We start from the raw sequence: 72089 nt of genomic DNA on the forward strand, positions 1-72089 counted from the left end.
TTAGGATTAGAAGACATGACACTACAAAAGAAAAATTAGTGGAGTTGAAAATATACCAGTAAATGTATCTTAAATGAGGCACAGAGAGTGAAAAGACAAAGAAAACATCAGATGGTCCAACATAAGTGTAATTGGAGTCACAGAAAGGCAGAAAGGAGGAAAAAATATTTGAAGCAATATGGTTAAAATTTTCCCAAATTTGGTGAAAATGGTAAATCCACAGATCAAGAAAATCAACAAATCCCAAATAGACTAACATAAAGAAAATAAGACTAAAGAACATAATGATCAATTTGCAAAAATCAATGATAAAAATGACATTTTTTAAAAGGATAGTTTAAACTGACACTATAAGAAGTGATGGAGGGGAAAGAACAAAGGTAAAAAGAATAGCAATCTTCTCATCAGAAACTATTCAAGCCAGGAGGCAAGGGAATGAATAACACCTTTCAAAAATTATCCTATATATCCAGTAAAAATACATCTTAAAAAATGAAAGTGCAATAAAAAATTTTCACAAATTTGAGTGAATTCAGTACCAGAACACAAGAAGTATTAAAGAAAAATTTCAGGCAAAAGTAAAATGTCACCAATCTAGAAATTTTATATTTAACAACAACAAAAAAAGAATGAATTTCAAAGCTATATTCCTATTCTGTAAAACCCCTAGTATATAGAGAACATTGAATATGTGTTTATTAAATAAATTTAATTAATGAATTATATATATGTGTATATTTATTTATTTATTTATTTATTTGTGGTGCTGGAGATAGAACTAAGGGCCTGGTGCATGTTAGTCCTGTGTTCTACCACTGAGCTTTACCCCTAGCCCAGTGAATTTCAATACAGAGGTTAGAAAGACTTTTCAAACTAACCTTCAAACTTTAAAATGCATAAAATAAAAATTAGACATGTTTGACTATACGAATTTTGAACACTTTTATATTGCAAAATATTCTATAAACAAATCAGTAGAAATGACACTGGAGAAAAGTACATTTGTGATGCACTTAGCAGATAAATAGGTAATATTTATGTTGTCCAAAGAATTTTCCCAAATTAAGAACCACATTTTTTTCATATGTGAAAATGGGTAAAGAGTTTTATTGATAAATCAAAGACAATAAAGTCCAAAACAAAATAACATAAAATTCTCAATTCCACTGGTGACATATAGGAATTTAAAATTAAAATAACAGATATTTCTGTTTGTATATAAAGTATATTGACACCCAATTCAAGTCTTCATACTTGTACTTCGTACAATGATGTCCATCACATTCCACCATCCTTGTTAATCCCCTGCCCCCTCCCTTTCTCTCCCACCCCTCTTCCCTATCTAGAATTCATCTATTCCTCCCATGCTCTCCCTCCCAATTCCACTATGAGTAACCTCCCTATATCAGAGAAAACATTCAGTATTTGTTTGGGGGGGATTTGCTGACTTCATACTTAGCATTACAAAAAGTGTGGTATTTATGTGTATTAAGAATTGTAATGAAAAAAAAAAAGAATTGTAATGCAAAAAAACAAAAGTTACCTCAGATTAAGTAGAGAGAAATGAAAGGAGGGGAAGGCAGGGGATGTGGGGATAAGAAAAATAGTAGAATGAAACAGACATTATTACTGCATGTATGTAGGTGACTGTATGACTAATGTGATTCTACAATATGTATACTCAGAAAAATGAGAAATTATATCCATCTATGTATGATACATCAAAGTATATAAGTGCATTCCACTGTCATGTATAACTAATTAAAACAAATAATAAAATATTTGTTTGATATTTCAGACTGATCACAACAACAGAAAGTAAATCCTCTATTGCTTCTGGAGATAAGATGAAAAGAATGCTCTTAACTGTTTGGTGGAAATTTCAAGTACTACAAAATTTTTGGAAAACCACCTATATAACATACTTCAAAATTAAAATTATTGATACTCTTTGGTGATCAATTCCACTGTGAGAATCAAGTATCAGTTTTTAGGAAATACATAAAATGATAGTACAACATGTTCTTTGTAAAAGAACACTAAAAACAAAGTGTTTGCTCATCCCCAGGTGAATAACTGAATGTGTAGTGATATGTCCACACTATCATTACCACACAGCTATTAATAGTATCACATTTGCAAAACCAAATGCCAAATGTTTTCTCTGATATAAGGATGCTGATTCATAATGGGCTTGGGGCGGGGAGCATGGGTGAATTAGACAACTCTAGATAGAGCAAAGGGGAGGGAGGGGAAGGGAGGGGGCATGGGGTTAGGAAAGTTGGTGGAATGAGATATACATCACTACCCTACTTACATGTATTAAGACACAAATGGTGTGACTCTACTGCTGCAGTCTGGCTGGGCACAAAATCACCAGCCACCACACAGCTTGTAGATTCAAACAGCAACTCTTTATTCCCGAACTCACACCAGCCGTCTACAAACACGTTCTGGGGAAATCCACGTTCTCTGCCCAAATCCACTCCCAGTGGGCTTCTGTCTCCCAAAAAATACTATCTGAATCCCGTGAGAACTCAAGGGGAACTCAGGCAGCAGGATACGCCCTATTCCCAGCAGGAATAATCTTAAACCTGGAACGCCCTAAACCCGATTATCCTAAACCGGGAACACCCTAATCCGCCCTGGTCCTTGAGCAAGGTCACCTATATGCAATGTCACTGCAAAATGTCCTATTTCCACGAGTCCTTCCACTAAGCAACATGGGGTACGCTGGCAAGGAAATTGTCATACCTACTTGGCTAATGGCTCCCAGCACTCTACTTTGTGTACAACCAGAGATATGAAAAATTGTGCTCTATACATGTAATATAAATTGTAATGCATTCTGCTGTCATACATAACTAATTAAAATAAAAGATTTCCCAAAAGTCTTGTGACAAAGAGATCTAAAATACATAACGTGTTAAATATTTAAAACTAAACAATAATAAAAAATCACTACATGAATGTAAATTTATGAATAATTATCTGAGTGCAAATAAAAATATGAAAGGAAAATCACAAGTAGCTTGTTATGGGATACCTGAGAGGGAAACATTGATGTGCCTAGAAGACAACAAAGGAGTGCCAAAAGAAATTATTTAAAAGAAAGAAAAATGAACTGTAAAATGAGGCATTTCCGTGAAAAGTTATGAAGCACTTTAAAATAATACATGTATGTAGGCATATGTGTAAATTAAATTAAAAGATTCAAAAATTTAAATTTTGATTAGCCTCATTAAAACAACATTTTAAAAAAATGCTTAAGTTCTCAAAACGTGGGATTTTTGTAAATGGTGAATACATAATAAATACAGAAAACGATTAACAGGACAACAAAACCAAATTATTTCAGTTTTGGACACTTCATTGTGGTGACTTCAGGTTTCACTATGAAGAATAATCCAACCTAAATGTCAATAACCAAATTGTTAAAGATGATAAAGAGCAGGGAAATTAAAATTAACCTAAGAAACAATCTCAAAATTGGGGTTAAAGATATTTTAAATGAACAACTGTCAAGAAGGCTAAAATATTTAGTTAAGACTATTTCTTAAGATGTTTGTATATATTTTAATATCTAAGGACAAAAAAATTATCAGATTATCCAGGATTTACAAAAATTCTTTAACCAAAAATAAAAAGCAAATATGTAAAAAAAAAAAAAAAAAAAAGTCTATTCTTCAAAATAGGAACTTACCGCTTTCAAGAACTCTGCCTGCCCTTCTCTCTGGCATGTTTCCTCTGCAGAACCCAAAACTGGAGCAAGACCCGGGCTAAAGGCCATTAAGTCGGTCTTGGGTGGGACCTCTCCAGAACACACCCTCTGTCGCCTCTGTTGCGAGTAAGACCAGCTTCCCACCGCGCTAGAGCACACCAGCGTGGGCTTCCCACGGCCGCACGCGCCCTCCGTGGGCACCGCGGAGCAGCGAAATGCCATGTACAGCACCAGCGTGAGCACCAACAGGCTGGACACCGCGCAGATGGCTATGATCAGGTACACGTTGACATCCACCAGCGCCGCCTCTGGGCCAGAGGCACTGGTGGACGACCGCGAAGAGACCTTTGACACCTGACCACTCTCCACCAGTGACACCAGCACTGTGGCAGTGGCGGTCAGTGCTGGTTCGCCATGGTCCTTCACTAGCACCAGCAGTCGCTGGCGTGGCGCGTCCACCTCATCCAGGGCGCGCGTGATACTGATCTCACCAGTATACAGCCCTACACGGAACGGGCTGCGCACACTGCCCGCCAGCGTCTGCAGCTCATAAGATAACCACGCATTGTACCCCGAATCCGCATCAACAGCGCGCACCTTCGCCACCACTTGGCCCACATCCACTGACAGTGGCACCAGCTCGCTCATAGAGCCACCTGCCCGAGGAGGCAGCAGCGTGGGCGCGTTGTCATTCTCGTCCAATACAAACACCTGTAGCGTCACGTTGCTGCTCAGGGACGGCACGCCAGCGTCGCGCGCGGTCACCTGGAATTGCAGCAGCTCCAACTCCTCATGGTCCAAGGGCTGCAGCGCATACACCTTGCCGCTCTCTGCGTGCACTGACACGTAGCTCGACAGCGCACGCTCGCCCACCCGACGCTCAACCAGAGAGTAGGACACTAGCGCGTTCTCCCGCGCGTCCACGTCCCGCGCGGACACTGTGAAGATGTGGAATCCGGGTGGGTTGTTCTCCTTCACGAACACGGTGTACTCGGTCTGCGTGAACGCTGGTGCATTGTCGTTCACGTCGGCCACCTCCACGGACACGCTGGCTGTGGCCGACAACGAAGGCGAGCCCCTGTCACGTGCTGTCACCACCAGCTTATAGTCAGATATAGTCTCACGATCCAGAACGCTGTCCAGCACCAGCGAATAATAATTCTTGAAGGTGGGCACCAGCTTAAAGGGGACATGGGGCGTCAGAAAGCAGGTGACCTGTCCGTTGGCACCAGAGTCACGGTCGGAAACGCTGATCAGGGCGATGACTGCACTAGGTTGTGTATCTTCTCTGATGGGAAGTGACAGAGTAGTGATGGTTACTTCAGGGGCATTATCGTTTATATCTAGTACTTCCACCAAAAGGGTACAATGACCCGTCATTGGAATATTCCCTTTGTCAACTGCCTCCACGGATATTTCATATAATTTCTTTTCTTCAAAATCCAGTTTACCTTTTGTCCTAACTTCTCCATCGTTGGAATTTATGTTAAATGCATACACCACTGAGGGAGACACAGGCCTTCTAAAAGAGTAAACTATATCTCCATTAGTACCATCATCAGGATCTGTGGCATTTAGTTTAATCAGGAGTGTTCCATTAAGTGCATTCTCTAACACTTTAACTTTATAAACGAATTGATCAAATTCTGGAGCATTGTCATTCACATCCAGAATTATGATCAACAGCTGAACTGTGCCTGTCAGCTCTGGTTTACCTCCATCACTGGCTGTCAGTAATAAACTATGTTCCTGAATTGCCTCCCTGTCTAATGTTTTCCTTAACACAAGTGATAACGAAGACGTTTGTTCACGATTGTTTTGGTAATCCAAAGTGAAATAATCGTTGGGATCCAGTCGGTAGGTCAAGACAGCGTTTGCGCCAATATCTGCATCCGAAGCGCCATCTAGTGGAAATCTGGTTTCTGGAGGTCTAGATTCTGCAATCATTATGCTTTTGTTATTTTCAGGGAATACCGGCGGGTTGTCATTAATATCTTTAACTTCCACCTCCACATGAAAAACCTGAAGTGGCCTGTCCACGATCACCTCCAGATGGATGCTACACTCTGCGCTCCGCCCGCACAGCTCCTCCCGGTCGATCCGAGAATTCACAAACAAAATGCCATTCTGCAGATTTACCTCCAGAAGGTCCCCGCGGTCCTTGGACGCCACCCGGAACAGGCGTAGCACCAATTCTGTTATCTCCAGCCCCAGGTCCTGCGCGATGCGGCCCACAAAGGTGCCGTGTTTTGCCTCCTCCGGGACAGAGTAGTGGAGCTGACCGCTCCCGGCCTCCCAGTCTGTGAGGAGCAGAAGCGAGAATAGAAGGTGCCGGGCTCCCGGGTCTCTTTGCAAGGAAAATAGCATGATACACGCATAAGGATTCATAGATATCTACAGTATATAGAATGCCTTACATAAAACTTCCTCTCAAGGATCCGTTTTATGAGCTTCTAGTGCGAGAGAATTCGCAACGGATTTCCCACTACCTGACGAATTTTCTGGAGGAAGATACGGTGCCTTTCTTCGCAGAAACATTCTCAGTAAAGAGCGACACCATGCGCATGAATGTGTAAGTGTAAGAATGACTAGGTCTTCATATTTTCCATTGATGTAGGGTATCGTTTTCCTCACATTTACCGACTTTTTCGCCGCAAATATGTAATTTGAGATTAACTATATACCTTTACAGAAACAGTAAATCGTTGTATGCTGCTCAGCATTGGATGTTATTTGACAGTTGGGTTGATGTGTTCAATTTTTCCACAAATTTGTTTCATGTGTAAAACCTCCATGGAGAACTTTTAAAGGGAGAATATTATACATTCATTTGAGAGCAATGGATCTCTAGTTCTCATATTCCTGAAGGCTTTGGTTGCAATTTCCTTTTCCTGCAATATTTTTCAAGACCTTCTCATACAATGGCCACTGATTCCAAATGGAAATATAACAATCACATAAGGGGGGAAAAAAGCAGATGAATGCGAAGGATATTGGTAAGTGATACACCAGATTTTGAATTATTTCACCATATTTATAAATTCATCCAAATATGACTGTGCCGTGTAGGTAAAATGTTTGTATATGAAAGAAAGTGTTTAGTCAAATGTGTGTGAGCTTGTGTGTGAGCGTAAATACACAGTAAACTCAAGACTACTTAAATACAACAACACTTTGAAGTTTTAAGTTCCCTTTGACAAAAACATGCTAAGAACTGTTGCGGCAGAGGCGGATAGTAATGCCTCGCCTGTCAATCAATACTGTTGGCAAAATGCCAGGGGCCATACAGACTCCGCCGTGGCTCTCAGCAAAGAACCAGCCTCCTGTGTATTTAATAGAATTTAAACTACAACCAATAGACTTACCTTCTTTTTCTTTTTTCCTCCCTTTCTCATTTCATCATCACTAAGAAAAAACTTACTACCATTTAAATTGATTCTGACTTTCCAAGTAAGTGACAATAGCAAGACAAAGGTGTTAACACATCGTAAGCAAGGAAAAGAAGTGAATCTTTTTTTATCCATTGGTATCATTACTAGGTCCAGGCCAAATAACACAATGAAAAATATATAATAGCTCTAATAAATATCTTTCTGATATTTATTTCTGTGCACAACTCTGTAGGAAATGACATCTGGGTTGATTTCTGTACCTCTTTCCCCTCTTAAACTTTGTCTTACTCCTCTCTAACATTCTTTAGCATCCAACACACAATTAACTGTTCATTTTCTCTATTCTTCCTATTGACCTCAGTAAAAAGTAGTTATTTAATGATGATGACTATATTCTCTAGAAGTTTACTTACACATTTTCTACAGCTGGACCTCAAGTTAACTAATAAACTCTTCCTATTGCCTTCAGAAATTATTTTATATTGTCCTTCTCTCTTCACAATTCTCCACTCTATTCCTACTGCTTGACTTTTGGATAATTTTCCTATTAAGAGAGTGAACTCACTGCTCTCTTCTCATATCAACAATTTTCTTTGTAGTCTCTACTTTTCTCCCTATTAGTTCACAGGAAAAAACTGTCCCCACTTTTTATGCTAACCCTATAATCTGAAAAATATTATTTTCCATTTTCATCTCCTTCATGTTTTTATCTTCACTTCATTCCCTTGCTTCCTGTTTTGTCTTTCGTATCACCTTCTTTACTTGCTTCTTTGCTCTCACACAAAAAAATTCTCAAATATCTCTAACTAAAATATGCATCAATTTATATATAAATAATTGTATTATATGTTTTTATTAAAACATATGTATATGAACATATATACTTAAACATGCTACTTCTGGGGGAAAAAACTTTTGTTTATCTCCTTTCCTTCACCTCTAATTTCTAACATTTAGTTGAAGTTTGATCTCAGCTGCCTATCTATTCTCCCTGAGATTTTAGGCCTACTATAGTTGGGTGAATGGTGGTTCCTCAAAAAGATATACCCACATCTTAAGACTCAGAACTTTTGAATATTACTTTATAGGCAAATTATGTAATTAAATTAAGAATCCTGCAAGGAGACATTTATCCTGGAGTATACAGGGGGGCCCTAAGTGCAATCACATGTACACAGAGAATACATGGAGAAGAGGAGGAAGCTATGTGACCATGGAGATAGAGATTGGAATGATGCAGCCACAAGCTAAGGAATGGCACCACCCATGAGAAACTTAAAGAAGCAAAGAACAGATATATTCCCTAGATGTATTCCCTTAGAGCTTCCAGAGGGAATACAGCCCTACTAACACCTTTATTTTGGACTTCAGATCTCCAAAACTGAAAGTGAATAGATTTTTGTTGTGTACCATACAGTCATTTCTTATAGCAGCTCCAGGAACTAACACAACTATCCACCTAAATTGTTTTCTTGGAATTATTATTTTTTAAATGTTTCAGTTTCTCTCTTGGTGATTTTATCCTTTCAAGGATTTATATTTTTCCCTCAGGCATTTATTCTATAATCTCCTCTGAATTCTAGATCCATACTTCCAGCCATAGTAGTGTTCTCTTGAAACCTCAAAAATACCATTTTCTTAAATGTTCCTCTCCATTCCTTACATGACCAAACATATATGAACTGTTTTACCAACTCTGTTTTGCATATTTTTTTAGAGCAATCACATCCTCCCTGTTGACCAAATTGAAAAGGGAGGGGGTGTTATCTTCAACTTTTATCTTTCTCATCATTTATACTGAGTCATCAATCATCTGGCTGCTTCTACCTTGCTACCATATGCATGGTTCTTTCCTTCCACTTCCACTCCTGGCAATTAAACTTGCACATGTTAGAGCCTGGCACATGCTAGGCAAATCCTCTACAGCTACATCTTATATTCCCAATTCCAGTACATGGTTCTTTTGATTCATTTCTACTGTCATAATTTAAGCCTTCAGAGAAATTAGAATGGGGATCAAGGAGGCTATTTTAATGGCCCTAGTACATAAGGAAAAATTAAGGAATCAAGTTTAATGAGTTTAGGAATTCTTTTAATTATTTTTGTAATTTGCCTGAAATCCTAAATTTATGACCAAATTAAAAAATAAATTTAAGAGTTATCAAACACCTGGTCAGTTTTTAATTTAACATACTATTATTTTCAATGCTAATAACTCATAGATAGCAAGAAAAAGGAGAGAATGTGCTGAGAGCCACTGCGGAGTCTGTATGGCCCCTGGCATTTTGCCAACAGTATTGATTGACAGGCGAGGCATTACTATCCGCCTATGCCGCAGCTTTTGAGTTCTTGCACTATTTTTGAGTTCTCTGGGGATTTCCGGGGATTCCCCGAGAGTTCCCATTGCTTGGGGAACTGCAGGAGGAGGGATTTCCGGGAGAGATATTTCTGGCTGGGGGTTCCTGGAGGAGCCACGTGGCTTTAGGGAGGATTCCCCCGGAGCTGTGTGAAGTGTTTTCCTGCAGTTCAAAAATAAAGTTTGTTCCTGCTTCAGTGGCTCCTGATTTGTGCCCAGCCAGACTGCGGCAAGAATGGAAATTTTCAGATGTGGTGATCTATGGTCTTCATTATATCTATGTAACTCATTCCCTAAAGTAATGTTGAATAACACATGAATATTCAAAATAAGAATGACTAAGAAAAAGATCTTGACTTTCAGCTTGAGATGGATACATATGTACAGTCAAAGGTTTTCTAACTTTAATGATATTTACATCTATCAAAATTGCTTATGGCAAATCAAATTTTCAAACAAAAAACTAAAGAGTTATATACAATTCTATACAAAGTTCATATCTATTAATTTGGAATGAAGAAAGTGACATATAATTGTGAAAATTTTTGTATGTTAATCAACATCAGAATTTGGGACATATGAGCTTCTCTCATTTAGAGTTCATTAAGGTCAGCAGAAGCAAAATAATCCATGTAAATTGTATAGAAAAGTTCATTATTTTTCTTTCTACATTTCTTCATATTCTCTTATCTTGAGATAATTGTTAATTAAATGTGTTGTTTCTGAAAATAAGTAAAGATGTACACAGTTGTTACTGAATGTAGAAATGAAAAAATAGAAGGAAAAGTGTTTCAGCTGAGAACCTCTTAATTAGCAGACAACTTGCTATACTTTTTTTGATAATTTATAAAAACTGCTTGATTGCTTTTAAACTTCAGTACTCTCTATGAACTTCAATAGGGCTTCCATTATCTTCCAATGATGCATGTAATGTTAGATGATACATGGAAATTATATATGATGATACATGAAAATTATGTGAAACTAAAGCAAACAAGTGATAAGTGGTTTAAGATTTAAGAAAAGAATGATCAGACCAGAGAACAGTAGACATTTCATGGTTTACGGGATAACATTGTGAAGAAAAGAATAACAAAAAGAGGATATGGTTATAACCTAAAATCAAGTTATTACAGGGAAACATACACATAATTGATATCAATAACTTACTTCCCTGGAAGAATTTAAACAATCTTCTTGAGATGGCTGAAGACTGGAACTGAAGGCTAAGAGGTCAGTCTTAGGTGATCCTCTCCAGAACACACCCTCTGCCTCCTGTGAGTACCACCCGACTTCCACCTCGAAAAAGCACATCTTCGTGCACTATCCAAGCCCGCATGCGCGCTGGGCAGGCTCTACCCAGCACCGCAGGGCGGCAAACACAGCAGCTTGAGCACAAAGAAGCTGGACACCACGTAGACTGTAATAATCAAGAACTCCTTGACATCTACCACCACCATCTTCTGGTCTGCAGCACCTGCCGGTCCTTTGGCTCCTGACTGTTCTCCAGGAGAGACACAAGCACGGAGGTAGTGGCCGTCAGTGGGGGCTCGCCATTGTCCTTCACTAGCACCAAAAGGCGCTTGTTTGGCGCGTCTGCTTAGTCCAGGGCGCGCCTTGTGCTAATCTCGCCAGTATACAGCCCCGCGCGGAACGGGCTTTGCGCGACACCAGTCGCCGGCAGCAGCTCATAAGATAGTCACGCATTGCATCCTGAATCAGGGTCACTGCACGTACTTCGCTACCACGTAGCCAGCATCCATTGATCGAGGCACACGCTGACTCACTGTGCCACCTGGGATGCCCGCCCCTGACTTCGCAGGGAGCGAGCACTGTCATTTTCATTCAATTCGAATACTTGCAACGTCACTTTGCTGCCCAGGGGCTGCAAGCCAGGGTCCTGCGCGTTCACCTGAAACTACAACAGCTCAAGCTCTTCATGGTCCAGAGGCTGCAGCGCACCCCACTGTCGCTCTCCGCGTGCACTGACACGTAGCTCCGCAGCATACGATCGCCCACCCACCAGCGAATACGACAGCCTTGCGTTCTCATGTGCGTCCGTAGCCGGTGGGTTGTTCTCCTTCACCAACACCGCGTACTCAAGTTGCGCAAAAGTCGGTGCATTGTCGTTCATGTCCGCCACCTTCACGAACACCCTGGTGGTAACCCACATTGAAGGCGAGCTCTCATCCCTTGCAGTAACCACGACTTTATAGGCAGATATGGTCCAAGGCACTGTCCAGAACCAGGGAATAGTAATTTTCGAATGTAGACACCAGCTTGAAGGGTATGTAGGATGACAAGGAGCAGGTGACCTGTCTGTTGGCCCCAGAGTCAAGGTCAGACCCGCTAATCCCGCACTTGGGCATCCTCTCTCACAGGGAGTGATAGTGAAGTAACCATTTTCTCAGGAATATTGTCATTCAGGTACAGAACCTCCACCAGGACCAAGCTGTGACCTACCATGGAAGGAATCCCTTTTCAATGGCGTTAACCTGAATTTCATAAGCATTATTCTCTTCAAAATCTAGTTCCCTGTGGATTCTAATTTCACCTGTACCTGGATTAATTGAAAACTTGCAGTTCTCACTCACTGGCAAAATCATTCTGATTTCACAGGAAATTTCCCCATTCAGGCCTTCGTCCAGATCCAAAGCATTTAGTTGAATTATTCTACTGTTGTTTCTGACATTTTCAAACAATACTGCTTTATAACCAGGCTTATCAAACTCTGGAGCGTTGGCATCACATTCAGGATGGTTTTGCAATCTGAACAATCCTGTTAGCTCCGGTTTACCACCATCAATGACCATCAGCAATAAATTAAGTTCGGGGGTTTCCTCTCTGTACAATAACTTCGGAAGAATTAACTCAGGCAATGTGCTTTTATCTTTGTTTTTGCTGTTGTTGTTTGAAGTGCAAAATGCTCCTTTAAACTTAATGTATAAGTTAGGAGAGAGTTTATGCCAAAATCTGCATCAGAAGAGCCTTCTAGAAGAAACTGTGTCCAGAGGTGCAGATTCAGACCTTATGCTGTTTTTCTCTGAGCACTGGAGGGTTGTCATTACTGTCCTTCACCTCCACCTCCACATGGAAAACCTGCAGCGGCCTGTCCACGATCACCTCCGGGTGGATGCTACACTCCGCACTCCCCCTGCACAGTTCCTCCCGGTGGATCCGAGAATTCACAAACAAAATGCCATTCTGCAGATTTACCTTTAGAAGGTCCCTGCTATCCTTGGACCCCACCCGGAACAGGCGTGGCACCAATTCTGTTATTTCCAGCCCCAGGTCCTGCGTGATGCCGCCCACAAAGGTGCGGTGCTTGGCCTCCTCCGCGACTGAGTAGTGAAGCTGACCGGTTCCCCCTTCCCTGGCTGCCAGGAGTAAAAGCGAGAGCAGCAATTGCAGGAATCAGTCCTCCACTCTATAAACACCATTGCAGACAGTGAAGGCCGTTTTAAAGGAGAGCATACATGAGATTTTTATGACCCTTTATGTACCTATTTAATAATTCCTGACCTGCGTTCCAGTCAATATGGAGTTGACCCTATATGTGAATGGTTGGTAACTATGTGCACAGACAGAATTTTCCTTCTTCACCTTTTGAGTGTATAGCGACATATGTGACTGATTATGTAAATACAAGAAAAAGAAGAGAGGTTCTTTGGGGTTAGCCATTTCTTGGTCTCTCTAAATTCTATTTTGGATCATTTCATGGATCATTTGTGAATGATCCTATTTAGTTAACCTATATGTTATTAGCAACGAAACAAAAATGCCTATGTTGTAGTTTGAAAACATTTTCTGCTTCAAAGTTTATCATTAAAATAACCTTTGATATATATATACTCAATGGAATATTACTCAGCATTAAAAGAGAATAAACTCATGGCATTTGCAGATAAATGGATAGAGTTGAAGAATATAATGCTAAGTGAAGTTAGCCAATCCCCCAAAAAACAAAGTGCCAAATGTTTTCTCTGATATAAGGATGCTAATTCATAATGGGGATGGGGGGCAGCGTGGGAAGAATAGAAGAACTTTAGATAAGGCAAAGGGGAGAGAGGGGAAGAGAGGAGGCATGGGGGTAGAAAAGATGGTGGAATGAGACAGACATCATTACCCTAAATACACATATGAAAACACTAATGGAGTGACTCTACTTTGTGTACAACCAGAGACATGAAAATTTGTGCTCTATTTGTGTGATATGAATTGAATTGCATTCTGCTGTCATCTATAACAAATTAGAATAAATAAAATTTTGAAAAACCTTTGAAAATAAGGCATAAAAGAAGTTACCCTTTAACTATTATGGGGAATAATCACTCCTAACCTTACAATGCTTACAATTCACACTGTTTTCATGATAAAGTGCTTCCCAAATACTTTATTGTAAGATGTTAGGAAGATGTTAAGAATGCCATTATCTAGTAGAGAAAATGAAACATAAATATTTATACGAGCTAAACATTTCACATATATAAATTGTACAACTCTATTGAATATTGTAATTCATCATAAATATGAACGATGCTATTGTTTGGGGTTCATTGATGTTTATATGTGATGGCTTTTCATACACCTGCTCTTATTCCCATAGCATGTTAAAGCAATGCAAAGCACAAGTTCTAGAAAGCTTTATTTTGGAAGAAATAAAGCATTGCCATGAAAATGTATGAGTCAAGCTGTCAAATTTCACAATATTCTAAGCTAACAATGGCAGACCAATATGCAAATGATCTCATGAAGTGTTTTAAGGCACTTAATCTCACCAACCAAAGGCAAAAGAATGTGAACATGAAACAAACATGTTGGTTTCTCGATAAATCTTTCCCTACAGATCAGTTAGTAATTACTCAAAATATAAGTCTCTTCAGAAAATCAAAATGATGACTATGGTTCAAGGTGAACCAAAAGAGCTTTCATAATTTTTAATAAGTCAAGATAATCATGAAAACAAAATAGATAAGAAAAATAAACATAGATTTTAAAGCTTCATTAATTGTTAGAGTCTGTAAACAAGTCAAAATAACACCTGGCATTTTGCCAGGGTAATGTTAGAGTTCGTAAACAAGTCTGGATGGTACCTGGCAAAATGCCAGAGGGAGTGGTTTGAGAAGTAACAAAAGCCAGCCATTAAGTGTGGAGATTCCTTATTGGTTGACTGATGTATCTAGTTTATGCTAATTAGATAAGCTGTGTGGAAAGTATAAATACTGCTCCTGTCCTGGAATAAACGGCTCCCACTCCTGCTGTATCAATCTACACAAGTTCTTCGTCACCCCCCGGTTGTTTTGCTGCAGCCGGACTGCGGCAATTAATATTCAAACTCAAATCTTCAAGCCCATAATTTGTTGCCACTCCTCTTACATACAACAATAAAGGTAAGTGAGGTGTGAGGCCTTTATATAACCAGAAAAAAATAACCTCTGAGTATAAAATAACTATAAAACTGGCTCTTACTTAAGAAAACCACTTTAATTTTGATATAATCAAACTAATTATTTAAATTGCTGAACATCACCACCAAGTTTCATTTCCTATTTTCCGTTTTCAAAAATGTTAATGTACCTGGATTGCTAAGGTACTGTCAGGAAAAAAAAATACTGTCATGTAGTTCTCATACATTGTTGTACATAATTAAATTATTAAGCAGGTAATAAAATCTGTTATCCTAGTATTACCTGAACTAAAAAATAAGGTGAAATTATAATTTTACCCAAGAATGTAGCTCTGACAGTAAGAATAAATATGAATGACTCTGAATCTATAAAAATTATTTCTGGTAATTTGAAATTATCTAAATGTGCACCAGCTATTTATGTGATGCAAAAGTAATGGTTTACAAAAATTTAAACTGTAATCTAAAATTCTCCAATGTCTTTTTAAAAGTAAATTTAGATGAACTTAATCAAATAACTTCATTTGGAAATGGCAATAATGTATGCCTTAATATTCATATTTATTATATTTATACAATTTCAAATATCTTTTACCTACTTTTAATACTTAAAGAATGTTACTAGCCAATTAATATTAAAATACGAAAGTTTTGAAGAAGAAGAAGAAATAAACAAACAAATATAGGAGTTCCTGATCCAAGTTCCAAGAATGGACTCCTTTAGAATATTATGCCAAATGACATGATGTGTAACATTAAAACAGCCATGTCTGATTTTCAAAGAATTCTACAACCATATTCATAACAAAAAGACCCACACAGAAATAGAAGAAATTCCTAGTGGTAAATGATCTTTGCTAGACTCTTACATGATTATACTGAGATAAGACATTTAAAGACAGAGCAGTTAAAATGTGAAATAGTCAGGCACAGTGGTAAATTCTTATAATCTCAGTTATCCATGAGACAGAGGCAGGAGAATTCCAAGTCTGAGTACAGCTCTGGCAACTTAGAAAGATCCTATCTATATATAAATAAATAAGTAGGTCTAGGGAAATAGCTTAGTGATAGATAGAGCAACCCTGAGTTCAATCCCCAGTACCACAAAAGGAATAAAAGTGAAATGCATACAATGATAATTATCAGTTTTGTTCACTTTAATGGAGTTAAATTCTAGATAAATTCAAAAAATGTAGGAAACAATGCCCATAAGCACATATTGCAGATATCATAAACATATATGCCCTTAGCAAGTTTGTATGATTTGCTTGAATAATTTTAATAATTTTACTTGCCTAGTTTACTTTAGAAACATGAATCAGGGAGTTTTGCTTGAATATGTGCTAGATAAATCTATTGCCAGCTCACAGAAAAAAATTAAGAATGGACAATTTTATTATTTCCATTGTAGGATGTTATTTCCAGCATATTACAATGCAAGGCTGGATTTTTTTCCTTCAAATAATATAAAAATAGGTTTTGCCACAGAAGTAGATGCAAAATTAAATTTTATTTGAAGGATAATACATTTAAGATGGATATTAAGCTCTATAGAAAAGGAAATCATTTCAGACCTAATGAAGAGGGTTCAATCACTGACACGAGGGTTTTTTTAACCAATTAATTCAATAATGTGAAAATATCAAGGCAAATGCTGTTAAAAGAAAAAGGTTGGTAAATTTAAAGAATCCACAAAAAAATGTGACTATTTGTACTCAAGTAACAACAGTAGGGGCATTCTTCAAAACTTCTTTCAATGTATTCTAATCAAACATTAGAAGAAAGAGCACATTCATTAAAAAGAAGAAACCTGATTTTTCATTATTAAAAGAATGGATATATGTATCATCTGACATATATAACTAACAGACATTGTTCTTTAAAACAATATTCAAAATACAGAGTTCTCATTTTAAAAATTTCTGTGAACAAATGTTCCAAATAATGTAACATAAACATTCTGAATAGGTGGAATTTTTAGAAAACTCACGTGTATTGGATTATTTGATCCTGCCTCCTGCCTTCCTTTTTCATCTTCTCTGTCTAGTCCTGGTGGAAGACTGGGGCTGAAGGCCATTAGGTCGGTCTTGGGCGGGTCCTCGCCAGAACACACCCTCTGCCTCCTCTGTTGCGAGTATGACCAGCTCCCCACCGCGCTGGAGCACACCAGCGTGGGCTTCCCAGGTCCACACGCACTCTCGGTGGGCCCAGCCGAGCACCGCAGCGCTGTGTACAGTAGCAGCGTGAGCACCAACAGGCTGGACACCGCGCAGATGGCTATGATCAGATACACGTTGACATCCACCAGCGACTCTGCCTGGCCCGCAGAGCTGGCAAACATCGGTGAGGCGGCCTTTGGCGCCTGACCGCTCTCCACCAGAGATACCAGCACTGTGGCGGTGGCCATCAAAACCGGTTCACCGTGGTCCTTCACCAGAACCAACAGGCGCTGACGTGGCGCATCTGTCTCGTCCAGGGCACGCGTGGTGCTGATCTCACCGGTGTATAGCCCCACGCGAAATGGACTGCGAGCGCCACCTGCAGCTGGCAATAGCTCGTAGGAGAGCCACGCATTGTATCCGGAGTCTGCATCCACTGCACGCACCTTACCAACCACGTGGCCGGCGCCCACTGACCTTGATACCAGCTCGTTCACGTTCACGGTGCCACCTACAGGAGTAGGCAGCAGCGCAGGCGTGTTGTCGTTCTCGTCCAGCACGAACACTTGCAGAGTCACATTGCTACCGAGTGGCGGCACACCAGCGTCGCGCGCGCTCACTTGGAACTGCAGCAATTCAAGCTCTTCGTGGTCCAAGGGCTGCAGTGCATATACCTTGCCACTCTCAGCGTGCACCGACACGTAGCTCGACAGCGCACGCTCGCCCACCCGCCGCTCTACTAGAGAGTAGGATACCAGCGCATTTTCTTGCGTGTCCGCGTCTCGAGCGGATACCGTGAAGATGTGGGAGCCTGGCAGATTGTTCTCCTTCACGAATATGGTGTATTCAGACTGTGGGAACGCAGGTGCATTGTCGTTCACGTCGGCCACTTCCACCGACACAATGGCTGTGGTCCACAGCGAAGGCGAGCCCCCGTCTCGTGCAGTCACGACCAAATTATATGCTGACACTTGTTCTCGGTCCAGATCACTGTCCAACACCAGTGAATAATAGTTTTTGAAAGTGGACACAATCTTGAAGGGAACATCCGGCGTCAGAGAGCAGGTCACCTGGCCGTTGACACCGGAGTCGCGGTCGGATACGCTTATCAACGCAATGACTGTGGTTGGCCGAGTGTCCTCACGTACTGGGAGGGACAGAGAAGTCACAGTAATTTCAGGAGCATTATCATTGGTGTCTACGATTTCTACCCAGACTGTACAGTGACCTGCCATCGGGGGATTACCCTTATCTGTGGCCTGCACTTCAATTTCATAAAACTTATTTTCTTCATAATCTAAAGTTCCATTGACCCTCACTTCTCCATTATTTTCATCTAGTGTAAATAAGAGTTTTCCATTGGGCTTAATTGACATTAAGAAGTATGTTACTTCCCCGTTTACTCCTTCATCTCGATCGGTGGCGTTTAACTTTATCACAAGAGTTTCTTTAGCAATGTTTTCCATCATTCTCACCTTGTATTCTAATTGATCAAACTCCGGATCATTGTCGTTAACATCCAAGATAGAGACCAAGAGCTGAAGGGTGCCTGTGAGTTCTGGTTTCCCTCCATCTGTGGCAGTCAGTAGCAAATTAAGCTTCGGAGTTTTCTCTCTGTCCAGTGGCTTCTTTAATATAAGCGATAGTCTTTTAGTCGGCTTACTATTCGTTGGTGATTCTAAAGTAAAATACTCATTTTGACTTAGTCTGTAGGTCAATAGAGCATTCTCGCCTATATCCGCATCAGAAGCTCCCTCTAGCGGAAATCGCGAGTCTGGCTGCTTAGATTCAGAAATCAGCAGGCTTTGTTCTCTGAGAGAGAACGTTGGCGGGTTGTCATTAATATCTTTCACCTCCACCTCCACATGGAAAACCTGCAGCGGTCTGTCCACGATCACCTCCAGGTGGATGCTACACTCCGCGCTCCGCCCGCACAGCTCCTCCCGGTCGATCCGAGAATTCACAAACAAAATGCCATTCTGCAGATTTACCTCCAGAAGGTCCCCGCGGCCCTTGGACTCCACCCGGAACAAACGGGGCACCAGCTCTTCCAGTTCCAACCCTAGGTCCTGAGCGATGCGGCCCACAAAGGTGCCATGTTTAGCCTCTTCCGGGATGGAATAGTGGAGCTGGCCACTCCCTGCCTCCCAGGCTGCCAGAAGCAGAAGCGAGATCAGTAGTCGCAGAGTACCCAAACTCCTTCGCTGAAAACCTAACATTGCATACGAAGTTGGCTTCCAAAATAAGATTTTCTTACACTTACTGTACCAAATACTTCAATTCAGGTTTAAAATCTCGCTGAGTTTTTGAGAAGTTTCGAAGGATCCTTTCATAGTAGCATCCAACATGATGGAGTCGTTTTTTAGGAGGAATGCCTGACCAGACCAATCCATGAGAGGACTCTTTCTTTCAAGCAAAGAGCGACACCTTGTGCCTGAAATTGTGAGTACTGTGCACTGCATCCATCACCCCAGAATTTTCATGTTTTACCTTACTTTTTCCTAAACAATTCCAAAGTGATTTTTATGGAACGTTCAGATTTTAAGTTGTATTGAAATCAAATATATGTGGAAATGGCACTTTGTTTCTTGAATAACATCAATTTTAAATTCTTTCTATGGCTCAATTAGAATTATAAAATTATTATTTCACTTATCTAAGTACTTAGAGAAAAAGAGAGTTCACTTATTTAAAAAACCTGTTGGAAAAACAGAGTTAATGTTTACCTAAAGTATTGTCCCTCACACAAAAATATTATCAAATCTAAAATACATATTATCAAAATTGAATTATTTTACTTCCAACTTCCCTTGTAACTGGGTCTGCTAGAAAACTCAAAAATAATTGTGACACTGGAGCTTGTTTTTTGTTTTTGCAGAAGTTAGGGCCCTTTGTATGCTAGGCAAGCCCTCTACCACTAAGCTACATGCCTCACCCTCGAAGAAAAACTTTAAATCTTAGTAATAACAACTCTTCAGACTTTATGTTCTGCATACTATGCTTTTATCTATATGAATATGCCTTCTCATGTCTCTTTTAATTTTTAAAATTGACATGTAATACTTGTACAAATTTATGGGGTACAATTGAATGTTTTCATTTGTGTATATATTGTGTAATAATCAATCCAGGGTAATTAGCATATCTACCACTTTAAACATACATCATTTCATTGTGATGAAACATTCAAAATCATCTCTTCTGGCTATACTGAAATATTAAAGCACTATTGTTAACTATATGATATCTTTTTTCCCTCAGTTCTGATTCTTAATTATTTACATTTAACTGTCTTCTTGTTACAAGTGACTTTATAGCCATTGCAGAACAATAGGAAAATAATCAGAAAAATAAATAATGTATTTTCAAGTTTGTTAATTTAAAATACAGAATTTACAAAGGAAAAGTCCCTTGGCCTAGATGAATTATGAATTTTACATAGATGATTTCTCACATAAGTTACATTGTTAATACTATGAGACATCCAAATGGAACATTAAGTAATGGAGGAATAATATAATAGAAATAATCATTTCAACTGTAAAATGATTTTTTTCAATGAAATAACTCCATGAAGTTAAAAATCACCACAAAAAATACCTGTACCATTTTGCTATTTCCAAGTCACCAACATTGGTTTTCTCAATCCAATCAAAATACACTAACTAAAATGGCTTGTTATTGAAGAATTTGGGAATTTCAATAATAAATTCATCCAGAACAAGCAAAGTGATTTCTAATATATCTCCTCCGAGTGTCTGAAGATGTGCTTAGAGTTTGGAAATGGAATTTCATAGAATACTAAGTGAAATGGGATTTTTTTCTCTTTAGATATACATGACAGTAGAGTGTATTTTGACATACATATATGGAGTATAACTTATTCTAATTAGGATCCCATTCTTGTGATTGTACATGATGTGGAGTTTTACTGTTGTGTATTCATATATATGAACATAGGAAAGTTATGTCTGATTCATTCATTTGTATTAAATGTATCTGGAATATACTTTCCTATTCCCATCCACTCTCCATTCCCTTTATTCCCCTTTGTCTAATCCAATGAACTATTATTCTTCCCTCTCCTGCTTGTTGTGTGTTAGCGTTCCTATATCAGAGAGAACATTCAGCCTTTGGTTTTAGGGGATTGGCTTATTTCACTTAACATGATACTCTCTAGTTCCATCCATTTACTGGCAAATGCCATAATTTCATTTTTCTTTATGCTAAGTAATATTCCATTGTGTGTATATAATACAGAAAATCAGAATTGTTGATGTGAGTTTTCATTGCCCGACACTGTTATTTGGTTATGTTTTCTTTGTCTTCTCATAACCATTTAGGAGAAAAAAGATGACACAATGTAAGTTTAGAGTAGAAAGTGACTCAGAATAAAAATTCTAGCTTAAATATTTTGTTACATAAAGTTGCTTAATTTTATATAGTTTTTTTAAGAGTCAAGATCTTCCAGGCTGCCTTCAAATTTGGGGGCTCAAGCTATTTTCTTCCTCAGTGTTCATTTTGATGGATCATCTGCAACCCAAAATTATTGCAATGGCATATGGAAAAAATGGTCATCATACTTCTTTGTTGATATTTTCATTAATCTTGACTTTAAAAATACATTCTACTACTAATTTGTGATTTTGTTTCACTTTTTTCATATTTACTCTTTTCCCAATATTGTCATAACATTAAACTCTTATTAAAGTAAATTAAAATTCTGTTTTAAAACTTAAAAAGTATACACATTTTATGGCACTGAATTCTATTATACACCTGCCATATTCTATTATACATCAGTCATGTGAACTTTTAATTCAAATACAACATTTGACCAGATAACAGTATATTTAAAATGACATTTGAAGCATGTCAATTTTTTTATTTTTCAACAAACTAAGTAACAGATTTCCATTTAGGGGAAATTATGGGAACTGGAAATTGAGATGTTATGCACAATGAGGTGTCTTCCTAAATAGAGATATAAATATGAGAAATTTAACTCATGATAGATGATAATATATATTTGAATTAAAAACAGATGTTAATTTAGGTGTCAATTTTCAATAATATGATATTTTGTGATTATACAAACTGGCCCTGGGCAAATGGCAAGTCATTGAAACATTCAATATGGTGTGTGAGTCAATGATCCATCTTTTTCATTGGCTATAATATTTCAGGTGTCACCATCTAAATCACCCAGAGAGAAAAAATGCTCTATTCAAACTCATTTTGGGGGATGAGCCTAATATTTGGCTCTAGGCTAATGCCAATAGGTCATATCATTATCCTAATTAACTTTTACTTTGCAAAATCAACTGAGGACTAAGGAATTTTGTTCTAGACCTTTACAAAATTAATTTGGTTAGCTTTAAATGCTACCTGTGTAACCTGCTAGTCCTAGTTAGAATGCATAGTTTATGTTATATTAGTGCTATATTTCTTGAAAACATAAAATACAGAAATTAATTTTGTTGCTATTCACAGAACCTCAGGAAGCTCTTTAAAATCACATTAAAATTCAATATCCAACCACTGTAGGATCTACTGAATGAGGCTGACTCTGCTCTAGCATGACTTATTTAGTAAACACAATTTCAAATCCTTTGTTTAGTTGGCACAAATCTCTCAGCCAACAATAAGACTGAAGAAGGCTGAACTGAGAAAGACCTACATACATTTAAAGATTTTAATGGAAAACCAATGCCTTTAAAGCTGTTAAGGAAGTATGAAACATTGTAAACACTTCTGAATCCTTTGACCATGTTCAGGATCCTTGAAGTTACATTATCATTTATACTTGTCTAAAACACTATCCTTATTCATGACAAAGAACAAACAAGGTCACTCTTGCTGGGAGGCATTAGCCAAGTAGGTATGACAATTTCCTTGCCAGCGTACCCCATGTTGCAGTGACATTGAATGTAGGTGACCTTGCTCAAGGACCAGGGCGGATTAGGGTGTTCCCGGTTTAGAAAATCGGGTTTAGGGCGTTCCAGGTTTAAGATTATTCCTGCTGGGAATAGGGCGTATCCTGCTGCCTGAGTTCCCCTTGAGTTCTCACGGGATTCAGACAGTATTTTTTGGGAGATAGAAGCCCAGTGGGAGTGGATTTGGGCAGAGAACGTGGATTTCCCCAGAACGTGATTGTAGACGGCTGGTGTGAGTTCGGGAATAAAGAGTTGCTGTTTGAATCTACAAGCTGTGTGGTGGCTCGTGATTGTGTGCCCAGCCGGACTGCGGCATTTGTGCCCAGCCAGACTGCGGCACACTCTTCTATGTGATATTTGACTTTGGTGTTTTGCAGCAATATTAGAAAATGCAGCCTATGATGTTTCTCATGTGTTAAATAACTCTTCTTTATCTCTATCACTTCTAAACAATTGATCCATAGTTCTTATAATACAATTCTTAATTATTTACTGATTAAATAATATAAATGCCTCTGTCAATGTGGCAATTGATTAAAACGTGATAATCATGAACTCTCCTAAGAAAAACTTTCACCAAAAAAAATCCTAATATCCACCTCAATCATAGCATTGCACAAAGTTAATGATTAATATAATCATGAAGAGCCTTTTAAAGCAAAACAGAAAGAAGGATTTCCCTGTATACAGATTGCACTCAACTTTCATAACCAGCACTATTTGATAAAAGAGAAAAGATTTACTGAAGAAAATTCTACATTATGATGAATAAAAGAATGGCTCTGGGTCTGGAGTTGTGGCTCTGTGGTAGAGTACTCGCCTAGCACAAGCGAGACCCTGGGTTCGATCCTCAGCACCACATAAAAATAAAATAAAAGTATTCTGTCCAACTACAACTAAAAAATAAAATATTAAAAAAAGAATGGCTCTGGATTGTGAAAGATATGCATTTGAACATTATCTCCATTATGTACTAGTTGAAGGGAACTGGAGAAGATAAATATCTCAGATTCCTTTATATTTAAAATTTGGATAGCTCTATGTACAGTATTTTACAAATTATCATAAATGAATTAGGATTAAATGAAAAGATGTATTTTAAGCCCTTCACACCATGCCCAACAAATAGAAATAGCTTATACATGGTGGTTTACTATATAATCACCAACATTTGCTCTTGTTCTCCCCCATCTACAGATGGAGAGATTCACGCATAATATATGAAGGCATGGGTGATGTTAATCCCTTTTCTAAAGATTTTCCTAATGTTTATCTTCATGGAAATCATCCTCCTAAAGTTCCTCTTTCAAAACAGAAAATAGCCACTAACACCTTCAAAGTGTTTATTTGGACTTTACCCTGTCCATAACTTGACTCTCCTTCCAAATGCAAATATGTATTCACACAGCAGAATCAAAGAGTATCTCATTTGTAATTGAAGTCCAAAAGAACAAATTTGTAATTAACCTTCCATACTATTTAATAGATATCCTTACAGGTTTAATTACAAATTCTCTGGGATTTCTTTAAATAAAACTCACTTGGTGATGGTGCTGAAACCACAATTTTTTTTTTCTTGCAGTGTTGATAATTGAACCCAGGGTTTTGTGCCTGTTAGACAAGTGTTCTACCACTAAAGCTACAATCCTAACCCAAAACAAAATATACTTTGTGTTAAATGTATCTGGAGTATACTGTGTTAAATTCTGAGTAATCAACAATGAGGTACTCAAGTGGAAGTACCTTTACTGATATTTCATTCTTCCTATGCTTAAATTATTAATGTCATTTTAAAGACCACACATCTTGCTAAGCACAGGCAACAATACTGCACTTCACCATTTATGCGAAGAATTTCTTAAACTGAAAGCACAAGTGCTAATTTTCCTACCTAAAATATTTCAGTACAGCCTCATGACAAGTGCTAAGAATGGAAGAAAATGAGTATGATCCATGCCCAAATAAATCTTCAAAATAAGTAGAAGAGCTCAATAAATTAAACTGGAAGAAAGTAGCAATGAGTTTAACAGGTAATTAAGCAGAATTGACATCATGTTAGTAAGGGGGAAAATATTGTCTATCTAAAAAAGTAGACTTTGAAAAAAATGAGTTTTATAATACAAGAGTATTAATGACCCTCCCCCAAAATACTAAACGAACCTCCAAAGGCAAGGCTAAAACTCCACCCACTGCAAAGACCATCTCAAAAAAGCATGCCATTGATTATAAAGAAAAAATTGTATATAAAACGAAGCTGCCTCAAACATGCCCATCTCATTTAATGACAGATAATTTAAAGATATAGAAAGTTAAGAAATAAACATGTTTTAAACTCAAATTATAAAATAAAATGGTGGTAGTTTTGAATATATAAACATGATAAGAAGTGGAGGACACCAATTAGAATAGGAAGAATGAAATTGCTGGAAAACTGAGAAGTGGATTGGAGCCTTGTCCGTATTCTACATTTCCCATCATGATCTTTGCCTTCTTCCTAGCAAACTTAACTTTCCAAAGCAAGATGAAACGTTGACTCATCCTATTTCAGTATTGCTATTTTGTTATTATATTTAGCAACTGAAGAATATTCCTAAGAAATATTCTCAATGACTGTAGTAAAAAGTGATGAAGATGGCTAGATTTGCAGTAGGCTTTCAATAAACCATCTAAAGAGAAAGGCAAAAACAAATTTAAGAAAACAATGAATTTACAATAATAAATTGGTGAACTAATATGTCAGTGGCATTAACGGGAATGAAATACCTCACAGTATTGCTGTACTCACATTCTCAAAGATCTCCTGTTGGACTCCACTATCTCCAGAACCTGAACCAGGAGGAATACTAGGGCTGAAAGCCATGAGGTCAGTCTTGGGTGGGCTCTCACCAGAACACACCTGCCTCCTCTGCTGAGAGTATGACCAGCTCCCCACCGCGCTAGAGCACACCAGCGTGGGCTTCCCAGGCCTGCACGCGCCCTCAGTGGGCGCCTCTGAGCACCGCAGTGCGGTGTACAGTAGCAGCGTGAGCACCAACAGGCTGGATATCGCACAGATGGCAATGATCAGGTACACATTGACATCCACCAACGCCACCTCTGCGTCCGCAGCTCCAGCTGACGCTCGCAAAGAGGCCTTTGGCGTCTGACCATTCTCCACCAGAGACACCAGAACTGTGGTAGTAGCGGTCAGTGCCGGCTCACCGTGGTCTTTCACCAGAATCAGCAGGCTCTGACTGGGTGCGTCCGCCTCATCCAGCAAGCGCGTGGTGCTGATCTCGCCTGTGTACAGCCCCACGCGGAATGGACTTCGAGCACTGCCCTTCGCAGGTAGCAGTTCATAAGACAGCCACGCATTGTAGCCAGAGTCTGCGTCCACCGCCCGCACCTTCGCCACCACGTGGCCCGCACCAACTGACCGCGACACCAGTTCGCTCACAGAGCCGCCTGCTCCTTGTGTCCAAGGTCTCAGCAGTGCTGGCGCGTTGTCGTTCTCATCCAGCACGAATACTTGTAAAGTCACGTTGCTGCCCAGGGGTGGCACACCAGAGTCCCGCACGCTCACCTGGAACTGCAGCAGCTCCAACTCCTCATGGTCCAAAGGCTGCAGCGCATACACCTTGCCGCTCTCCGCGTGCACTGACACGTAGCTCGACAGTGCACGCTCACCCACCCGCCGCTCCACCAGAGAGTAGGACACCAGCGCATTCTCCCGCGCATCCGCGTCATGAGCAGACACCGTGAAGATGTGGCAGCCTGGCGGGTTGTTCTCCTTCACGAACACCGTGTACTCGGACTGCGCAAACACTGGCGCATTGTCGTTCACATCTGCCACCTCCACCAACAAGCTGGCTGAGGCCCACAGCGAAGGCGAGCCCCCATCCCTTGCAGTCACCACCAACTCATACTCAGATATGGTCTCGCGGTCCAGGGTGCTGTCCAACACCAGCGAGTAGTAATTTTTGAAAGTGGACACCAGCTTGAAGGGGATGTGGGGTGTCAGCGAGCAAATCACCTGACCATTGGCTCCAGCGTCTTGGTCAGACACGCTAATTAGGGCAACGACAGTGCCCACTTGAGCATTCTCTTCTACTGGGAGAGCCAAAGAAGTGACAACTACCTCAGGAGAATTGTCATTTTCATCGAGGACTTCTACTAAGACAGTGCAGTGACCAACCATAGGTGGAGCTCCTTTATCTATAACATCTACATGAATTTCATAAATGTTTCTATCTTCAAAGTCAATATAATCATTTACTTTTATTTCTCCTGTCATTTCATTTATTAAAAATTTCCTTCTTATGATGGCTGGGACCAAAGAGCTAAAAGAATACACCATTTCCTTGTTTATTCCTTCATCCGCGTCAGAAGCATTTAGCCATATTACTAACGTTTGATTCAACTGATTTTCATACATCTTCACTTCATAAACGGATCTGTCAAATGTAGGAGCATTATCATTAGCATCTAATACAAAAATGAACACAGAAACAGATCCTGTGAATTCAGGTTTGCCCCCATCCGTTGCAGTCAATAACAACTTAAGCTGTGGATTTTCTTCACGGTCTAGCAGTTTTCTCAAAACAAGGACTGGGAACTTGCCTTTGTCTTTTTTGCTTATAATATCAAGAATGAAAAACTCATTTGAACTGAGTTTATAAGTAATCATAGCGTTCTCTCCAACATCTGCATCAGAAGCGCCTTCCAGCGGAAATCTAGAGTCAAGCAGTCTAGACTCGGGTATTGAGATCTTTTGTTCTGTTACGGAGAACATCGGAGGGTTGTCATTAATGTCCTTCACTTCCACCTCCACATGGAAAACCTGCAGCGGTCTGTCCACGATCACCTCCAGGTGGATGCTACACTCCGCGCTCCGCCCGCACAGCTCCTCCCGGTCTATCCGAGAATTCACAAACAAAATGCCATTCTGCAGATTTACCTCCAGAAGGTCCCCGCGGCCCTTGGACGCTACCCGAAATAGGCGGGGCACCAGGTCTTCCAGTTCCAACCCCAGGTCTTGCGCGATGCGGCCCACGAAAGTGCCGTGTTTGGCTTCCTCCTGGACCGAGTAATGGAGCTGACCGCTCCCAGCCTCCCAAACTGTCAGGAGCAGAAGCGAGAGCAGCAGACACCGGGCTCCCGGAAGGCCGGATCTGGCGATCAACATCCTACCTTTCTCTTGTCTTACAAGTCTATGTCTTACAAGTCTATATCCCATCCGATATCTTTCTTCCATTTTTTATAGAAACGGTTGAGATCTAAGAAAATAGCTACTTCCTAGACCTTGAGAGACAGTGGATTATTCCTTTTTTTCTAAAAGGCTACTTATATTGTGGACAACAGCGACATCCGGTGGCCTAATTCGTAAGTACAATTCCATGAGTTTAACTTTTCTTTCATTCATCTCTTATTTCTATATGTGTTTATCTGGACTTTCAAACCCTTATAATAGTCTCTTGTATATAATAATATTGACTTTATTCATGGCACAACATTTTATTTGACACAGAATTTCGGAGAACTAATTTCTTCCTTAACCACTTGATTATCTTAGCTAAATTTCAAATGCTCTCAAGTTTGCATACTGTGTAGAAGCATTTTATTGGATGACAATAGTAGGTCTCTTCAAGTTATGATATTTACTTCACTTTGTCATTATTTTAAGGTTCAATGAACCTTATTTTTACACTAATCACAAGCATCAATTACCCATGAGGTGTTTGCGACTCCTAAATTCCAGTCATCACTAAAATGTAGAGAGATTACTGTCTTCAACATCAGACATTTCTCCATTTAGATTTTTATTATCCTACTTACTAGTAATGTGACTTTACATCCTCAACCATTCAACCTTTACATGTTTCACTTTCTACTTTCATAATAGTAAAAAATTGGGTTGTGAGTTATGGTATATTAAGTGCCTGGGATAGCATTTTAAGGAGAATGAGTGCTTCATTAGTAAGAATTACTCTCCAGCCTCAATTTGGCCACATTTGTTTTCATGATTCTCAAGAACAAATTTGGGTCCTCAGGAAAAATTATTATGTATAGAATAGTGTCACTCTACAATGCTTTCATCATTGCTATTGGACATGCTGAGACTTTTCTTGTCTCTAAGAAGACAGAAAAGTACATTTATTAAGAAATCAATTGTATGGGGAGAAGTTTCACTTTATTATATCTTACATGAGCAAAAAGAATCTTATGATTCTAATTCACAAATGTACCACTTCTACTTTCATAGTCAACAGCTTACATCCCTGTAACATTTAATTTTTTAAATACCAAAAAGACATAGTTCTGTAATCTAATAGTTTTATCAATGTCAGTAAAGTTTGTCACACTGCCTAAAGTAAAAAAAAAATATTTTTTCCTCTCTCAAAGTTCTTGGAATCAAATATTCAGAAAGCAAAACTCTCCACTAAGAGATCTATGTAGCTTTAAAATCCTGAGGTTTTCTCTTTTTCCAAAAAATCTTAAATATAATAGAAAGTGTATCCTTTCCAAATGATTTTTTAAATTTAATAATGTTATGGCTTATAAAAGATATATTAAACATATCAATAATTTTAAATTACTTTAGTCATTATTAAAAGCTGGACAGTAGAATAATATTTATAAATAGAAAAATTGACAGAAATGAGGATCACTTGATCCATCAGCTTATGTGCCTATTTTCTTATAAGGCATACATTTAAATGTAATGAATTATCCATCCATTCACAATACTAATGTTCAATCTGAGCTATTATCTGGAATCTTAAAATAAGTTTATAATTTAGTTTAGGACGTAATTTAGTTTGTCCTATCTAGTAACTATCACTTGAGAAGAACTAGTCTAAGAGGATAATCAAGTTAACATAAAGGATTAAATTACCAGTTAATCAATATATACTCATGAATAATAATGAGTAAATTTTATAATTCAGTGCTCAAAACATTAAGTCTAAGAGGCAAGAAGAAATTTGAGGGGAAAGATGACATTTATAGCACTACTCAATTCATATCACATAATTGCATACAACACATAATACCTAAGCCCAAGATCAGTGGCACATGGAACCTGAAAAACATTCAAAGACAAATATATACAAGTGTAAGTCTGAATTCAAGGTAACATGTGTTGATAGACATAGGTTTGATGACAGGAGCTGAGGGAATATTCATTTTGAATGAAGTAAAATTCGAAAAACAGACTGTGTTGAAGCATGCCTCAGGCATATGATTTAGAAGAAACTGAAATATTTTATTTAAAATTTACTTCAATTTTCATAATCATTATTGTGGCCATTTTGATTCCTAAATAGAGAAATTGTTTTCCAGGATTTTAAGAAAATTACTTGTTGCAGTAAAAGATACTGAGCAGTGCTGAACAACCATATCAAGAAAGTCTTCATTCAGAGGAATTAAATGCAAAAACAAACTTAAGAGTTTATAATAAACAATAAAACTAGACCAAACTACAATGCAAATTTTAGAAATAAATGATTTAGAGTAAATTTAGAATAAATGATAGAGTGGTGTTCATGCTTACTGAATGAATAACAACTGCATTGGCTGTAACACTGAATGGTTGTCAAGTGCTATGGCATCCAGAATAATTACAGATTCCAAAAATTAATTTGACACATAATAATGCCTGTTTAATATACAGTTTAGGACGTTTCTCATTAAGAAAGTTGAAACAGGGCTGGGGTTGTGGCTCAGCGGTAGAGCACTCTCCTAGCACATGTGAGACCCTGGGTTCGATTCTCAGCACCACATAAAAATAAATAAATAAATAAATAAATAAATAAAGGTAAAAAAAATTTTAAAAAGAAAGTCAAAACAAAAGTCTGTTCCAAACTTATGAGATTCAAAGTAAAACTATGAACTTTTACTTTGAAAGTCTGGTAGAGTTATAGAAAAATGAAAAAGAATATTTAAATGTACCACAGGAGCTGAAAAATATCATTCAATAACAAATAACAAAAATAAATTCTAAGATAACCTACCTTCCCAGGGGAGTCCAAAACAACAGGTGGTTCTCCCACTCCTTCTACAGATCCAGGACACGGAGGAAGACCTGGGCTGAAGGCCATGAGGTCGGTCTTGGGTGGGACCTCTCCAGAGCACACCCTCTGTCGTCGCTGATTCGAGTACGACCAGCTGCCCACCGCGCTGGAGCACACCAGCATGGGTTTCCCAGACCCGCACTCGCCCTGGGTGGGCGCCGCTGAACACCGAAATGATATGTACAACAGCAACGTGAGCACCAACAGGCTGGACACTGCGCAGATGGCAATGATCAGGTACACGTTGACATCCACCAGCGTTGCCTCCTGGCTGGCAGTACCCGCCAAGCTTCTAGAAGCGGTCTTTGGGGTCTGGCCGCTTTCCACCAGAGACACCAGCACTGTGGCGGTGGCAGTCAGCGCTGGCTCCCCATGGTCCTTCACCAGGACCAAAAGGCGCTGACGCGGCGAGTCGGTCTCATCCAGGGCGCGAGTTGTGCTGATCTCGCCGGTGTACAGTCCCACGCGGAAGGGACTGCGAGCGACGCCCACCGACGTCTGTAGCTCATAAGACAACCATGCATTGTAACCTGAGTCTGAATCCACAGCGCGCACCTTTGCCACCACATGGCCTGCACCTACAGACCAAGGCACCAGCTGGGTCACCACTAAGCTCACGTCCCCCGTCCCAGACCCCAACAGCGCTGGCGCATTGTCATTTTCGTCCAACACGAACACCTGTAATGTCACGTTGCTGCAAAGTGACGGATCGCCAGAATCGCGTGCGCTCACTTGAAACTGCAGAAGCTCCAATTCCTCGTGGTCCAGAGGCTGCAGCGCATACACCTTGCCGCTTTCCGCGTGCACTGACACGTAGCTCGACAGCGCACGCTCGCCCACCCGACGCTCCACCAGAGAATAGGACACCAGAGCGTTCTCCTGAGCGTCCGCGTCATGCGCAGACACTGTAAAGATGTGGCAGCCTGGCGGGTTGTTCTCCTTCAAGAACACAGTGTACTCGGGTTGTGCAAAAGCCGGTGCGTTGTCGTTCACGTCAGCCACCTCCACAGACACACTGGTGGTGGCCCACAGCGAAGGTGAACCTCCGTCCCTGGCGGTCACCACCACTTTATAGTCAGATACAGTCTCGCGATCCAGGGCACTGTCCAGCACCAACGAATAGTAATTCTTGAAAGTGGACACTAGCTTGAAGGGGACATGAGGCATCAGGGAGCAGGTCACTTGTCCATTCACGCCTGCATCTAGGTCAGTCACACTGATCAGAGCAATAACTGTTCCAAGTTGTGCATCCTCTTTAACAGGGAGCCAGACAGTTTTCACAGTTAACTGTGGAACATTGTCATTAGTGTCCACCACTTCCACAAGAACTGTACAGTGACCAGCCAGTGGTGGAAAGCCTTTATCAATTGCCTCTACTTGAATTTTGTAAGTTTTGCTTTCTTCAAAATCAATACGTCCTATCACTGTGATTGTCCCACTCACTTCATCTATGTGGAACTTGGATTTTATATCTGGAGAAACATCACTGGAGAATGAGTAAGCAATATCCCCATTCACTCCTTCGTCTAAATCTGAGGCATTGGGGTTAATTACCAGCGTTCCTATAGGAACATTTTCTGGTAATCTCACTGTATAGAGTGTCCTGTCGAATACTGGAGCATTGTCATTGGCATCCAGCACTGTGATGAATAACTGAACGGTGCCAGTCAGCTCGGGTTTGCCTCCGTCAGTAGCAGTGAGCAATAGGTAAAGCTCTGGAGCTTCTTCTCGGTCCAAAGGTTTGCGTAACACAAGTCCAAGAGGTTTTACCTGCTCGTGGCTGGGTGGTACATCCAGTGAGAAATACTCATTGGGGCTCAGTCTGTAAGTCAGCAGAGCATTGGCTCCGACATCTGCATCCGAGGCGCCCTCTAGTGGAAACCGAGAGTCAAGCGGCCTGGATTCTGCTATAAACAGATTCTTTTGTGTGGCTGGGAACACCGGGGGGTTGTCGTTAATGTCCTTCACTTCCACCTCCACATGGAAAACCTGCAGCGGTCTGTCCACGATCACCTCCAGGTGGATGCTACACTCCGCGCTCCGCCCGCACAGCTCCTCCCGGTCGATCCGAGAATTCACAAACAAAATGCCATTCTGCAGATTTACCTCCAGAAGGTCTCCGTGACTCTTAGAATCCAACTGGAACATGCGTGGCACCAGCTCCATCAGCTGCAGCTCAAGATCCTGGGCGATGCGGCCCACGAAAGTGCCGTGTTTTGCCTCCTCCGGGACCGAGTAATGGAGCTGCCCGCTGCCTGCTTCCCAGATTGTGAGGAGCAGAAATGAAAGCAGTAGGTGCTGGCCTTCTGGAATGCTTCCACCCGAGTACAACATTTCAAATACCCGATCTCTTTCTGCTTAATGTAAATTGCCTCGAAATTAAGAGAAATCTACTGACTCTGTCAGTCCCGTCTTCCTGTATTCGCCATTGATCATCACCGAGTGAGTGAAAAAGAGTGTGGTTTTCCCACGGGGAAAAGGATTTCTGTATTCCCTTTGAAACAGAATATCGCGGCCAAGAGTGACATCACGTGGCCCAAAGAGTAAGTACATTTTTCATGAATGAAAATTGCACCGTTATCCTGCAAAATTTTATTTCCTTCTGTGAATTCTTTCTTAATCATTGTTGAAATAGAGGAGTACGTTTTTCTTGCTGGAGGAAGTGTTACGAGACTTAATCTCATCTAAGAAATGCATTATGACCATAAATGTAGTTCTCTCCAGAAAAAATTCCCCACATAATATTAAAATAGTAACAGAATTTGTGTGATAATAAATCAAGATGATCAGTTAAATGATCACAAATTTTAAATTGGAAAATTATTTTGTTCTGGAATTCAGAATATTCCATATTTCTAGATTTAAGATTCTAGTGTAACACAACTCGGTAATTCACTGTGGCTACTGAGTCTAGGAGCCCAGAAAGATAATTACTCAGGGAGCAAATATTGGAAGTAGTTTTCTTAAGTAATTTCATGAACTTAATATGTGTGAAATACTTTAAGAATAGAAAAATTTGTTTTAATTTTGGGGGAAAAAATTTCCTAATTTTCTCTTAATAGCAATTACTAAATTTGTTCCCACTCGTGTGTTTCTTTCCTGTATCAGTTTGATTCTTTTTGATCCTTATCATTTGTGAATAATTATCTCTTCATTAAAATTAATAGAGCTTCATTATGTCTTTTTCTAATGCATTTTTATTTCATTATTGTTCATCCTTAGCACTTAGGGCAATTTCTGATTTTAGACTTAAGGTGGGATTCTTTTTCTGCCTAGGTTCTACATAAGTAAAGCTGTCATAAGTTTTAGTCTGTCATTCCAAAGTGCGAACAAATTTATTAAATCTATATTTTAGTCTTGAGTCTGAAAGCAAGTACATGAAAGTTTTTGAGTCACTGATGTTTTTAAATATCTATATTTTCTTTTGTATTCTTATCAATTAGAGTCACTTTCAATTACTGTTAATCTTGATCACTGCAGTACCTTCCCAGTTTGTCTTCTCTTTCAAATTGCTGAAACAGTGTGAATTTATTTTGCTCAAAATCTTTTGATAGCTCCCAACTGCTTCTAGTGCTCAAAATACAGATTTTCTCACATTATCTTTTATGCAATCCACATGTTTTAAATAAAGCAGACCATTCCATGTTTCCAGTCATTTGAAGCTTCTCTGTGTCTTTGGTTTTGTTTGTTTTCTCCTTAGCAGCACTGTAAATTATTTCTGGTGTTCTGCAGTGGAAATCAACCCTTGTAAAAAACCACTAGAACACAATGACCCTTCAGGTGTTCCTTCAAAGACGCAAACAGGGAATTATTTTATTTCAATTCCAACTTCATTACCTCTTTTGTGCTCATTATAACATATTGCATTATGTAATTCATATTATTTGTTTTATTCAAAATCTCAAGTTTGAGGCTGGGTAATTTCTAACATAATGACATGTTTCTAGAGATGTGTAAGGACCCTGTTAAATGTTTAAAGAAGACTGGTAGCTTTAATATTCTCTACTTACTAAGAAAGCATGTATGTATTGTATAATGCTGTAAAATAATTTATTTCATTTGTTGGGAGTACTATAACAAATTATTTTAAATCATATCAAAATACTATTGTGTGCTTTTAAGAAAGGGGAAAAATATTAATTGAATGAAACACAGAAATATTTCAAATACTTACTCAGACACTGAAGGATCTTGGGCAACTGTAACTATGCTGGGTTATTTATTTATTTGGTGCTGGAACCTAACCCATGGTCTCATGAATGTTAAGCAAATGCTTACCACTGAGCTACATCTCCAGCCTGCAACTTATAAGTATGGAATAAATCACAAATATCATCATGAAGTACTCTAGTGATAAAGTGATAAAGATATTAAAAACTATGTTAATAATAAGCTATAAGAATTCAGAACCCCAGAAACCTTTCATTCTATTCCATTATGTCCCATCATTCTCTCCAAAAGAAAGATAAAAATCTAATGGGCATTTAATACCAAGATAAGCCATCTTTTTGTATATCCAAAAATATTTTACCACATACATGATGCAAATTCTACCACACAGCATTCAAAATATTTAGTCTTGGGTCAATTTCAGAAGTCCTCACAAGATTAATTTTACATAAAAATAAAATTTCTTTCTGACATTTTATTTAATTTTGCTGACATTTTAGTTTTTTTTTTTTTTTTGCATTCAAACTTCTTTTCCTCTTGGAAGTAATAATAAGTACCTTTTATTATGTCCTTAGCATTTGCTAAATTTTATTACAAATTTATAAATATTAACTTGATTGGCACAAAAAAAGTTCTAGGTGATATAATTCACATTTATTATGCATAAATGTAAAATCAATGTACTGAATAACAATTTTTTTTACCAGAATCCATAAAAACAAAACATTTTAGAGGGGATAAGTAATCCAGGAAGCTCCAGAATCCACTATATATAACAACTAAGCTCTAATGACTTTCAACTTAAGAAACAGAAAATAGCTAAAAGCAGTACTGCACATAGAATAGAAATGGGCATTTAATACCAAGATATTAGAAATACAAGAAATAAGTTTAGATTCCTTCTTTGAAAAAAGTGTGCCCATCAAATACAATTCAAATATCAATTAGAGAGTTGGATAAACAAAGAACTAAAATGACTGAAATGACAAGTTGTCAAATGCTACGCTTGATGGTAGAAAAGAACCTTGCTTCTGGTGGAAAGGAAAAGTGCTTTTGTAAAATGAAGTAAATATTTAGAAGGAGAATTCAGTAAAATTATACCTGAGAACAAAGTAGACATAGAATAGAAATTGTAAGAGTAAGATCACTTTCATAAAGGAAAATTCCCATAAATTCATAAGTAAGTGATAAATAAGCAAATTAGTATGTTTATAACATAAGAACTCAGAATCCCAGCAACCTTTCATTCCCTTTCATCAAATTCCATTAATCTCTCCAAAGGGATATGGTCAAAATATAATGGATATTTAATATCAAGGTGGGCCAAAAAGTCACTAGAAGCACAGAAAAACAGACACAACCAACTAAAAGAACAAGAAGTTTAAAAGAACTGTTCTGGGGTTGTAGTTCAGTGGTAGAACACTAACCAACATGCTTAAGGCCTTGGCAAACTTGAAGGAGAAAAAGGAAAGAATCTTGGACTTTGAAAAATACCAAGAATTTCTACATTAACCAATGAGTTCTGATCATTCTGAAAATTTTCTGTAACAAAGATTTGAAAATCCTATATTTGGCTTGCAAGAATGAAATTATCTAGTCCAGTTTTCTGATAGATATTTACCAGTTAAATCATATTAAATATAAGTATAATGCAAAAATTTTTGTGGTGCTATAAAAACAAGAAATTATTTAAAATATATATTTCAAAGCATAGGTTAGGAAACAAGGTTAAAAGTCCAATGCCTAATCATGAAAGCTTAAATGTTTGGATGAGAGCATTTTATTAGAATATTATTCAGAGATTACTGGAATAGTAAAAAGGCTAAAATTAATATTTGTACCAAAAATTATCTAATGATTATTTGAGTCTAAGGACAACTTGTGGATCCCTGGTACCAAAAAAAAAAAAAAAAAAAAAAATTAAGAGAGCCCTTAAAAATAAGGATAGTTTATAGAGTATTTTTTAAAACTAAAAAAAGTTTCAATTTTGATTGCGTCATATGCAGAAAAGTGAAATAAACTTAGAAGTAATTATAAAATTTCCACGAATACAATTTAAAATTTCTAAATAGACAGGCACTTACTTGAATACAATGATCAACATTTAAATCTTGCTGTTCACGCACATCGACTGATTCTGGACATTGTGGAAGACTGGGGCTGAAGGCCATGAGGTCTGTCTTGGGTGGGACCTCCCCAGAGCACACCACCTGTCTCCTCTTTTGTGAATAAGACCAGCTTCCCACCGCACTGGAGCACACCAGTGTGGGCTTCCCAGACGCGCACTTGTCCTGGGCGGTCCCCGAGGAGCACCTCAACATCGTGTACAGAAGCAGCGTGAGCACCAACAGACTGGACACAGCGCAGATAGCGATGACTAGGTACACGTTCACACCCACCAGTGCTGTTTCCTGACCTTCGGCACCCGCTAAAGCCCTATAAGAGGTTTTTGGAGCTTGCCAGCTTTCCACCAAAGAGATCAGCACTGTGGCAGTAGCGGTCAGCGACGGCTCTCCATGGTCCTTCACCAAGACCAGTAGACTCTGGCGTGCAGCATCTGCCTCATTCAGGGCACGTGTGGTACTGATCTCACCAGTGTACAGCCCTACTCGGAACGGACTGCGTGTTCCACCTACCACTGGCATCAGTTCATACGACAGCCATGCATTGTACCCAGAGTCAGCGTCCACTGCTCGCACCTTTGCCACCACGTGGCCCACACCAACTGACCACTGCACTAACTCATTCACTGAGCTACTTGCTCCTTGTGTCCAAGGTCCCAGCAATGCTGGTGCATTGTCATTCTCATCCAGCACGAATACTTGCAGAGTCACATTGCTGCCCAAGGGCGGCACCCCAGAGTCCCTCGCGCTCACCTGGAACTGCAGCAGCTCCAACTCCTCATGATCCAGAGGTTGCAGCGCATACACCTTGCCGCTTTCCGCGTGCACTGACACGTAGCTCGACAGCGCACGCTCACCCACCCGACGCTCCACCAGTGAATATAACACCCGCGCGTTTTCCTGAGCGTCCGCGTCATGCGCAGACACCGTGAAGATGTGACAGCCTGGCGGGTTGTTCTCCTTCACGAACACCGTGTACTCCAGCTGCGCGAACACTGGCGCATTGTCGTTCACGTCTGCCACCTCCACCAACAAGCTGGCAGTGGCCCACAGCGAAGGCGAGCCCCCATCCCTCGCAGTCACCACCAAATCATACTCAGATATGCTCTCGCGATCCAAGGCACTATCCAATACCAGCGAGTAGTAATTCTTGAAAGTGGACATCAGCTTGAAGGGGACTTGAGGCGTCAGGGAACAAGTCACCTGTCCATTAGCTCCAGAGTCACGGTCTGACACGCTGATCAGGGCAATGACCGTACCAAATTGAGCGTCCTCCCGGACAGGCAAGGATAAGGACGTCACTGCAATCTGAGGAACATTATCATTTTCATCCAAAACTTTCACTAAAACGGTGCAATGACCCGCCATTGGAGGGTGGCCTTTGTCCATCGCGTCAATGCGGAGTTTGTATAAACTTATTTGTTCAAAATCCAAATTCCCTTGAATTGTTATTTCTCCAGTGTTTGCATCTAGACTAAACTGGTCAGTAACCATGGGTGGAACAAGGCTATTAAAAGAGTAGGAAATTGCCCCGTTCGTTCCTTCATCCCGATCAGAAGCATTCAGTCTCACAACTGTAGTTCCTTTGTCTGAGTTTTCGAATAGTTTCACTTCATATTCAGACCTTTCGAAACTAGGAGCATTATCGTTCACGTCCAGCACAGTGACCAGCAGCTGAACAGAGCCCGTGAGCTCAGGTTTGCCTCCATCGGTGGCTATCAGGAGTAAATTGTGTTCAGGAGCATCCTCTCTGTCCAAGAATTTTCTTAATATTAGCTCAACCTGTTTATTCTCCTCGTTCTTTAAATTCACGCTTAGCATGAAATAATCATTAGAGTTAAGCTTGTAGGTTAAAGCTGAGTTAGCTCCAATATCTGCATCCGACGCGCCCTCTAGTGGGAACCGAGAGTCAAGCGGCCTGGATTCTGAAACAAACAGCTTTTGTTCCGTTACTGGGAATACAGGAGGGTTGTCGTTAATGTCCTTCACTTCCACCTCCACATGGAAAACCTGAAGCGGTCTGTCCACGATCACCTCCAGGTGGATGCTACATTCCGCGCTCCGCCCGCACAGCTCCTCCCGGTCGATCCGAGAATTCACAAACAAAATGCCATTCTGCAGATTTACCTCCAGAAGGTCTGCGCGGTCCTTGGGCACCACCCGAAACAGGCGCGGCACCAACTCTTCCAGTTCCAGCCCCAGGTCCTGGGCGATGCGGCCCACGAAGGTGCCGTGTTTGGCCTCCTCGGGGACCGAGTAGTGAATCTGTCTACTATACGTATCCTTCCAGACCGAGAGAAGCAGAATCAAGAGAAGCAGATGCCCGGATTCCGGGTTTCCTTGCCAGGAAAATACCATGTCAAGTACTCGTTTTGTTCCTATCAGAAAATATTGTCCGGATATAAAGATGAACTATTGTATTATCTGGATGCTTTTAGTCCAGTTTCGCTGCATCTGCGATTGTTTGGCTTTGAAAGACAGATACTGCTACAGGAATGTCTTTGGATCTTGTCTAGACAGAATTTGTCAGACAGCGACATCAAGCGGCTCCAAAGGGTAATGTTTTCATTATTAAATTCACTCCTCAATAATTGTTCTTTTATGCAATAAATATTTTATTTTATCAAATTTAATATAGACCCTTATCCTTATTAATTTTAAGTGTGTTTATGCCATATGGATTTTTACATTAAGTTGGTTTTAGCAGGAATCTTTTTCCTCATAAGGCAATACTTTTTCTCAATATTTTCATTATTGGCATGTATTAGTATTATGTTCAAGCATGATCTTCATAAGTCATAAATAATGTATAGTGACATATGTAAACTATCTTACACACTTTTTGTGGAAGCATTGTGTTTATGTTTATCTGGTCACCAGGATATATTAACCAAGGTGATCATGTAATTTTATTTCATCTTATCAACTGGCAAATTATTGTTAAGTTTCTGTTTTATTTCATTCTATGAATATTAAATTTCCTAATTTTCACTTATTAGTACAAGAAAAATTCAAGTGTACATTCTTTATGATATTCAATATATCTGTAGCTTGCTTAAGTAGACCTTTCACTTAAACCATTTTGCTTCATAGATTTTTTTCTGCCAACATAAATACCCTGTGCGAACACTGGCACATTGAACAGTTGATTTTAACAAGAAAAATAAGGCAATACTTTTTCACCAAGAAGCTGACTGTGGCCCATAGCGAAGGTGAACCCCCATCCACCAAAAAACATTTTCCACCAACAAGAAAAAAAATAATCTGCCAAGGGTTGTAGCACATTTGTAATCACAATGGTTTTGGGAAGCTGAAGCAGGAGGATTGAGAGTTCAAAGCCACCTCAGCAATTTATCTAGGCATCATAGTAAGACCCTGTCCCCAAATTTTTTTAAGGGGCTGGGGATGTGGCTCAGTGATTAAGTGTCCCTGATTCAATCCTTAGTACTCCCCCCGCCCCCAAAAAAATCCATAACATGAACATAAGTAAAAGAGTTTAAATTTCTAAAAAAAAAAAAATTGTATCAAAAAAATAATGATGGTTGGTGAATACAGGTTGGGGTGTTGAATAAGATCCTCTATCACCTTCTATTATTTACCAAAATAGGATTATTTAGTTTTTTAAATAAAATACCAGGAAGATTTTTTTTAAGTGTACATATATTCCAGGCATAGTGATACAATTGTACTGTAATCCCTGTGACTCAGGAGAATGGGATAGGAGGATCACAATTTCTAAGCCAGTCAGGGAAACTTAGCTAAACTCTGTTTCAAAATATAAAATAAAAAGGGCTGAGAAGAGAGCTTAGCAGTAGACAATCCCTGGGTTCAATCCTCAGTACCCTATAATAAATAGCTACATAAATACTTTTAAGAATAAAAGAAATTTAGGTTGAGGATGTGGCTCAAGCGGTAACGTGGCTCGCCTGGCATGCACGAGGCGCTGGGTTCGATCCTCAGCACCACATAAAAATAAAGATGTTGTGTCCACCAAAAACTGAAAAATAAAATACTAAAAAAAATTTCTCTCTCTCTCTCTCTCTCTCTCTCTCTCTCTCTCTCTCTCTCCTCTCTTTAAAAAAAGAATAAAAGAAATAAAAGTAAAACAATAAAACAATTACAATTGTCATTATTAAAAGTCTACAATATTTATAGATGTGATCAAAAATTGATTCTTTCAACAAAGCAGAAAATTTGATCTGCTTATTGTGAATGACAATTTACTGCTTGATGACAAATAATTCTATTGATTTACAGACATTATCTTGAGTTGATATACCTCTACCATTAATTATATTGAAAACAAAAAAATTCCAAGATATTCTAAAACTGAATGTTGGCACTAATAACTAACCAAAATATTATTTGTGAGTTTTCAAATTAATGTGAGCTTGGAAAATTAAGCTATTATTCCACAAATCTCCATAAAAATAATTTAATAAATAAATCATGATATATTCATATAATAAAATGAGATACAGATTTTTAAAATGAATAACCAACCATAAACAATATATTAAAGAAGAAAATTATGAAGGGCAAAAGAGTAAGTGATAGACTGACCTGGGAATATACAAAAAAAAAATCTGGAACCACTTAAGTAATTCAGAGAGATAAAATGAATGGATTAGTGTTTGAAGTGGCTACTTCCACTACATTTGGAATTCAGTTTCTTAAAGTTTTGATTATGAGCATATATTCCATACAAATAAGGAACAGTATACTATTTAACTGTATTTTAAATGTATCTTAAACTGTATCATTTAATTCATCTTCAACATGGCAAATGCATTTCTACAAAGTAAATTACAAAGAAGCCAGTACTACACAACTGCTTGCAGAAAAAATAAACTGGTGTAATTAGAAGTTAAAATAACCCAACTTTAGACTAAATATAAAAGGCAAAATTAAACAGATGATATAGAAACGTGTTTTATTATGGTAAGTACAACACAAAAAAAATAAATAATATGTCAATATATACCAAAATTCAATACTTATAACATTTATAAACATTGATGGGGCTCACCATAGAGGTGAATGAGCATGCCCCAGGAAAGCCTGGATTCCATTCTCATCATCAAGTCAAAAAAGTTAATTACAAGCTGTGGATATGTAAATGACTTTGGAAATCCACCATTTAAAAGAGGAAGGTGAATCCATAATTTCAATTAGCAAAAAAAAAAAAAGTAAAATGAACAGTTGATTTTAACAAGAAAAATAAGGCTATACTTTTTCTCAATTAAATTGTTGGAAAAAATTAAGACTCACGTTTTCTGTAGAGGTAGGAGCCTGAGGCAAACTAGGGCTGAAGGCCATGAGATCAGCCTTGGGTGGCACCTCTCCAGAGCACACCCTCTGCCTTCTCTGCTGGGAGTAGGACCAGCTCCCCACAGCACTGGAACACACCAGCGTGGGCTTCACAGGACCACACGTGTCCTGGGTGGGCGACGCGGAGCACCGAAACGCCAAGTACAGCACCGCGGTGAGCACCAACAGGCTGGACACCATGCAGATGGCTATAATCAGGTACACATTGACATCCACCAGAGCAGCGTCCTGGCCAGCGGCACCTGCCAGCGCCCTGGAGGAGGCCTGGGGCGCCTGGCCGCTCTCCACAAGAGACACCAGCACTGTGGCGGTGGAGGTCAGGGCAGGTTCGCCATGGTCCATCACCAGCACTAGCAAGCTCTGGCGTGGCACATCCATCTCATCCAGGGAGCGTGTCGTACTGATCTCGCCAGTATAGAGCCCCACGCGAAACGGACTACGCGTGACACCGGACACCGGCAGAAGCTCATAAGACAGCCACGCATTGTAGCCAGAGTCTGCGTCCACCGCCCGCACCTTCGCCACCACGTGGCCCGCACCAACTGACCGCGACACCAGCTCGCTCACAGTGCCGCCTGCTCCTTGTTGCCAAGGTCCCAGCAGTGCTGGCGCATTGTCGTTTTCATCCAGCACGAACACTTGCAGAGTCACATTGCTGCCCAGGGGCGGTACGCCAGCGTCGCGCGCGCTCACCTGGAACTGCAGCAGCTCCAGCTCTTCGTGGTCCAGAGATTGCAGAGCATACACCTTGCCGCTTTCCGCGTGCACTGACACGTAGCTCGACAGCGCGCGCTCGCCCACACGACGCTCCACCAGAGAGTAGGACACCAGAGCGTTCTCCTGCGCGTCCGCGTCATGCGCAGACACTGTGAAGATGTGGCACCCTGGCGGGTTGTTCTCCTTCACGAACACCGTGTACTCAGACTGAGCGAACACTGGTGCATTGTCGTTCACGTCAGCCACCTCCACCAACAAGCTGGCAGTGGCCCACAGCGAAGGTGAACCTCTGTCCCTGGCGGTCACCACCACTTTATAGTCAGATACGGTCTCGCGGTCTAAGGCACTGTCCAACACCAACGAATAGTAATTCTTGAAAGTGGACACTAGCTTGAAGGGGACATGAGGCATCAGAGAGCAGGTCACTTGTCCATTGGTACCAGAATCTCGATCAAACACACTAATCAAGGTGATGACTGTGCCAGGCAGGGTATCCTCAGAGATGGGAAGAGACAGGGAAGTGACAGTCAACTCTGGAGCATTGTCATTAGTGTCCACCACTTCCACAAGAACTGTACAGTGACCAGCCAGTGGTAGGGAACCTTTATCAATTGCCTCTACTTGAATTTTGTAAGTTTTGCTTTCTTCAAAATCAATACATCCTATCACTGTGATTGCCCCACTCACAGCATCTATGTGGAACTTGGATTTTATATCTGGAGAAACATCACTGGAGAATGAGTAAGCAATATCCCCATTCACTCCTTCGTCTAAATCTGAGGCATTGGGGTTAATTACCAGCGTTCCTATAGGAACATTTTCTGGTAATCTCACTGTATAGAGTGTCCTGTCGAATACTGGGGCATTGTCATTGGCATCCAGCACTGTGATGAATAACTGAACGGTGCCAGTCAGCTCGGGTTTGCCTCCGTCAGTAGCAGTGAGCAATAGGTAAAGCTCTGGAGCTTCTTCCCGGTCCAAAGGTTTGAGTAACACAAGTCCAAGAGGTTTTACCTGCTCGTGGCTGGGTGGTACATCCAGTAAGAAATACTCATTGGGGCTCAGTCTGTAAGTCAGCAGAGCATTGGCTCCGACATCTGCATCCGAGGCGCCCTCTAGTGGAAACCGAGAGTCAAGCGGCCTGGATTCTGCTATAAACAGATTCTTTTGTGTGGCTGGGAACACCGGGGGGTTATCGTTAATGTCCTTCACTTCCACCTCCACATGGAAAACCTGCAGCGGTCTGTCCACGATCACCTCCAGGTGGATGCTACACTCCGCGCTCCGCCCGCACAGCTCCTCCCGGTCGATCCGAGAATTCACAAACAAAATGCCATTCTGCAGATTTACCTCCAGAAGGTCTCCAGGGCTCTTAGAAGCCACCCGGAACAGGCGAGGCAGCAGCTCCGTCAGTTGCAATTCAAGATCCTGGGCGATGCGGCCCACGAAAGTGCCGTGTTTTGCCTCCTCCAGGACCGAGTAATGGAGCTGGCCGCTCCCCTCCTCCCAGGCTGCTAGAATTACCATAAACAGAAGTAGTTGTTGGCTCTCCTTGTTGCATCCACTCAGGTCCACCATTTCAAATTATTGACTTTTATTCCCATCAGAGAGACTTGCTTCAAAATTTAGAAGAATCTTAATATAACTTCATTCCACTCCTTATATGCTGGCCATTGTTTTGCATCCAAAGAGTGAAACAGCAGAACGTCTTTCCAATGGATAAAGGATGACTTGGTGAATAAGAGAGCAATTCACGGTTTAGAGCGACATCATGTGGCCCAAATTGTAAGTAGGGATTATAAAATTTAGCTTTTTACTAATAAAATTAAAAGTGTATTTCAAACGCTGAATATTTTCCTTCATTGTGTTAAAATGTGAAACAATATTTTTCATGCTTCTTGGAGTTATAATTTTGTATGTTTAATGAGACCATAATTGTAGCTTTTGAATATTTGGTAGCACCATAATGGCTTTTATGCCTTAGAAGAAATTTTATCAACAGTTTTTAAATAAAGATAAATATAAGTGAAAAATAATGCTAATCATTTAAATAACACTAAATTTAAATTCTTTGGTTCAGGAAACTTCATATTCTTAGGTTTAATATAACCTGTTAAGAAAACTCCATTGCAATCTGGGGATTTAGTATTTGAAGTATGCACTAATGGTAGGAAATTTAGGCTTTTTCTCTAAGGAGGTAAGGAGTATGTGAATGACTTAGATAATTTTCTTATTAAAATAAACTATTACAAGATTTTTTGAGTATATGAAGACAAGAATTTGTATTTGGGTAAGTTTTGAGGAAAAAATATACTGAATTTCTCCTTTTATCAGAATTTACATATTCTGATGTAGGAATTCATGATTCCAATATTTGTCTACTTTTTCCATCCTTTCTAAGCCTTGTGTTTTATGATTACATGCCTTTATTATCATCTCCAATATGATTTGCAATATTTCTTTCTATGTATAAACATTTCATTAACTAAATATTTATGCTAATCTGCCATGTGGCCAGCAATTACATTCAGTCAAGGCTTTTTAGATCTGCTTAGTAATGTTACTTTTCTCAAATTTTTCACCCTGTTCCCAAATGCAGGTAAAATAATCACATTTTTCTTTTAATGCTTTCCATGTTTGTTGTCTTACTAAATGAGTTTCTATTGATTGCTGCTCTCCATTTTATTGTGTAACCTTTTCCATCTCAACCTCATTCACCCTCACCAGATACTTACAGTAATATTCCTGAAACACCTTTATTACCATTGCTTCACACTTTCTGATGACTTTCCAAATGACTCTCAAAGAAAGTAAAAATTTCTGTCCAGTTACTCAAAGATATTTGTGAGTGTGTGTGTGTGTGTGTGTGTGTGTGTGTGTGTGGTGTTGGGGATTGGTGAACCCATGGCCTTGTGCCTGCAAGGCAAGCTATATCTCCAGCCCTCAAGAGATTTTTTCTCACATTAATTTTCTTGCCTTATTTCATACTCTCTTATGAGAATCATATGCTTTAACCAAAGTGGATAATTCCCTGATTTCAGAAATATTTGGGATTTTCTGTGCACTCATTTACTTAAATTTTTCTCTTCCTAAGAACACCAATTATTCTCAATATTCTTAAAATCACTAAAATCATCATGACTCTGGAAGATTCACCTCAGCTTAGGGAAACAGGCAGAGTTTTCTGTTCAATTCTAATTATACTATGAGTTATCTTTCTCTACCTCTTACAATATTCTGCATTTTATTATAGTCATGTTTATGTATGACACATCTTTATTGTTCTATGAAATTCTAGAAGCCAGGGATTGGGTTTTGAGTCAGTGGTTCTTGGCAGGCACAATATTATAGAGACTGGCATAGAAACTTTTTAGAAATGTTTACTCAGTAGCAATGGTTGTGGTTCTTCTTTAATTCCTAAGAAAGCAAACTGTTTTAAGGTTGCTAGATACAATCATCTACACAAATTTTGCTTTTTATTGATTAGTGTAAAAAGCACTGATTTTGCTGCTCTTAAGTAGGGGAAATTTGGAGTTTTCTTTTTTGCTCTTTAGTGCAAAATAAGTATTTACAAATCATTATATATTCCTTTTTAAAAACTCAGAGCAGGACAAGTTGAGGTGTGATTTGTCACCCCCAACTGCTCCAGAGAATGAGGATCATAAATTCAATCCCAGCCTAACACATCTTGATCCAGTCTCAAACAAATAAACAACAACAACAAAAAAAAAAAACCAGAAAACTCAATAGTTTCTTTCATTAAATATTAGAACTGAGCACACAGCAGGGAGAACAAACCCTAATCCATTCCTTTAATGAAAATTGAACAATTTTAAAATGTGGGAAAATATTTCATTCGGGTTTATGAAGGTCTAATATTTCCTGAAAAACATGAACAATAGAAAATCCTAAAATAATCTTCAGGAAATCACTGAGGGTTCAGCATCTTAAATGTCCTTTGAATTCAAAAGCTTTCCACTGTCAAAATCTCAATTCAATTTGTATCTTTGAAAACTGATATCATTTTCTTCAATGTAACACATGGCACTCAAAATGATAGATATATCTCTGATTTGGCAATTATGACCACCCCATGAATACCATACAAATATCTTTACACCAAGTAAAATGATACGAAATTCATAATAACAACTTTCTGACATAAAAGCTTTTATTTCCCTCTTCAGAATAATAATTACTAAATTTAATTAAGCATTTACAACTTGGTAAACACTGTTATAAGTGCCATATACTTACCAACTTGCTAAATCATTACAACAATTCCCTCTTATTCTTTTGTAAGTGGGAAACTGAGATCTAAAAGAATAATCTATCCAATGTTGCACAACATAAAAATGGTAGTGGTGAAATTTAGACAAGGGAAAAGAGTATCACTGCTCAATACATTTAGTCACTTCTCTTTGCTGCCTCTCATATAAAGAAATAATGAGTAGTTGAAATAATTATACAGAAAATAGTAAAAGTATTATAAAATACTTAGTGAACCCCACCAAATGAAATTCACAAATAAGATAATTGCAAAGTCACAAGAATGCAGTTTTTTTGTTTTATTTTGTTGTTGTTTATTGAGATTTTTGTGGGTTTTTTTCTTTTTGTTTGTTTTTTCAGGATTTGAACCCAGGGTCTTTCCTGTGTGAGCTAAGTACTCTACCACTGAGCCATACCCTAGGAATGCAGATCTTGTATTAATATACTCTGATCAAAGTCTAAACTCACTGCAGTTACTATTTCTACAGTATTTGTATCATTAATAAACTGAGAAATGACCATGGGCTAAATAACATTATTGAAGTATGAAATCTCTTCATTCACTCCTTCATATCCATCACAGGTATGCAATCTGATAACCACTGTTTTGTACTTTATCCCTAAATGAGCAACATTAAAGATCACTAATGCCTCTTGGAACCAAAATGGCCTGTGAGAGATCATGTAAAATAACATATAATGGGTAGAGTTCTGGCACAAAATAGATAAATTGAAAGTGTTATGTAATAAAAGTTAGCAGCAGAGAATAATTTAAAATGGAAAATGCAGGGAAGGGGATTTAGTGGTAGAGCATTAACCTAGCATGCAGAAGGCCCCAAGTTAGACACCCAACACCAAAAATACAAACAAAAAACAGCCAGAAGGGGATGGGGTTGTGGCTCAGCACACTTACCTAGCATGCGTGAGGCACTGGGTTAGATTCTCAGCACCACACACAAATAAGTGAAAATACAAGTCCATCAACAACTAAAAAATATTTTTAAAAAAACACCCAGAAAGTATAAAACATAAGTGACATAGTGATGTTGAGATTTCAATGTTTGATCAAAGTAAAAGCATATTCAGAATAACTTTCCTGAAGTTCAAATCCAAAAAGGTAAAATCCTAGGAAATCAACCATAAAAAAAGGGAAAATGATATAGAAAATGACATATCAAATAAAATTTTGATTTTGAGGAAAAAAAATCAAGAGATTTACAATTGGTAAATACCTAATCCCACTCTCCACTAAAACTAAAAACGAACCAATGAGATTATAATAAGAAAAGAATAAAAAGATATAAATATAGTAAAGTGAATCAAAATTTTAAGAATAAAAAAATGTAAAACCTAGGCTTTCAGAAAATAATTATAAATTTAAAATAAAACATATTAAACAGTAATTATGAAAATTTAGACTTACTCTGGCACAATGATCTTCATTCAAATCGTGGCTGTCACCTATGTCCACCCCAACTGGACAAGGTGGAAGGCTGGGGCTGAAGGCTATGAGGTCGGTTTTGGACGGGACTTCTCCAGAATACACCCTCTGCCTCCTCTGCTGCGAGTAAGACCAGCTCCCCACTGCACTAGAAGACACTAGCGTGGGCTTAACAGAAACACACACGCCCTTGGTGGGCGGAGCTGCGCACCGCAGGGCGGTGTACAGCAGCAGCGTGAGCACTAATAGGCTGGACACCGCGCAGATGGCGATAATCAGGTACATATTGACGTCCATCAGCACCACCTCCTGGCCTGCTACGCCCACGGACGCCAAAGAGGAGACCTTTGACGCCTGGCTGCTCTCCACTAGAGACACCAATATCGTGGCAGTGGCGGTCAGAGCTGGCTCTCCATGGTCCTTCACCAACACCAGTAGCCCCTGGCGTGGCGCGTCCGATTCATCCAGAGCGCGCGTGGTGCTGATCTCCCCAGTGTACAACCCTACGCGGAACGGGCTGCGCGCTACACCCGCCGCCATCAGAAGCTCATAAGACAACCACGCATTGTAGCCAGAGTCTGCATCTACCGCGCGCACTTTCGCCACCACGTGGCCCACGCCAATGGATCGAGACACCAGTTCGCTAACAGCGGTGCTTGCTCCTTGTTGCCAAGGTCCCAGCAGTGCTGGTGCATTGTCATTCTCATCCAGCACGAATACTTGCAGAGTCACATTGCTGTCCAGGGGCGGTACGCCAGCATCGCGTGCTCTCACTTGAAACTGCAGCAGCTCCAGCTCCTCGTGGTCCAAAGGCTGCAGAGCATACACCTTGCCGCTCTCCGCGTGCACTGACACGTAGCTCGACAGCGCACGCTCACCCACCCGACGCTCCACCAGTGAATATAACACCCGCGCGTTTTCCTGAGCGTCCGCGTCATGCGCAGACACCGTGAAGATGTGACAGCCTGGCGGGTTGTTCTCCTTCACGAACACCGTGTACTCCGGCTGCGCAAACAATGGCGCATTGTCGTTCACATCTGCCACCTCCACCAACAAGCTGGCAGTGGCCCACAGCGAAGGCGAGCCCCCATCCCTCGCAGTCACCACCAAATCATACTCAGATATGCTCTCGCGATCCAAGGCACTATCCAATACCAGCGAGTAGTAATTCTTGAAAGTGGACATCAGCTTGAAGGGGACTTGAGGCGTCAAGGAACAGGTCACCTGTCCATTAGCTCCAGAGTCACGGTCTGACACACTGATCAGGGCAATGACCGTACCAAATTGAGCGTCCTCCCGGACAGGCAAGGATAAGGACGTCACTGCAATCTGAGGAACATTATCATTTTCATCCAAAACTTTCACTAAAACGGTGCAATGACCCGCCATTGGAGGGTGGCCTTTGTCCATCGCGTCAATGCGGAGTTTGTATAAACTTACTTGTTCAAAATCCAAATTCCCTTGAATTGTTATTTCTCCAGTGTTTGCATCTAGACTAAACTGGTCAGTAACCATGGGTGGAACAAGGCTATTAAAAGAGTAGGAAATTGCCCCGTTCGTTCCTTCATCCCGATCAGAAGCATTCAGTCTCACAACTGTAGTTCCTTTGTCTGAGTTTTCGAATAGTCTCACTTCATATTCAGACCTTTCGAAACTAGGAGCATTATCGTTCACGTCCAGCACAGTGACCAGCAGCTGAACAGAGCCCGTGAGCTCAGGTTTGCCTCCATCGGTGGCTATCAGGAGTAAATTATGTTCAGGAGCATCCTCTCTGTCCAAGGATTTTCTTATCACGAGTCCAATTTGTTTATTTTCATCACTGTTTGTTTTCGTGTTTAATGCAAAGTATTCGCTGGAACTGAGTTTATAGTTTAAGATGGAATTTGATCCAACATCTGCATCTGATGCGCCCTCCAGTGGAAACAGAGAATCTGGCAGCCTAGATTCATAAATCAGCACTCTTTGTTCCTTTACCGGGAACACCGGGGGGTTGTCGTTAATGTCCCTCACTTCCACCTCTACATGGAAAACCTGCAGTGGCCTGTCCACGATCACCTCCAGGTGGATGCTACATTCCGCACTCCGCCCGCACAGCTCCTCCCGGTCGATCCGAGAATTCACAAACAAAATGCCATTCTGCAGATTTACCTCCAGAAGATCCTCGTGGTCCTTGGACGCCACCCGAAATAGGCGCGGCACCAGCTCTTCCAGTTCCAATCCCAGGTCCTGGGCGATGCGGCCCACGAAGGTGCCGTGCTTGACCTCTTCGGGGACCGAGTAGTGGAGGTGGCCGCTCCCCGCCTCCCAGGCTATGAGGAGAATAAAGGAGAGCAGCAGACATCGCATTCCCAGTCTGCCTTCAGTGGTAAAATCCATGTCAAATATTTCTTGTGTTAATTCCATTAGAAGATATCTTCTGAGCATAAAAATGAAATGCTGAATGTTTCCAAGTCTATTAATTCAATTCTTCTGAGTCCGCCATCATTCAGCAATCTTGTGAAGAAGTAATAGGACGAAAGGGTTTTGTATATTGGCTACTTGTAATTTCGTGGTAGACAGCGACATCATGCGGTTCCAAAGGGTAAGAAATGGATTCATTCAATGGATTAAAGTATCATCCTTTGGTAATTCTATCTATATGTACACATAGATACATACAATATACATAAACAGAGAATATCAAAGAATGCTAGTATATATATTTTTCTTTACCTTACTTTGAAAGTAAATCCTTATCTTTATTATTTTCAAAGTCAGTGTCATCTCTCCTGATTCTATTATTAGAGGAAAGTCTCTATTCATAGAAATACAAATTTTCTTCCAAAATTTTAAACATTTACTTTAAAAAATTTAAATTTGATGCCAACTAGTCTTGGAAAGTTAGAAGTGTGGAAGGATAAGAAACTTGCCCATGTATGGCTGTCACAAAACATAGTAATGTTATTATATATACATACATATACATGTATTATATATTGCTCTAGGGAAATAATATAATTTAAAATTACCTAATTTTGTCTAAAAATTTAAAACCTCATAGATCATTGATGTCCATTCTTTCTTTGTACCATAAATATCAATAATCTTAAGGTTCTTTTATATAATAATAGAAGGTGAAATTTTAGTTAACATTCTTTATGACATTTCTTAATTTCTGTGCAGCTTATATTACTCCTCCCACTTAAAATATTTTCATTCCATATATTTCAACACCTCAAATTCTAATGTGAATTTTACCCAGTATATTTTTCTACTCTTGATTCTTCCGTTGTCCAGAATGAGCTCATCCTTTTCTCTGAACCTCAGCCTCCTGGTATATCTTCTAAATGTTCTTTCTCATCCTCTTCCATGCTTCATCTTTCTAGGGTATTCCTAAACCCACATCTTCATCTTTCCTTTCTGTTTCTGATTGTCACTTTCACCCATACATGCTGATTCCTTGAATACAATCTGTTTAATGTGGAAGAATGACTAGTCATTAATAACCCCCAAATTCAAATCTTCAAAATTCACATTTTTTTTCTGAGCATAGTTACACATACCTGTAATCCCTGTGACTTGGGAGGCTGAGGCGGGAGGATTGCAAGTTCAAAGTCAGCTTCAGTAACTCAGTGAGTCCCTAACTTAGCAAGACTCAGTTTTAAATTTTTTTAAAAAAAGTCAAAAGGGGCTGGGAATGTAGCTCAGTGGTAAAGTATCCCTGGGTTCAATTTCTAATACCAAACAAATTAATTTAATAATTCATCTTTTTAATACTACTAGGCATTGAACACAGGGCCTTTTGCTAGCTGGGCAAGCACTCTACCACTGAACTATATCCCTAACTCCATGCTTTTTTTATAATAGTATACACATTATCTATGTTACCCATGGTAACTTATTATTACTTCTTCCCCTTTACCAGGCTTATTCAAAAATCTGCCCACAGTCCACCTCACTTTCACATACACCATATCTATGTGAATGAAGTACAACTCTTCATTGAATTTTACTGAACCTAGAAATGCTAAGACTAATCACTTCAAGGTGACCTATGTTGTGATTATAACCCAATATTTCAAGAATTACTTTCAATTATTCTCCAATATGAATTGTATTTTGCAGACGGTATAGAACACTTGCACTTCCTCTTCCTCAATACAGACTTTGGTCAAGGCAAATTTAACATCTCTAACATTACCTGTAAAAATGTTGTCATATATTAAAATCAAGCCCAAATATCACCTTCACCATTAATTCATTTAATGTCATCAAGTGAAGGTGATTTAATTCCTTTTTCAAAGAAGAAAATTAGAGTCACCAATAAAACTTCGCAAATGCAAGTGACCATCTCCACCTTTCTCCATAATTCTTCATACATTAAGTCTCACAAGTGTAATACAAAGTTCTTCCTTCCATAAAAAATTGTTAATGTAATTAATGTGGATCCATTTTGCAGTCTTTTTCACAAATTTCCTATTGCAGTTATTTTGAACAAACAAGGAGTTCATTTGCTAATCAATAAAAACCCCCAAAAGGAAAGGTTTTTTTACTTAGGTGAAGATAGGTCTTCATAAAAATACATTGATCTGAAGTCTTCTGATTGAAGGTTTTCTTTAGTAGCCATTGTTTTTTATACACTTTGATCTCAGTTAATTGTACTTTCTACACTAAATTTCTTGTAAAAATGAAATAAAGTTAAGTATCTTACTTATCTTTCCATTGCAATTCTTAGCAATTCCTCAAAGCTTAATAATGCATAATTGGGATACCATTAATAAATATTATTGGCTCCAGGTAGAAAATTATAAACCATACTGAAATTCATTATGTAAAATAAATTGATATGGAAAAGAAAAATATTGACCTCCTGATAAACACCTTATACCTTGTCTTTATTTTGTTTATTCAAATAGTTCATTCTGGTAGAGGGAGATTATGTTAATAAAAATATTCTTAGTCAATCTTTCTATAAACAAGCAGCTCCTTCCCCACATACACACACACAGAAAAATTTAATATTGATAACATAAGCTAAAGAGTTATTTCAAAATTAACTTAATTTTTTAAATGTTGGCAGTTGTTAACAGTGGCAAGAACCCATTCTCAATTTCTAAGATTTCCCCAAAGTACTTCAAATATTAGAAATACCTATTTAATATGGCAGAAGGGTATTATAAAATTAAATGCATGTGAGAATAAGAGAAATTGGCAATTCAATAAAACAGGGAACTAACATTTCAGTGTATGAAGCATGTAATAATTTCTGTTAAACCAACACTTATGCAAAAAATTAAATTATAAAAAAAATGAAGAAACATTTCTCATTATTTTATATGAAGAGGACTGTTGTGTGTGTACATTCCAATGTACAGTTTTGTGTAAACAACTCTATTTGTAAACAACAAACTCATGAGAGGAGTTCGCATTAGAATACATTTATTTTTTTGTATTAGTCTAAAAATGAAAAGCAGCAATAAGTAGCACAAATTTCTAACTAAATATATTAGGAATTTTGCAACTGAAAGAGATCACAATCATTTCTCACCAATATAAATAATTTATAAATTGAAAAATATGCAAGTTTAAGGTGAATTAAATAATTGTTCCAGTAAATGTCAATGTTAAGTTTTGGGAAAATTAAATTATCATATAAAATAATTATCATATAAACACATGGAACAGTATAGAACTAGATAATAGAATGATAAATATCCTTATTTAATAAGTAATGATCACAAAGACATCTTGTAAAGTGTGTGGGGGAGGAAACAAGATTTTTAAAAAATATTTTTTGCAGTGCTTGGGATTGAACCCAGGGCCTTATGAATGCTGGGCAAGCTCCTTCCCACTGAACCATATCCCCAATCCAAACAAGATTAAAATTGATACTAATGTTACATGTTTAAGGGGGTAAGAATGTTTAGTGTATAAAGATTAAAATCTGTAGAAGGATAACCAAGAAATAGAAATGTTTGAAGTGCTGAAAAAGGAATATAAGGAATATTAAGAAGCTTTGTGATGAAGGTGGAAGGGAAATTATACCTGTCCTCTTTTGTATTACTAGACTTTTACGTGATAAAACATGCATCTCCTATTCAGTAGGAGACATTAACCCTAAAATTTTAGGCTGTACATAACAAATCCATAGTTAGTATCCAAAGTCAACTTTTTAGACAGAGTTGAAAGGAATACCACACAAATTGACTGACAAAAGAAAATTAAATTTTTATAGTGTAGTAAAAAAGTAATTGCAATTAAACAGAAAGGAAAAAAGCATTTTTGATGGAGTGGTGTAAAAACACTTTTGTGTAGTCATAAAATGAGACATTGGAATAGATAACTCTAAAATATGTCTTACAATATTTCCCAGAGACTAAAAATTAATGTGTTTAAACTCTAAAAACTTTGAAAATATTATACGACATGGAAATAAGATAATTAGTTGTCTATTTTAGTAAAATCACATAAAATTACTAACTACAAGTCATATTAGTACAAAAATATCTCGAATAATCTAGAATTTTTAAATAATATAATTTTAAGTATAAATTAGTACAAATATAAGAAATATAAGAAGCTGATATAATAATTACTAATTAATTATTTTATTAATTATTTATTATTAATTTTCAAAAACTAAAGAAATTATTGAAGAAAACGTGCAATATGTAATGTTCAAGAATTAAGAGGGAAGAATAGGGTGAATAAGACTCACAGTGTCTGTAGAGTTGGGACCTTGAGGTAAGCTGGGGCTGAAAGCCATGAGGTCGGTCTTGGGCGGGCCTTCCCCAGAGCACACCCTCTGCCTCCTCTGCTGTGAGTAAGACCAGCTCCCCACCGCGCTGGAGCACACCAGTGTGGGCTTTCCAGGCTTGCAGGGGCCCTCGGTGGGCGTCGCCGAGCAGCGAAATGCTGTGTACAGCAACAACGTGAGCACTAACAGGCTGGACACCGCGCAGATGGCTATGATCAGGTACACGTTGACATCCACCACCGCAGCCTCCTGACTCCCGGCGCCCACAGACACCCGCGAGTAGGACTTAGGCACCTGGCCGCTCTCCACAAGAGACACCAGCACTGTGGCGGTGGTGGTCAGCGCTGGCTCTCCGTGGTCCTTCACCAGCACCAGCAGACTCTGGCGTGGCGCGTCTGCCTCGTCTAGGGTGTGCGTGGTGCTGATCTCGCCAGTGTACTGCCCTACGCGGAACGGGCTGCGCGCGACACCTACCAAAGGCAAGAGCTCGTAGGACAGCCACGCATTGTACCCAGAGTCAGCGTCCACCGCCCGCACCTTCGCCACCACATGGCCTGCACCAACTGACCGCGGCACCAGCTCGCTAACAGCGCCGCCTGCTCTTTGTTGCCAAGGTCCCAGTAAAGCTGGCGCGTTGTCGTTCTCATCCAACACAAACAGTTGCAGAGTCACGTTGCTGCCTAGGGGAGGCACACCAGAGTCGCGCGCGCTCACTTGAAACTGCAGCAGCTCCAGCTCTTCGTGGTCCAGAGGCTGCAGTACATACACCTTGCCACTCTCCGCGTGCACTGACACGTAGCTCGACAGCGCACGCTCGCCCACCCGACGCTCCACCAGAGAGTAGGACACCAGCGCATTCTCCTGAGCGTCCACGTCACGCGCGGACACCGTGAAGACGTGGTAGCCTGGAGGGTTGTTCTCCTTCACGAACACCGTGTATTCCAGCTGCGCGAACACTGGCGCGTTGTCGTTCACATCTGCCACCTCCACCAACAAGCTGGCAGTGGCCCACAGCGAAGGCGAGCCCCCATCCCTCGCAGTCACCACCAACTCATACTCAGATATGCTCTCGCGGTCCAAGGCGCTATCCAGCACCAGCGAGTAGTAATTCTTGAAAGTGGACATGAGCTTGAAGGGAACATGGGACGTCAGAGAGCAGGTCACCTGCCCATTGGAACCAGAGTCACGGTCGGACACGCTAATCAGGGCGATGACAGTACCCAAGGGAGCGTCCTCTTTGATAGGCAGAAAGAGGGAGGTTATGGCCATCTCAGGAGAGTTATCGTTCACATCGAGGAGTTTCACTATTACTTTGCAGTGTCCTGTTAATGGGAATGTACTTCTATCTACAGCATCAATATTAATTTCATATAAGTTACAATCTTCGTAATCCAGTTCTCCCTTAACTTTTATTTCACCACTATCAGAATTGATTGAAAATTTAGATTTTACATCATCAGAAACAAGATTACTGAAGAAATACGTTATTTCCTTATTGCTACCTTCATCTGCATCTGAGGCGTTCAGTTTAATAACCAAAGTCTCATTCGGTGTGTTTTCCAACATTTTTACATTGTAAATGGGTTTATCAAATTCTGGGGCATTATCATTCGCATCCAATACATTGATCAATAACTGAACTGTACCTGTTAGTTCAGGTTTTCCTCCATCAGTTGCAATTAGTAATAAACGATGCTCTTGTGTTTCTTCTCTATCTAAAGGTTTCTTCAAAACTAGCTCTAAAACCTTTGTTTCTCCTTCATTTCTTTTAACATCCAAGTCAAAATATTCATTAGGATTTACTTTGTATCTCAATTCTGCATTTACTCCTATATCCAAATCAGATGCGCCCTCTACCGGAAATCGCGAATCTGGCATTCTTGATTCTAAAATATTTAATCTTTGTTCTGAACGAGAGAACCTAGGCGGGTTGTCATTAATGTCTCTCACCTCCACCTCCACATGGTAAACCTGCAGCGGTTGGTCCAGGATCACTTCCAGGTGGACGTTACACTCTGTGTTCCGCCCACACAGCTTCTCCCGGTCGATCCGAGAATTCACAAACAAAATGCCATTCTGCAAATTTACCTCCAAAAGTTCCCGGTGGTCCTTGGACGCCACACGGAACAGGCGAGGAACCAGTTCTGCCAGCTCCAGTCCCAGATCCTGGGCGATGCGGCCTACGAAGGTGCCGTGTTTTGCCTCCTCGGGGACCGAGTAATGGAGCTGGCCGCTCCCGTTCTTGCATGCTGGGAGGATCAGCAGTGAGAGCAGCAGGCGCCAGGATCCTGGACTTCCTCTTTGGGAATATAGCATCGCAATCTCGCGATCTCGTTGCACTTCTCCAGTCTCTAGTGCATCGCCACAAAATATCTTCTGGAAATTTAATCCAAATTTACTTTTTTTTCCCCAATTCCCTCGCCTGTTTGATCTTTTGTAGCAGAGCCACAAATGGAAGGTCTTTTTCCTTCCTGTTAAAAATGTACTCACCGTATGCTTTGTATGTTGGAGGAGGGAGAAAAGATTTGTCAGTGTCCAGCGACATCATGTGGATGAAAGGGTAAGTATTTTTCCATGTTTTGCTTTATTTACCTTATGTTTGTCAAATATTTATCAAATATTACCCAATTTCAGTGACATATTTTCTATGACTCTGTATATCTCCTTTCTCTAGTCAAAATATTAAAACCTAAATTGAAATGAATCAATACAAGCACATCAGTAAAATATTAAAAAAAATCACTTCTGAAATCATGACACCCAAATCCCTACTAAAGTAATTTGCAATGTTCTATTTTATTTAGTTAAGGGTTTATATATTTCCAACTGATAAAAATATTTTTCCCAGTACCAGGTATTTTTTTGGTATTAACTATTTATTTAATATTACTATATAATTGTCAAAATAAATTAATATTTTGAGGTTATCAAAGATCATTAAATGCTTTTGATCTTTTAAAAAAATTTTATTTGTTCTTTTTAGTTATATGTGACAGTAGACTATTATTTTGACATATCATTCATACATGAAGTATAACTTCCCATATTTGTGGTGGACATGATGTGGCAGTAGTGGCTATTTTATTTTTGGTACTGGGGATTGAATCCAGGGGGTCTTAACCACTGAGCGAAGTCCCAAGCCCTTTCTAATTTTTGTTTTTTATTTTGAGATAGGGTCTTGCTAAGTTGCTGAGGCTGGCTTTGAACTTGCAAACCTCCTGCCTTCACCTCCTCAATCACAGGGACTACAGGCCAGCCGTTTTTATTTTTATTTTTTTATTCTGAGATAGGACCTTGCTAAACTGCCCAAACTGGCCTCAAATCCTCCTGCTTTAGCCTCCTTAGTTGCTGGGACAAGCATGTACCACCAGGCCTGGCATAATAACATTTAATACAATTTTGATTTTTCTTTCTCTACTTAGATATCTTCTTTAAATTTTTCCATATCATTTTAAAGGATATGTACTACCTCTGTGTTACTCATTAAACAAAATTTTATTCTAATTTGTAATGTTTAGTCCTGAATTTTTACTAATGTTATTTTTAAAATAACTAAACTATTTCATTTCATGACATCCTTTCCTGAGTTCCTTTTTTGGAAGTCTAGTTTCCAAATTAATGAAAATTCTGTTCTTTATGTTTTTTATAATATCACCACTTTTGTGTTTACTCAAAATTGTGATATGGAAATTTCAATTTTCTAGAAGTCAAAATATACTAAAACAATTTTTAGTATATACTAAAACAATTTTTAGTAAGCATCTTGATACTATTTTATTTTTTATTTTTATTTTTTTAATTATACATAGGCACAATATCTTTATTTTATTTATTTATTTTTTGTGATGCTGAGGATCAAACCTGGGTCTCACATATGCGAGGCGAGCACTGTACCACTGAGCCACAACCCCAGCCCCTGACAGTATTTTAAAATTAGACATATCTAGACAGCATTTCTCCAAGTTTCTATTACTGTATAATTTGAGTAATTATATCTCTTGTATTTATTCAATAAGTCAAAATCCTACAATTCTTTGCCAGATGTGTAGATTACAGTAAAAGTAATCATGTGAAAAGAATACCCATTTTATAACCAGCTTACTTCTATATTAGTTCCATTATTCCCTCAACTGTTCTTTTGCATGAACTTACATTTGAATTTTACTCAGTCAATATAGTTGACTTCGCTTAATAAATATAGCCAAAAGAAAATGTCACCAACATTTTAATTGAAATATTTAATATTCTGCTTTTATATACACTCCATAGATTTCTTTAAACATTACAAAATCTTCCTTACCTGTGAGGACAAGAGGAACTAACAGAACCATAATTATATTTCTGCATACTTTTACATTTAAAACATGTAATTCTCAGTGCCAAGAAATTCATAATAAAATATAGCTTGGAAAAAATAAGAAATTACCAGAAAATGCAGTCAGCTGAAAGTTATTTGATTTCCAGAGGTCAATCTTGTAAAGAAATAAAATAATGTCACAGAATTTGTTTTGGTTATAATCTTTGAAAATGTGTTTATCATTGCCTTTATATTTAGTAAGATTATTACTATCCCTATTATCATGACTTTCCCTTAACATTCAGATCATTATAGTTACTACCTTAATGTCCCTAAAGGTCCACAAAGCAAAATCTTTCTTCCCAGGGTGACACTTTGGGAGGTAAAGAATCTTTAAGATATGGGGTCTAATGGGAAAATTTAGGTCTCTGGGGGGCGGCACATGACTTTAAAAGGGATTCTGGGACCCTGGTTTCTTCCTCTTTTTCTTTTTTATTTCTTGGCCAGAGGTGAATGTAGTAGACTCCTAACAATGATTGGTCCTGCCTCAACACAGGCCTAAAAATTAGGTGGCCAACTGATCCTGGACTGGAACCTCTGAAACCATAAATCTAAATAAACCTAGTAAGTTGATTATCTCATGTATTTGTTATAGTGACAAAGGATGATTAATAAAAATATGGATCAATTTTTAATACTATTTATTGAACATTATTCATGATAATTTTAAAATATTTTAATACCCAATAGAAGGAAAAAAGAAAATAAGTTTTTTTCAGAATAACATCAGCAGACGGTACTCACATTCTTTAATTTTTATTTTTTGTTTGTTTTTTATTTGGTATCAGGGATTGAACCCAGGGATTCTTAGCCACCAAGCCACATTTCCACATTCCTAATCCACTTTTACTTTTCTTTTTTATTTTGAGAAAGGGTCTTGCTAAGTTGCTTAGGGACTTCCTACACTGCGAGAGGCTGGCTTTGAACTTTCCCACCCTGCCTCTGCGCCCACCCCTCTGCGGACCCCATCCCACTTCAGCTTCTTGAGCCACTGAGCTTACCATGCCTGGTAGTTATAGTCTACAGAGCAGTAATTGATGTGAAATGACAAGGCTATAGCATAAATTATTGTAGAAAGTTTTATAAAACATGAAATATCCTTTCCAAAAAGTAAATATCAAGTATTAAGAGGTAAAACTGACAATATGGTATTAATAATGTGTGTATTGTTTTAATACTTCTGGTAAATATTGAGTACTTAAAACTATATTCAATGAAGAAAAGGATTCACATGCATGTCTTTGGGAAAATAATTCATGGTATTATATAGATATTTCAGGAGAAAATAAGATTCTTGACATTTGATTTATCTTTAAATGTATTAAATTATAACCATGTTCTAAGTTATCACTAGCATTTGTCTTTCAAAATTAGTCCTTAGACAAAGAGACAAAGAGTTAAACTTAAGCATGTGATCTCAGGTAAGTTTTGTTTTGTCTTGGGGATACAGTTGATTCATCATTAAATTGAGGGGAATGATTTCTCTTGGGTTACATTCAGTTTAAAAATGCTAGCCAAAGTAAATAGAAACTTTGGGGGAGGAAAGTTTCTAATGCAATTATTCAATATTCCAGGTAATCAAAGGGAAAAAGATTCAATAATCTTGGTTCTTGAGATTCAGTAATGGAGAAGAAAGAAACAGATTTTTCAAATATGGTACAAATCCTGAGCCTGATGTTTGTTTTATTTTAAGTAGGTCTATAAAATAGAATGGGGGAGGTGAATTGAAAGAAACAAAAATATGATGTTGAAAATATTTGTAATGCCAGATTGCATAGTATCCAACAAAAAAGAAGAGGTAGAGTACTTATTTCAAGTTAAGTTCTATCATAAATACCCTAAATCCACATCTAGCAGATAACTAGAAGTTCATTGTTCTGCTGAGGAAGAAGATAACATCATCCAGAACAATTACGGTTTTTATTCACAATATCCAAACTCAATTCAAAATTATTAGGCATAACAATAAAGAGGGTCATAAAAATAAACAATAGAAAGAGACACACAGATGATTCAATTATTAAAATGATCTGACAGATCAAAAATATCATGAGTAATGTTTTGAATTAAATGCATAATAAATTAAAGAGCTCCACCAAAAAAAACTGTAATGTATTTTTTAAAGGCAAATTACATTTTAAAACTGAAAAAGCCACAACTGAAGTTAAGAATTCAATTGATGATTTTTTTTTTTTTTATGGCACCCTCCCCCAACCCCAGTGTCAGTATGCTACCTCATGACCTCCTACCCTGAAAAATCTTTCATGACATACCCAAACGAAATCAACCATGCCCTCCTTTAAGCTGTGACCCTGGCTTTAACAGTCTTAACTATTGCAAGGAGTCTACCAAGCCACAAATGTTTGTTCATGTGTGTTATGGTTTAGATAAGGTATCCCCTTAAAGCTCCCATGTGAGACAATGCAAGAAGGTTCAGAGGAGAAATAATTGGGTTGGAAGAGTCTTAATCCAATCAGGAAATTAATCCCCTGATAGGGATTAACTAAGTGGCAACTGAAGTGATAGGGTGTGGCTGGAAGAGGTGGGAACTGGGGCGTGGCTTGGGGGTTTGTATATATTTGTTTCTGGAGAGTGGAGTCTCTCTCTGCTTCCTGATTATTCTGGGAGCTGTTTCCCTCCACCATACTTTCTGAGTACTGATCTAAGTGCTTCCTTCATTTAATTCTCAAAATAACTTTATGTACTGGGTATTATTACTAGCTCCACTTTTTTTTTTTTCAGCAATTCCACTTTTATTTATTTTTTTTTTTTAATTTTTTATTGTGGGTTGTTCAAAACATTACAAATTTCTTGACATATCATATTCCACACTTTGATTCAAGTGGGTTATGAACTCCCACCTTCACCCCATACACAGATTGCAGAATCAATTGATGATTTTGATAAAGGACTAAAAGAAGAAAAAACTACCAATGTAAGAGAAGAGTCAGAATAATATATATACTATGTAACAAAAAAAACAAGTGATTAAAAACAATAATGGGGGATAATACACATAAAGGATATGTTGAAAACATTTAACATACATGTACTTTGAGTCAAAGAAGAGAGAAAATATGAGTTAAAAGTAATATTTGAAGGCAGACTGCTAAATTTTGTCTCACACTGATAAAACATATCAACCCACAGATATAAGAAACTTTAAAAAGTGTAAGCAAGATAAAAATAAAGCAAACTAGGCATTAATAATAGAAAAGCTGTTGAAATTTTTAATAAAAAAAGTATAGAAGGTAGCTAGAGAGAGAAAAAGGCACAATATCTAAACAATAAACTTGGTAGCCATATTCTCAAAAGACATCTGTGAGCAGGTATAGTGGCACATGCCTGTAATCCTAGTGACTCAACAGACTGGTATTAAAATGTGTGCATTGTACCTAAATAGAATAGTTCTATTCTATTAAGAATCACAAGTTTGAAACCTGCCTGGGTTTTTTGTTTGTTTGTTTGTTTTGTACCAGAGATGGAACCCAGGGACAATTAACCACTGAACCCTTTTTATTTATTTATTTTGAGACAGTTGAGACAGGGTCTTGTTCAGTTGCTCACTAATATCACTAAATTTCAGGGATATTTTGTGTTAAAATAAAAATTAAAAGGGATGGAGGATGTGGTTTAGTTGTACAGTGCCTCTGGATTCAATCTCAACTACAAAGGAAAAGGAGATAGAGAAGAAGTAGTGAAAGAAGAAGAAAAAGGAAAAGGAAGAAGAAAATAGGAGGAGAAGGAGACAACTGTGAAAACAACTACAACTATAGAATGCCATCTTCAAAGTGCTGGAAAATATAACTTCTGATCCATAATTTAATACCCAGCAAAACTATATTTGAAAAGTGATAGTAAAAATAAAGATATCTACACAAACAAAAACTTGGGGATTTCTTCACCAGCAGGTCACTTTAAAATAAATAATTAAAAACTTTTTCAAAAAGAATATAAACCCAGAAAGAAGCCTAAACATAAATTTATGTTAACTGTACAAAACAATGATAATGATGCATTATATATGTATAACTAAAAGATATACCAGTTAAAGAAAGTGAGGAACAGGTAAATAGAGCTACTATTCAAGGCCTTAACATTGTTTTGACATGGTAAAAGTATTGATTTAATTTAAGTTTTAATAAGACTAGAATGTGTTTTTTTTTCAGAATGTGGATTTTAATCTCTAGGAAAATTATGTATGTATGTACATATATCATGTATTTATATATGTGTTGCATATATATTATATTATTAAAGGTTAACAGGTTTTGACATAAGCAGGATGATGTTTTAGGAATCCCTACACCCTCCACTAACAGACATACCAAGTCAACAACAACAACAAAGAAAACACAGAACAGTTCCCATTGTGACAAATGTAGAAATGAGGTAAGAGGTAAGAGACTCCTGAATTTCAAATATAAAACTTCGATATTAAAGCTGGTTAAAAAAAATTATGGGACTTTCTCCCCATATTCCTCCCCTAGCATGGTGCCACTAAATCAGGAGGAAACACCCAGCTTCCATCTTCTACCTGGGAAAAACTACAAGAAGAGTGAAGCATACATCCCACATTCTGACTTTTCAGCACAATCTGCCCAAGGGGCTGGTTTCTGTCTCACAGGTCTTCTAATGCTAAGGGGTTCCTGCAAATTTTAGATGTCTGAGGGCAGCTTAAAGTAATAAAATCTGAGTGGTGTGTTGGTATTCCAGAGGACCTGCAACTCAACAGATAGAAGTTGACACAGTTTAGTAGACTCTCCTTCATAAGAAAATGAGGAGAGTGGAGTAGGTATCCAATGTTCTGGTTTTTCAGTGGGCAGCCTAGATATCTCATTTGAATCAAGGCACTGATAACACAACATATTGTAGATGCCTGGGGACTACTCAGAACAAACAAAAACAAACAAACAATGTTAGAGTCTGTAAACAAGTCAAAATAACACCTGGCATTTTGCCAGGGGAATGTTAGAGTTCGTAAACAAGTCTGGATGGTGCCTGGCAAAATGCCAGAGGGAGTGGTTTGAGAAGTAACAAAAGCAAGCCATTAAGTGTGGAGATTCCTTATTGGTTGACTGATGTATCTAGTTTATGCTAATTAGATAAGCTGGGTGGAATGTATAAATACTGCTCCTGTCCTGCAATAAACGGCTCCTACTCCTGCTGTATCAACGTACACAAGTTATTCGTCACACCCCCCCCCCCCCCCCCCCCGTTATTTTGCTGCAGCCGGACTGCAGCAAAACAAACAAACAAAAGAGGTGAGCAAATACTATGGCTTTAGAGCATTCATGGCATAACAGACAGACACCAAAGTGAACAGAGAATGAGTTACAGACAAAACAAACCAGTAAATCCCTCTAACTAGGAATTATGCACAAAAATCCAAAGAAGATGTATGCACAGAAGAGTGTTCAGAGAGCCACAGAATTTCTACCAAGACAACTGGTGAACAGAAGTTCAGAAAGACTTGGAAAAGATGACTGTTTTCCAAATAAGGTCATATCAACAGAAGGGAACAGGAAAATATGGCATAATAAAAAGACTTTCAAGAATTTCCAGAATCTAAAGAAATGGAGGGATATGAATTACCTGTCAAAGCATTCAAACTATCATGAAGATGCCAGTGAGCTCCAGAAAATAAAACATAAACAGAAGAGATTTCAACAGACATAGAATTTTTAAAAACTAAACATGAATTTTAGAGTTGAAAAATACAATAACTGAGTGAGAAAATTCACTAGAGGGATTCAACAGAGGATGTGATCAAAGACAGTAGGTTACCTCATGGATGGGTCATTTGAAATTACTCAGGCAGGGAGCAAGTTTTTTGAGGAAAAAAAAGAGTGAAGAAAACCTAAGGGACTTATGGGACACCAAAAGGGGTCCAATCTATGCATTATTTTCATCACACAAAAGGAGAAGAGAGAAAAACAGGCAGAAAACTTGTTTATTTCTAGAAATTATGGGTGACAATTTCCCAATTCAGAGAAGGAAATGAACATTCTTCAAATGGACAGATTCAAGAACCCAACAGCCTTCAGATAGGATGAACCAAAGTAAACTGACACCTGGAAACTAGAATTAAATTGTTGAAAGTCAACAACAAATAGAGGATTTTAAAAGCAGCAAGAGAAAAATAACTAATTATTCAAAAGGGAATACCAAAAAGACTATCAGCAAATTTCTTAACAAAAATCTTGAAGGCTAGAAAAGAGTAAGATATGTTGAAACTCCTGAAAAAAACATTGCCAGACAAGAATACTACATTCAGCAAAACTGTCCTTCAAATATTCAAAAATGAAGAAAAGACAAAGGCTATTTCTGATAAACAAAAGCTGAGATTCATCACCACTAGATCTACCTTACAAGAAATGCTAAAAGGAAATTCTTTGAGATAAAATGAAAGGACACTAAACAGTAACATATAAGCATATTAAAGTATCTCACTAATAAAGGTAAATATATAAACAAATACAGAATACTATAATACTGTAATGGCAATGCATAAATTGCCTTTAAACCTGGTATAGAAATTAAATACAAACATAAAATACATATATACAGAATGTTAATTAGTACATAAGTTTAAAAGAGGTAATTTGGGACATCAATAACAAAGATGGGAAGGGAACATGTAAGAGTGGAATTTTTTGTTTTGCAATTGAAGTTAAGATGTTATCAATCTAAAATAGATCATTATAACTATGTTTTACATAAACCCATAATAACTGCAAAGAAAATACATATAGAACATATGCAGAAGAAAACAAGAATGGAATCAAGATTCATCATTACAAAAAATCAACAAAAGACCAAAGAAGATAACAAAAAGACAAAATAACTCAAGACAGAAAACAATTGACAAAATGACAAACGTAAATTGTTCCTTATCAATAATTTCTTTAAATGTAAATGGATTAAACTCTCCCAATCAAAAGACATAGAATAACTGAATGAGGAATAAGTTCCAAATATATTCTGTCTACAAGAGATTAACTTCAGATTTAAAGACTCAGAGCTTGAAAGTTAAAGGATGGAAAAAGATATTTCATGCAAAGAATAACCAAATGAGTGGGTGTAGCAGTAGTTATTTGGACAAAATAAACTTGAAGTTGAAAATTGTGACAAGAACAAAAAGAGCTCTTACATAATCATAAAGGGGTCAATTTGCCTGGATGATATAACAATTTTACAATATATTTCCCAAAATCTCAGCACCTTTACAATGAGGTAAACATTGACAGAACTGAAGAAAGACATAGATACCAACACAATAAAAGTAGGATATTTCAATGCCCCATTCTCCAGGATAGATCATGTATTAGATCACTGAACAAGTCTTAACAAGTTTTAAAAGGATGAAATCATACTATTTCCTGACCACAATGGAATGAAATCACTAGTGGGAGGAAAATTGAAAAAATTCACAATGTGTGGAAATTAAACAGCAAATTTTTGAACAACCAGTGGGTCAGACAATAAGTAAATAATGAGGTTAGAAAATATATTTTTAAAATCAAAAAGAAAACATAACATACAAAAATTGAGAGGATGCAGCAAACACAGTACTAAGAGGGAATCCTATAACAATAAATACCTAAATTAAAAATAAGAAATATCTTAAATTAAAAATCTAATTTTATAACTTAAGGAATTAGATAAAAAGGGACAAACTAAGCCCAAAGAAGATGGAAGAATAATGATTAGAGCATAAATAAATGAGTGATAGAATAGGGACAATAAACAACAACAATGAGTTGATTTTACAAAAAGATCAACAGAATTGACAATCCCTTCACTACACTAAGAAAAATAAACAAAATTAGAAATAAAAGGAGTGGCATTAAGACTTGTACCACAAAAATAAAAAGGGTTATAAGAGACTACTATGAACAATTACATGCTAACATGTAATTTCTTATAGGAAATTGACGGATTTCTAGAAATATAAAACCTGTCAAGACTGAATTATGAATAGCTGAACAAGTCAATAACAACTGAGAGGTTGAATTAGTATTATAATGCACACACACACACAAATACACACACATGCTTTACTTGAGAATTTTATCAAACATTTAAGAAATCAACATCAATTCTTCTCAAATTCTTCCAAGAAAAGTAAGAGATGGAAGTGCTTCCATCCTCATTTTAGGAGTCAGCAAAAAGTTCAGGAAAACAAAAATTTCCCCCTTATCAAAACAATGAAAAAATATTCCAAATGGATTGTAGATTAATATGAACAATAAAATAAAACACAGGAAATTATGTTCATGACATAAAGAAGGAAAAATTGATAAATTGAACTTAACTAAAATTAAGAATTTTTATTCACTGAAAGACACAATTAAAAGAATAGAAAGAGGCCATAGAGTAGACTACAAAATAAAGTTTGTGTCCAGAATATTTTTAGTTTTTAAAGATCTAAGAAAAAATAACAGCAAAAGAAAGGAAGCTCCCTAGAAGAAATAAAGGGAAAATTTAAAAAATATATAGAAAATAGGTAGGAAATCTAACAGCTAATAAATAAAACAAGATAGAAAAATGTTCAATAATCACACGGAAAGGTGCTACAACTCATTTTTATTTTTATTTATTTAAATAGAGTGCTGGGGGTACAACCCAAGTCCTTACTATGTTTAGCATGTTATATGCTACTGAGCTACATTATCAGCTCTCAATCTCACTTCAAATTCAGGAAACACGAAATAAATTCAAGAGAAAAATAAAAAACACACCTAGTAAAATGACTAACATGAAAATAATCTGGCAAATATAGAGATGATAGAGAGCAGCCAGAACCAGGTAAAAACAACTTGGAAAATTTGTTGTCCTCATTTACTAAAGATAAATATGTATTCTGTGATACACTAACCCAACTCTTAGTTAAACACTTAGGAGAGATATATGTAGATGGACATCAAAAATGTACAAATATTTAAGAATAGCATTGTTTAGAGTAGGCATAATCAAACACAAGGCAAGCTCCTCAACTATAGAATAAATAACTCACAGTATATTCATAAAATAATTTTCAATGGAGTTAAATAAATGACAACTACATAACAATACAGATGACTTCATAAACAATGATGAGTGATAAATACAAAGAACACACAAACACAGACAAAATATTTTGTGCAGTTCTCCTTAGAGAATTGCAGGAAATATACAATTAACCACAATTTGTTAAATGTGTGCTTACATTTGGGGGACAATAAGATAAAGTGATTTGGAATGGGTATGTGAGGGGCTTTAAGGAAAGGAGATGACTGATTTTCACTTTCAGAAAATTTAATAGTTTTGTTCTGTTTCTGTCTGGCTATATTTGTGTATGTCTTATAGGTGAAAAATAGTAAAACATTTCCTAAATGTTAATTACCATTGAAAATATGGCAAATATAATCCTTACAATATGTTGGAAATTATAGCTATATGAATGTTGAATAATGAAGAATAAAAAGAAAGTAATGTACATGGTCTTCATGTTCTATTTTTTTACTTCCTTTTTATTGATTTATTGTTGTTTTGTTGTTGTTTGTTTTTGAGATTGGGTCTCATTAATGCCTGGGCTTGTCTAGGCGGTAACTCCTAGGCTCAAGTGATTCCTCCACCACAGCCTCCCAAATACCTAGCCCACCATCCTGCCTTGGCTTCATGACATTAGAGTTAAAAGAAACGTATAAACAGAAGCAGAGAAAATTGATAGAGAGAAATTTGATTATGAGAAGTAAAATGATAGTGCAAAAGAGTATGACTATTCAGATTGAACAAAAGGATATTATAAACTAACCTTTGCCAAGGAATCTCCAGTAGTTTGTGGTTGATCCTCTCTGTCCCTAGAATCAGGTAAACTGGGGCTGAAGGCCATGAGGTCAGTCTTGGGCAGGCCTTCGCCAGAGCACACCCTCTGCCTCCTCTGCTGCGAGTAAGACCAGCTCCCCACCGCGCTGGAGCACACCAGCGTGGGCTTCCCAGGTCTACAGGAGCCCTCCGTGGGCACCGCTGAACACCTAAACGCCGTGTACAGCAACAGCGTGAGCACCAACAGGCTGGAAATTGCACAGATGGCAATGATCAGGTACACGTTGACATCCACTAGCGCCGCGTCGTGGCCAGCAGTGCCCGCCAGTGCCCTGGAGGAGGTCTTTGGCACCTGGCCGCTCTCCACCAGAGACACCAGAACTGTGGCGGTGGCGGTCAGCGCCGGTTCACCGTGGTCTTTCACCAGCACCAGCAGGCACTGGCGTGGCGCGTCTGCTTCATCCAGGGCGCGGGTTGTACTGATCTCGCCCGTATACAGACCCACACGGAATGGGCTGCGCGAGCCACCGGATAACTGTAGCAGCTCATAAGACAGCCAGGCGTTGTAGCCAGAGTCAGCATCCACTGCACGCACTTTCGTTACCACGTGGCCGGCACCCACTGACCACTGCACCAGTTCATTCAAAGCTCCCCCTGTGTCACCTGTCCTAGGTGCCAGCAGTGTTGGCATGTTGTCGTTCTCATCCAGCACAAACACTTGCAGCGTCACGTTGCTGCCCAGGGGTGGCACACCAGCGTCGCGGGCACTCACCTGAAACTGAAGCAGCTCAATCTCTTCGTGGTCCAGAGGCTGCAGAGCATACACTTTGCCGCTCTCCGCATGCACTGACACGAAGCTCGACAGCGCACGCTCACCCACCCGCCGCTCCACCAGAGAGTAAGACACCAGAGCATTCTCCTGCGCATCTGCATCATGCGCAGACACCGTGAAGATGTGACAGCCTGGCGGGTTGTTCTCCTTCACGAACACTGTGTACTCGGGCTGCGCGAACAATGGCGCATTGTCATTTACGTCAGCCACCTCCACGGACACACTGGCTGTGGCCCACAGCGAAGGGGAGCCCCCGTCCCTGGCGGTCACCACCAGCTTATAGTCAGATATGGTCTCGCGGTCCAGGGCGCTGTCCAGCACCAAAGAATAGTAATTCTTGAAAGTGGACACTAGCTTGAAGGGAACATGTGACGTCAGGTGACAAGTCACCTGTCCGTTGGCACCTGAGTCACGATCTGACACGCTGATCAGTGCGACAACGGTGCCCAGTGGAGTGTTCTCTCTGATTGGAAGTGATAGGGACTTGAATTCCAAAGTTGGGACATTGTCATTGGTATCTTCTACTTCTACAATAACTCTACAGTGGCCAGAGAGTGGAAGCTGTCCTTTGTCAAAGCCCTCTACAAGAATTTCATAGGATTTGCATTCTTCGAAATCAATATATCCTTTTACGAAAATTTGTCCTGTAACTGGGTCTATGTGGAACTTGGATTTCACATTTGGTGAAATATCAGTAGAAAATGAGTAAATAATATCTCCATTCGAGCCTTCATCTAAATCTGAAGCATTAACTTTGATTACCAAGGTTCCATTTGGAACATTTTCTGGTAATTTCACCGTATAGAGTGTTCTGTCAAAAACTGGAGCATTGTCATTAGCATCCAGTACTGTAATGAGTAACTGGACTGTGCCTGTCAGCTCGGGTTTGCCCCCATCAGTGACAGTGAGTACTAAAAAAATCTCCGGAGTTTCTTCTCGGTCTAAAGATTTCCGTAATAGAAGCCCAAGACCTTTTACCCGTGGGTCATCGGATGGTTTTTCCAAAGAAAAATACTCATTGGGGCTCAGCGAGTAAGTGAGCAGAGCGTTGACTCCGATATCTGCATCAGAGGCGCCCTCTAGTGGTAGCCGAGTATCAAGTGGCTTGGATTCTGCAATGAACAAATTCTTTTGTGTCGCCAGGAACACAGGCGGGTTATCATTAATGTCCTTCACCTCCACTTCCACATGAAAAACCTGCAGCGGTCTGTCCACGATCACCTCCAGGTGGATGCTACACTCCGCGCTCCGCCCGCACAGCTCCTCCCGGTCGATCCGAGA

At 38.8% G+C, this 72089-nt stretch overlaps 9 protein-coding genes and 1 pseudogene across 9 annotated transcripts in view; all 10 read right to left on the reverse strand.

Annotated features, from left to right (window-relative positions):
• Nucleotides 1-3543: 3543 nt before the first annotated feature.
• Pcdha13 (protocadherin alpha 13) lies at nucleotides 3544-6088 on the reverse strand. Its single transcript, XM_071611857.1, has one exon. The coding sequence runs from the start codon at nucleotides 6086-6088 to the stop codon at nucleotides 3680-3682; it is 2409 nt and encodes an 802-aa protein (XP_071467958.1). The 3' UTR covers nucleotides 3544-3679.
• Nucleotides 6089-10792: 4704 nt separating this feature from the next.
• On the reverse strand, nucleotides 10793-12883 carry LOC114086384 (protocadherin alpha-12-like; annotated as a pseudogene).
• A 3905-nt stretch (nucleotides 12884-16788) lies between these two features.
• On the reverse strand, nucleotides 16789-19254 carry LOC114086383 (protocadherin alpha-11-like). The gene has a single exon (XM_027927659.2). The coding sequence runs from the start codon at nucleotides 19252-19254 to the stop codon at nucleotides 16789-16791; it is 2466 nt and encodes an 821-aa protein (XP_027783460.1).
• Nucleotides 19255-25735: 6481 nt separating this feature from the next.
• Nucleotides 25736-28135, reverse strand: LOC139705910 (protocadherin alpha-10-like). Its single transcript, XM_071612803.1, has one exon. It carries the CDS (start codon nucleotides 28133-28135, stop codon nucleotides 25736-25738), a length of 2400 nt encoding a protein of 799 aa, XP_071468904.1.
• Nucleotides 28136-30890: 2755 nt separating this feature from the next.
• On the reverse strand, nucleotides 30891-33356 carry LOC139705911 (protocadherin alpha-9-like). Its single transcript, XM_071612804.1, has one exon. It carries the CDS (start codon nucleotides 33354-33356, stop codon nucleotides 30891-30893), a length of 2466 nt encoding a protein of 821 aa, XP_071468905.1.
• Nucleotides 33357-36287: 2931 nt separating this feature from the next.
• Nucleotides 36288-39673, reverse strand: LOC114084286 (protocadherin alpha-8-like). Its single transcript, XM_071612806.1, has 2 exons — nucleotides 37277-39673; nucleotides 36288-36293 (listed from the first exon to the last, which is right to left on the reverse strand). Exons 1-2 carry the CDS (start codon nucleotides 39671-39673, stop codon nucleotides 36288-36290), a joined length of 2403 nt encoding a protein of 800 aa, XP_071468907.1.
• A 76-nt stretch (nucleotides 39674-39749) lies between these two features.
• Nucleotides 39750-44941, reverse strand: LOC114084284 (protocadherin alpha-7-like). The gene is made up of 2 exons (XM_027925414.2): nucleotides 42587-44941; nucleotides 39750-39827 (listed from the first exon to the last, which is right to left on the reverse strand). Exons 1-2 carry the CDS (start codon nucleotides 44939-44941, stop codon nucleotides 39750-39752), a joined length of 2433 nt encoding a protein of 810 aa, XP_027781215.2.
• Nucleotides 44942-49001: 4060 nt separating this feature from the next.
• Nucleotides 49002-51476, reverse strand: LOC114086382 (protocadherin alpha-6-like). The gene has a single exon (XM_027927658.2). The coding sequence runs from the start codon at nucleotides 51474-51476 to the stop codon at nucleotides 49002-49004; it is 2475 nt and encodes an 824-aa protein (XP_027783459.2).
• A 4261-nt stretch (nucleotides 51477-55737) lies between these two features.
• LOC114086381 (protocadherin alpha-5-like) lies at nucleotides 55738-58125 on the reverse strand. Its single transcript, XM_027927657.3, has one exon. It carries the CDS (start codon nucleotides 58123-58125, stop codon nucleotides 55738-55740), a length of 2388 nt encoding a protein of 795 aa, XP_027783458.2.
• An 11828-nt stretch (nucleotides 58126-69953) lies between these two features.
• LOC114084282 (protocadherin alpha-4) overlaps nucleotides 69954-72089 on the reverse strand; it is a 2451-nt gene continuing 315 nt past the window's right edge. Inside the window, exon 1 of the mRNA XM_071611858.1 lies at nucleotides 69954-72089. This exon is cut by the window's right edge and continues 315 nt beyond it. Within this exon, the coding sequence (XP_071467959.1) occupies nucleotides 69954-72089 (2136 nt within the window).

Source organism: Marmota flaviventris, chromosome 5 (assembly GCF_047511675.1).
Source record: "Marmota flaviventris isolate mMarFla1 chromosome 5, mMarFla1.hap1, whole genome shotgun sequence".
Classification (NCBI taxonomy): Eukaryota; Metazoa; Chordata; class Mammalia; order Rodentia; family Sciuridae; genus Marmota; species Marmota flaviventris.

What these genes read in the sequence shown, in the direction of transcription:
- Pcdha13 (XM_071611857.1), bottom strand. Translation starts at nt 6,088, where the DNA reads ATGCTATTTTCCTTGCAAAGAGACCCGGGAGCCCGGCACCTTCTATTC.
- LOC114086383 (XM_027927659.2), bottom strand. Translation starts at nt 19,254, where the DNA reads ATGTTAGGTTTTCAGCGAAGGAGTTTGGGTACTCTGCGACTACTGATC.
- LOC139705910 (XM_071612803.1), bottom strand. Translation starts at nt 28,135, where the DNA reads ATGTTGATCGCCAGATCCGGCCTTCCGGGAGCCCGGTGTCTGCTGCTC.
- LOC139705911 (XM_071612804.1), bottom strand. Translation starts at nt 33,356, where the DNA reads ATGTTGTACTCGGGTGGAAGCATTCCAGAAGGCCAGCACCTACTGCTT.
- LOC114084286 (XM_071612806.1), bottom strand. Translation starts at nt 39,673, where the DNA reads ATGGTATTTTCCTGGCAAGGAAACCCGGAATCCGGGCATCTGCTTCTC.
- LOC114084284 (XM_027925414.2), bottom strand. Translation starts at nt 44,941, where the DNA reads ATGGTGGACCTGAGTGGATGCAACAAGGAGAGCCAACAACTACTTCTG. An exon ending in CTCCTACCTCTACAGAAAAC is followed by an intron (nt 39,828 to 42,586) that starts GTGAGTCTTAAT and finishes AATTCTGTCTAG; the next exon opens with ACAAGATCCAAAGACATTCC.
- LOC114086382 (XM_027927658.2), bottom strand. Translation starts at nt 51,476, where the DNA reads ATGGAATTAACACAAGAAATATTTGACATGGATTTTACCACTGAAGGC.
- LOC114086381 (XM_027927657.3), bottom strand. Translation starts at nt 58,125, where the DNA reads ATGCTATATTCCCAAAGAGGAAGTCCAGGATCCTGGCGCCTGCTGCTC.